Here is a 72,089-nt window from a genome sequence, read left to right on the forward strand (position 1 = left end):
ATAACAAGATTACACACTGAATAACAATATTACGCTGAATAACAAGATTACACACTGAATAACAAGGACATTACACACTGATAACCAGGAAATTACACACTGGCTAACTGGGAGGTGACAGTACCAAGGGAGGTGACAGTACCAAGATAGTGGGACTGGGAGGTGACAGTACCAAGGGAGATGACAGTACCAAGGGAGATGACAGTACCAAGACAGTGGGACCAGGAGGGCAACATGCTGGACAAGGCCACAGTGTGCTTCACCTCACTGCTTGCCCGGCTCCTCACCAGGAACCACCACCCACCCCTCTACCCACAGATCAATAACCACCATCCACCCCTCTACCCACAGATCAATAACCACCATCCACCCATCTTCCCACAGATCAATAACCACCATCTACCCCTCTACCCACAGATCAATAACCACCACACACCCATCTTCCCACAGATCAATAACCACCATCCACACCTCTACCCACTGATCAATAACCACCACACACCCATCTTCCCACAGATCAATAACCACCACACACCCATCTACCCACAGATCAATAACCACCACACACCCATCTTCCCACAGATCAATAACCACCACACACCCATCTTCCCACAGACCAATAACCACCACCCACACCACACACCCATCTACCCACAGATCAATAACCACCACTCACACCACACACCCATCTTCCCACAGATCAATAACCACCACCCACACCACACACCCCTCTACCCACAGACCAATAACCACCACCCACACCACACACCCATCTACCCACAGATCAATAACCACCACCCACCCATCTACCCACAGATCAATAACCACCACCCACACCACACACCCATCTACCCACAGATCAATAACCACCACCCACACCACACACCCATCTACCCACAGATCAATAACCACCACCCACACCACACACCCATCTACCCACAGATCAATAACCACCACCCACACCACACACCCATCTACCCACAGATCAATAACCACCACCCACCCATCTACCCACAGACCAATAACCACCACCCACACCACACACCCATCAACCCACAGATCAATAACCACCACCCACACCACACACCCATCTACCCACAGATCAATAACCACCATCCACACCACACACCCATCTACCCACAGATCAATAACCACCACCCACACCACACACCCATCTACCCACAGATCAATAACCACCATCCACACCACACACCCATCTACCCACAGATCAATAACCACCACACACGCATCTACCCACAGATCAATAACCACCACACACCCATCTACCTACTGATCAATAACCACCACCCACACCACACACCCCTCTACCCACTGATCAATAACCACCACACACCCATCTACCCACAGATCAATAACCACCATCCACCCCTCTACCCACTGATCAATAACCACCACACACCCCTCTACCCACTGATCAATAACCATCATCCACACCTCTACCCACTGATCAATAACCACCACACACCCATCTACCTACTGATCAATAACCACCACCCACACCACACACCCCTCTACCCACTGATCAATAACCACCACACACCCCTCTACCCACTGATCAATAACCATCATCCACACCTCTACCCACTGATCAATAACCACCATCCACTCCTCTACCCACTGATCAATAACCACCATCCACTCCTCTACCCACTGATCAATAACCACCATCCACCCTTATAGTTGTACCCACAGATCAATAACCATCATCCACCCACCACTGCTATCCATATATCCCCAGACGACGACTCCCTCAGCACTTGGACGTGTCATTGGTAATTTACATTTAACAGGACACATAATGACAGTAATCTGATTTGTCTATGATGCAAACATTTTACAGAAAATGAAATGCACTTTGTTCTTTGTTGTCTCTAAGCTAGGAATAATTGAGAAACATTATTTTATCAAGCCTAAAATTTTTAATATCAGACAATTCTTTTAGCAACAATTACTTTTTATTGACATAACAGATAAGTTTCACTATTAATTTTTTGTTTTTGAATCCCTTTCTTAGACTCCAATAAATCAATAAATTCCACTCACTGTTTTCTGAATCCCCCCTCAACCCCCTCCTCCTCCCCTCCCCCCAAAACCCCCCTTAAAACATCGTGTCTCAATGTTACGTATTTCTTTTCAACAGAAATTTGTATGATGATATGGAAAACAATCTTGTCTACTGGTAAGCAAAAATGACTTGTTAATTAATGAGCATTTACATGTTTGCTCGTTTAGGTTTTTTTTTTTTTCAGTGTCTGTTTACCGTTTGACATTACTCTCTTTCTGTTTCCATGCTGTGTGTAAGAGCTGATCGTGTGGAACGTTTCAATGCCCCCTGGGGGGTGGGACCTGAAATAAAGTTCTTGCCTTGCTGCGATCCTCCCCGGGACACCCTCCCTGGGTTTGGATCTCCCTGTGAGTCCCATCGCCATTCTCTCTCTCAGTCCAGGTGTCCTGCATCCTTGATCTTGACATAGCGTGAGGCAATCAGGGCGACAGCGATGGCAGCGATGGTGAGGAGGACGGCAAAGATGTAGAAGGACTCCTCGTCAAAGACATCCGAGAAGGAGGGGATGTGAGAGGTCAGTTTGCGGTGAATGTGCTTGGCGGGGGCTCCCTTGGGCAACATCACGCCCCTGTGCTTTGTAGCAGTGTGCTTTGTAGCGGGGTGTCACGTGGCTTGTAGCGGGGTGTCACGTGGTTTGTAGCGGTGTGGTTTGTAGCGGGGTGTCACGTGGCTTATAGCGGGGTGTCACGTGGTTTGTAGCGGGGTGTCACGTGGCTTGTAGCGGGGTGTCACGTGGTTTGTAGCGGTGTGGTTTGTAGCGGGGTGTCACGTGGTTTGCAGGGCGTGTCACGTGGCTTGTAGTGGGTAGTGGGGTGTCACGTGGCTTGTAGTGGGGTGTCACGTAGCTTGTAGCACTGTGGTTTGTAGCGGCGTGTCACGTGGCTTGTAGCGGCGTGTCACACCGCTTGTAGCTGTGTGTCACGTGGTTTGTAGCGGCGTATCACACTGCTTGTAGCGGTGTGTCACGTGGCTTGCAGCGGTGTGTCACGTGGTTTATAGCGGTGTGTCACGTGGTTTGTAGCGGCGTATCACACTGCTTGTAGCGGTGTGTCACGTGGCTTGCAGCGGTGTGTCACGTGGTTTATAGCGGTGTGTCACGTGGTTTGTAGCGGTGTGTCAGGTGGCTTGCAGCGGTGTGTCACGTGGCTTGTAGCGGTGTGTCACGTGGTTTGTAGCGGTGTGTCACGTGGCCTGCAGGATTTACTTGCTGATGCACATGACAGATACTGGTAACTAACTGCCAAGTTGATTGGTGCTGAAAAAAAAAATGAAAAGAAAAAATCCTGTTACTGTGAAATTAACAAGTGTACCAACCCATCGACGAGCACATTAGATTTTTTTTGGGGGGGTGTGGGGTGGTGGGGGGTGCCCCCCCCCCCCCCCCCCCAGCCACACCTGTCCCCTCTCCCCCCACACCTGTCCCCCTCCCCCACACCTGTCCCCCCTCCCCCCACAGCCACACCTGTCCCCCTCCCCCCCCAGCCACACCTGTCCACCCCACAGCCACACCTGTCCCCCTCCCCCCACACCTGTCCCCCCTTCCCCCACAGCCACACCTGTCCCCCCCCCAGCCACACCTGTCCCCCTCCCCCCACAGCCACACCTGTCCCCCCCACATCCACACCTGTCCCCCTCCACCCACAGCCACACCTGTCCCCCCCACAGCCACACCTGTCCCCCCCCCCCACAGCCACACCTGCCCCCCCTCCCCCCACAGCCACACCTGTCCCCCCCACAGCCACACCTGCCCCCCTCCCCCCACAGCCACACCTGTCCCCCCCCACAGCCACACCTGTCCCCCCCAGCCACACCTGTCCCCCCTCCCCCCACAGCCACACCTGTCCCCCCTCCCCCCACAGCCACACCTGTCCCCCCCCCCCCCCACAGCCACACCTGTCCCCCTCCCCCCACAGCCACACCTGTCCCCCCTCCCACAGCCACACCTGCACCCCCCCTCCTCCACACAGCCACACACAGGTTTGTCAGGCTGCCAGGTGGCCACACACCAGAGGACACCCTGCCATGCTTCCAAGTTGTGTCAACATACCCCATGATACCACCTACTAAGACCTGTGCTGATGACAATAGTCGTTCACAACAGAGCCAGACTGAGTGAGCGTTTCCCCCTGAAGTGGGCACTCCCACCACATCCCTCCAGTGACGGCTCTCTGCAAACCTTCTGGCACTGAACATCTGTGCAGGAATGCACCACAAGAATGGAATTGGGGAAATAAAGGCCACAGAAATTTGGGCTCCCCCCCCCCCCCCCCTTCTTTTTCTTCGATATTTGATAAGATGACGATGATGATAAAGTTGCTATGAAGCTCCATTCAGGCTTGGGACTATGTGACTTTACTTTATGCTTTTTTGTATATATCTGTCTGTCTATCTATCTATCTACATACCTATATACATGCATATATACATGACACACACACACACACACACACAAAAACACACACACTATATATATATATATATATATATATATATATATACATATCTTGGCATCAACAAGGCTCAAGAGATGAGACATGTGTAGTGTTTGTAGGGAAATTCTTTAGCTCCACTCAAGCGGATGATGCTCCACTCTATGCTCCTAGTCCCAGCCTTCCTATCAGAGCCCACAGCACAGGAGCCAACCTCTGGGGATTGAACCTGCAAACCCCAGTTGTAAGTTTATGATGCTGACCACTTTGTCATGGTGGCTGGAAAGACTCGGGACTTTGGTGGTCACCTTGGAGAACTTTGTCCTGGATATGGGTCATCTAAATGAAGACACCCAAGTCAGCACTCACACCAGGCTCAACTTGGTCCCACAGGTATGCATAATATACATGCACAACCCCCCCTCTCTCCCTACCCCAGCCACCATAAAACTGGCAACCAGACCACAGCACCAGATTATACACACTGCAAACAAAGCTCTAACAGTAATAACAACAATAACATAACATTATAATAATTAAAATGATATGCCTATAATGATAAAACAAATTAAAGAGTAACGTATGAGTTGTAACAACGTAGAACTAAAGGGATAAAAAGATTACAATTTAGAGATTATGAGAACATAAATTAAGAGTTAATTGTAATAAGAGTTAAAACACAATAAAACTAAAAGGATAAAGACACACTGCAGTTCACACACACACACACACACACACACACACACACATGTTGACACAGAGTGACAGTAACAGGCTGTTTTCCAAATCTTGCCACTGAAATTCATGTTCTCCTGCAATTGCAAACATGTCTTTTAAGTTCTTTATGACTGTGGATACAATGCTACTTTAGTACTTTATACAGTCACTTGCAAGTAAACAACTCTTCTGTCATTATGAAAACTATTTGACAAAGATGCCTTTAAAAAAAGTTAAAGCAACTATAAGTAATCCTTGAACTTTAGAATTAGATGTTTAAGTTTATATTTTCTATTATTTCTATGAACAATTCACAGCGTTTTCATACTGGTTTGATGTTGTCCATGAAATTAGAATTAGAATGTATGCATATCATAAAACCAACTTTTCCATGCTAACTGAAAATGAAATATTTTGTTGAATATCAAAATGCAATAATAAACAACAAAAACTGTTGTATTACTGTTTTTGTTCAGTTAATGGGACAAAGCCATGCATATAATTTCAAATTTCAAGTGGCTGCTGCAATCAAATCTAGTTCTTTATCCACCTGCTTGCAAAATAAGAGCAATAAATAAACCCAGTTGCACTTATGGTTAATCTTTGGCTTCAATAAATCCCGTTGCAGTTAAGGCTAATCTTTGGCTTTAATAAACCTGGTTGCAGTTAAAGCTAATCTTTGGCTTCAATAAACCTGGTTGCAGTAAAGGCTAATCCTTGGGTTCAATAAACCTGGATGCAGTTAAGGCTAATCTTTGGCTTCAATAAACCCGGATGCAGTAAAGGCTAATCTTTGGCTTCAATAAACCTGGTTGCAGTTAAGGCTAATCTTTGGCTTCAATAAATCCTGTTGCAGTTAAGGCTAATCTTTGGCTTCAATAAACCCGGATGCAGTTATGGCTAATCTTTGGCTTCAATAAACCCAGTTGCAGTTAAGGCTAATCTTTGGCTTCAATAAACCCAGTTGCAGTTAAGGCTAATCTTTGGCTTCAATAAACCCGGATGGAGTTATGGCTAATCTTTGGCTTCAGCAACGTATCCATCTATATATCCAGAAACTCCTTCCAAACATGAAGTTCCAAGTATGATTATCTAACTTTTTCGTAAATTGTACTGTCCATTTGACACATAATGATTTATTGCAGTTCATACACCACACGTCAAATTATACACAATGGTCAACATTTTGACCCTGGGCATGAAATGGGAGAAAACTCAACGATTAGCCTTTTAACACTCAGAACTGACGAGACATTTGAACAATTTATATGATGGACAGATCAACATTTAGCAGTAAACAAGAAGTGAGTACTATATTCATTACCCTCGACGGGAGAAAGGTTTAGCAGTAAACAAGAAGTGAGTACTATATTCATTACCCTTGATGGGAGAAAGGTTTAACAGTAAACAAGAAGTGAGTACTATATTCATTACCCTTGACGGGAGAAAGGTTTAGCAGTAAACAAGAAGTGAGTACTATATTCATTACCCTTGACGGGAGAAAGGTTTAGCAGTAAGGTTTAGCAGTAAACAAGAAGTGAGTACTATATTCATTACCCTTGACGGGAGAAAGGTAACCAACGTTAAGTGAACGTTACTTTTAAGTTCATGCCAGATGGAGTTACATCACTACACGGACAGAAAATGCAGTGAAACTGGAAAGCTAATCCTTTTAGCCCCAAATGCAACCAGCAGAAGTAGCAGTAGTAATAGGGACTGGTATATTTGCCTTCAGGCCTCTCGGCCTGTAAACGTCCCCTCTCTCTATGTATATAAGCAGTTATTCATCACATTTATATGTTACCAAAGTTTTGGATCGCAGTCCTGAAAGTTCTTAAAACTGTTAGTATCTTTTGCAAATTTATCAGAAGGTGGCAGTGAGTTCCACATGTTAACAACACGAATAGAAAAGTTTTTCTTTTGTTCGTGCAAAATGGTAGAACAAATATTTCTCCTTCGGAATTTCTGGTTATGCTTGATTGGCGAAAAGTAAAAATCAGTCCCATCCATAATTACCTATCAGAGGTAAAGCCTTATTTACTGTCAGACATTACCTGGCCAAAATATGGCACAGATTCGTAGAATGCTCTGGAATTGATGCAAAATCTACACAAATGCCTGAAGAGGAAGCAGACGACAGAAAAACGATAGAGTGGCCACCCTTATCAACTTCCTGTTGAAAAGCCGAAACCGAGCGCATTACTTGTAACACACTGTCCATATTTTTGTTGACCATTATGCCTGAGGTAAGGCTTTTACCGCGTAGTTTTACATTTATTGTGCATGTATTGTAGGATATATTACATAAAATCAAATCAAAACGTCGGCCCCACGACTATGACGAAAAAAATAATGCGCCGGCCTCTTGGCAGATTGCATGTGACGATGCTCGCGAACTCTGTGAGAAGGGGAGGGGGGGTGGAATCAGTCGATAGATCTGAGAACGAGTATTACTATCAGAATACTTTTTCTCAGTTCAGATTGGCGAATTTTCCAAGCCTGAGTCTCAAATTCACTTTAGTATTCTAAATTCCTGGAGCTGAATTAGGATTCAAAAGTGGGACAGAAAGAATCCCACTTTAGCATCCTAAATATCCTGACTTGAATTTAGGATGCTTAACTCACTCAGTACGGCCAGTCCTCTCTTCTCCTCTACACAGACCCCTCGGATGTCCAGTGAGTGTCTGAATGACCCAACCTTTAGCTTCCGTCGTCAGAACTGTGGTATTCTTTGTCAACATTCACCTCTTCGGTATAAGAGCCTTCCGCTTGCAATATTTTGATGATGGTAATTGGGGTGAAACGCTGTTAAAGTCGTCTCTTTTGCCGTTCGTATGGAGAGAGTTAAGTGCGAATTTACCCAAATTTCGGCCGATGTGGTGTACCCTGTGGGTGAAGCGAACTTTGCAGACAGCGCAGTCACTTGAAGCCAGAGGCAGTCACTTGACCGGTGCAATAGCCAAGTGGTTAAAGCGTTGGATTTTCAATCTGAGGATCCTGGGTTCGAATCTCGCGAACACCGCCTGGTGGGTAAAGGGTGGAGATATTTCCGATCTCCCAGATCAACTCATGTGCAGACCTGCTAGTGCCTGATCCACCTTTGTGTGTATACGCAAGCAGAAGATCAAATATGCATGTTAAAGATCATGCAGTCCATGTCAGTGTTCTGTTGGTTATGGAAACATGAACATACCCAGGATGCATCAGCCACGACAGTCATCAGCAAGTTGATGTTGGTCATGTAACAGAAAGAAGAAGAAGAAGACTGGCTGCCTCTGTAACAAGTCTGTTCCACTGCAGGTAGCTGCCTCGGACTCGTGGGAGGGTCAGGATTGAAACATGGCGGGCCCCAGTCTGGTCATCGTTGCAACCGACTTGGTAGAGCACATGTTTACATATTGCTTAAAAAGAAAAAGTGATAGAAGACAGCAGCTTCCAGGGAACTTTTGATGGCCACCTTCAATCCCGTGGTTGTCCCTGCACTGATGACTTCTTCCAACTGATACCATTCTGCTATTGTTGTTTTAATTTTGTTGTTGTTGCAGAGAGTGAGTTCTTAAACTGTCCTGTTTTGCTGAACGGAATTGCAAAACCTTTGCTGTTCCTGACTGCACTTCTTATCACTGTGTTATCTGGGTCATGATCCTTAGAAGTTGTTGGTCTGGATCTTCTGTTGGTCTTACTAAAGGTGTTTGGCATTTTTTGGGGGGTAGAGACTTGACAGTCGTGGATAGGTATTGTATGCTGCAGGTGTTAGGAATTTTTTGAGTGGTAGAAACTTGAAAATCGTGTAAAGGTATTGTATATATCCTGAGGTGGATATTTTTGGGTGGTAGACACTTGACAATTGTGTATAGGTATTGTGTATCCTGAGGTGGATATTTTTGTGCCGACCCACCCGGGGTGGTTGTCTCTGCTCCTGTAGCATATAATCAGCAGGAGGAAGGTGGAGGAATGGTTAAGAGGCTTGTCTGCCCATACAGTGTCCGTGAGGGTCTGTGTTCCATTCCTGCTCTTGCCTTCTCTCCCGAGTTCGACTAGAAAATGAAACAGTGTATTTGTATTTGTATTTCTTTTTATCACAACAGATTTCTCTGTGTGAAATTCCGGCTGCTCTCCCCAGGGAGAGTGCGTCGCTACACTACAGTGCCACCCAGAGATGAGTTGAAGGTCGCGAACAACACCTGCGATCGTCCTTCCTGCATCTGCTGCACGTGCAGGAAGGACGATCGCAGGTGTTGTTCGCGACCTTCAACTCATCTCTGCCGACGCCCCGTGTTTTATTGTTGGAGATTTTAATCACTGTGATTTAAAGAAAGCCTTACCTTCTTTTAAACAATATGTTACCTGCCGGACCAGACTGGACAAGACAATCGATCTGTGTTATGGGAACATTCCTAATGCCTACAAATCTGTTCCCCTTGCACCAGTGGGTGTATCTGATCATGATGTTGTACATTTAATCCCAGCCTACAGACCAAAGATACAGACAGAGCCGATTGTGAAAAAGAGTGTGAAAGTTTGGACGTCAGAGAGTGTGGATGAACTGAGAGGATGTTTTGATTGTACTGATTGGAGTGTGTTGACTGACCCATGTGAGAATGTTCATGAAGCAGCTGATGTTGTTACATCTTATATCAGTTTCTGTGAAGACATGATAATTCCGACAAAAATAATTAAACTTTTCCCCAACAACAAACCATGGATCTCAAAGTCTCTCAAAACAATTTTAAACGAGAAAAAGGTAGCGTTTCAGTCAGGGAACAAGAAGGATAGGAAATTGATACAAAAGAAGCTTAGAGGTGAATTACGAAGGGGACAGAGGGAATTCAAGTCAAAAGTAGAGCAACAGTTTCAGACAGGGAGAATGGCAGATGCATGGGATGGGTTAAAAATTATCACTGGAGAAATGAAAAGGAAAACAGTAGCTTGTAAAATGGAAAAGGATGAACAGATTGATTTTTCAAATAAACTGAATGATTTCTACTGTCGGTTTGAAAGGAATGAGCTGGGAAGGGAACTGGATAGTGTTATCTCACAGTTGCAGGAAAAGATCAAAGATAGGAACACAGGTGAAGACTTTGAGATCGATGCAAAAGTTGTTGAATCTTTATTTTTAAAACTGAATGTCACGAAGGCAATTGGCCCCGACAATATCTGCGGAAAATTACTGAAAACATGTGCTTCCCAGTTGTGTGACGTGTTCTGTAAAATTTTCAACTGGTCTCTGAAGGACTGCTCTGTCCCCAGCATCTGGAAAAAATCTACTATCTGTCCTATCCCCAAGAAAAAGAACCCAGCCGCACTAAATGATTACCGTCCTGTTGCCCTGACTTCAGTAGTGATGAAATGCTTTGAAAAAATTATTCTCCGACATCTTCTTTCTTTCACTGAACAGCAGCTTGACTCTCGTCAGTTTGCTTATAAAGCACACAGAAGTACTGACGATGCTATCCTAACTCTCCTTCATAATGCTTTCCTTCATTTGAATAACACGGGATCTTTCGTTCGTATCCTTTTTGTTGACTTCTCTTCTGCTTTTAACACAATACAACCTCATCTCCTTGCCCTCAAACTGCTAGGCATGGATGTTGATCCGAAGCTTACTCTTTGGATAGTAAGTTTTCTTCTCAATAGAACTCAGTCCGTCCGCTTTCATTCTGCCCGCTCTTCTCTAAAATCTACTTCTACTGGTGCACCCCAAGGTACAGTGCTGTCCCCTGTTCTCTTTACACTGTACACAAATGACTGCAGAGGCACGGAGGAAACTCCTGTCATAAAATATTCTGATGACTCAGCAATTGAAGATCTGTCCAACTCTGATGCTATTTATTTCAGTGAAATTAAAAAGTTCTGTTCCTGGTGTGAGAAAAACTATCTGGATCTCAACGTATTGAAAACAAAAGAAATGTTAATAGATTTTCGGAAAGACCCCTTGCCTATAGCTGACCTTGTTATTGATGGTCAAACAGTGGAGAGGGTCAATGAATATAAATATTTAGGGACCATCTTAGACAATAAGCTGACTTTTGACAGAAATGTTGATTCCATTCATAAGAAATGTCAATCTAGAATTTTTTGTTTACAGAAGCTTAGAAATGTTGGTATAAATTCAAATATTCTTCAAAGTTATTATCGATGTTGTATCGAGTCCGTGCTCACAGTTTCATTTATGTGCTGGTATGGAAGTTTGGGAGTGAGGAGTAAGCGTGTTTTGAACGATGTCATGAGTGTATGCAGTAAAATAGTGGGAGTGAAACAAGCTAGTATGCAAGAGCTATATGAAAGTCGAGTGGTTAAAAAAAGCAGGCAGATAGCAACTGACGACACCCATATTTTAGCAAAGTATTATGAGCTGTTGCCATCAGGACGACGCTACAGAACTTTAAAGTTGAAATCCAGAGCTCTGAAGACTTTTATTCCACGTTCAATCCACCTTTTAAATTCTTGAGAACTGTGTGTGTGTGTGTGTGTGCGCGCGCACTCTCATGTGAGACGTGTGAAAGTCCGTGCATGATAGGCTGTACCTTGTTCTAGTTGTGGTGTGTGTGTGTGTGTGTGTGTGTGTGTGTGTGTGTGTGTGTGTGTGTGTTTACTGAGCTTAAAACGTGACAATTGGTTATAATGAATGTGCAATATGTAGGAAGAATAATGTGCAATATGCAGGATGAATGTACAATGAATATGTCTAATGCTAACTCTAAATATATTTCTGTTTAATAATTGCGATGTAATAATTAATTGCAATGTTTTTAAAAGCGAATATGTGAAATGCTTTTATTTGAGAACATATGTTTATTACTCTTGTTTAATCAAGTTATCCGCGTGTGTGGGGTGGGGGGGTGGGGGTGGGGGGGGGGGCGTGCGGTGCGGGTGTGTGCTGATTATCTGGTTGTGGTTTTCCGCAATTCATCTTTATTCTTATCTTATGTGTCTATTATAACCAATGTGTTGTATAGTAAGCTATGTTTATAATTATATTCAAATAATGTTTCTTAATTCTTTCTGTTTTTACATTAAGAATACTAGTTATTACCTGCAGTGTGTGGATGTATGTATGAAACGATGTGTGTGATATTTTTTACATTTGTATCTTCGTAATATTTGTAGGGGCTGTTGTTGGCTTTTACAGCTATGGTCACCATGTTGTTTACTTGTCTATGTTGTGATAATGCACCTGACCAAATTTCTTCAGTTGGAGATAATAAAGTTATTCTTATCTTATCTTATCTTATCTTTTTTTGGTATTTTTTTCCTGCGTGCAGTTTATTTGTTTTTTCCTATCGAAGCGGATTTTTCTTCAGAATTTTGCCAGGAACAACCCTTTTGTTGCCATGGGTTCTTTTACGTGCGCTAAGTGCATGCTGCACACGGGACCTCGGTTTATTGTGATGAAGTGGGTGGTCTGGTGTTCAACCCTCTCAAGCCTCCAACTCCTTTGTGATGAAGTGGGTGGCCTAGTGTTCAACCCTCTCAAGCCTCCAACTCCTTTGTGATGAAGTGGGTGGTCTAGTGTTCAACCCTCTCAAGCCTCCAACTCCTTTGTGATGAACTGGGTGGCCTAGTGTTCAACCCTCTCAAGCCTCCAACTCCTTTGTGAACCAAAAATAGCACGTTCCTCTTTCACCAGTGTTATAATTTTGTTCAACCCTCTCAAGCCTCCAACACATTGTGTGTGTGTGTGTGTGTGTGTGTGTGTGTGTGTGTGTGTGTGTGTGTGTGTGTGTGTGTGTGTGTGTGTGTGTGTGTGAAGTCAAGTCAAGTCAAGTCAAAATGATCTTTATTGAGGGTAAAAGAATAAGCTTATACAGCTTTTTTACATCCTGCCCTCTCAAAAAAAGAGAAGAATTTTTTTTTTTTTTTTTTTTTAAATTTAAATTTAAAAGGGAAGAAATGGGGGAAGTGGGGGGTCTGGAAAAGATATATGGAAATAAACAATTACAAGAAATACACAAAAATTCTACCGAGAACAACAACAACAACAACAGAAATAATACAAGCGTAAAAAGCAATAAATTTACATATGATACTGACACGATTACAACATGCAATGCGACATTCTTACATCATTAACTTAATTCAGGAAGAAAAGAGAGAGAGGAAAAACGAGAGAGAAAGCTACATATATATACATGCACACACACACACACACACACACACACATATATATATATATATATATAGAGAGAGAGAGAGAGAGAGAGAGAGAAACAGACAGATGGGTAAAGGTAACAGTCGAGAGATGGAAAGGAGACAGAAAGTCAGAAGGACAGAGAAGGTTTAAAGTTAGAAAAATAGACTGACAAGTATATAGACAGCAGATACAATGATAGTCAAATCGAAGGATCAAGGGATCATATTTTTTCCATCAAATATTTCTTAAGTGCTTTTTTGAATGGTTGCTTTAGACGACATGACTTTAAAGAAGGAGGTAAACCATTCCATATCGTTCCCCCAGAATATGTTAAACTAGATTTATATAAATTGTTTCGGGGTCGTGGAAAAGATAGTTTGTGAGTGTGTCTATTTTCATTAGTGATAAAATTCTGGGTTATTTTCTTTGGTGCCGTTCCATTCGCTATACTGTGCATACACATACATTTGTTAAGTAACAGTCGACTTTTGAGCGGAAGAATGTCTAAATTTTTATAGTCATTATCTGTCAAAGTATTAGATTTTAGTTTAATCAGTTTTAGAGCTCTTTTGTGCAAGCGACTGATGTGTTTGAGGTTAGTTTCGCTGGCATTATCCCACAACGTGGATGCATAGTTTATGAGAGATAGAATGTGTGCGTGAAAAAATAGCTTCCTAGAATGAAGATTGAGAAAATGTTTAACCTTGCTAAGCTGGTATATTCTTTTGGAAATTCTTTTTCCTAGATCAGCAATATGATCAGTCCATGACAGGTCATTGTCTATTATGACCCCCAATACTTTGTGTGTTGTAACTTCTTCAATTTTTCTTGTGTGTGTGTATGTGTGTGTGTGTGTGTGTGTGTGTGTGTGTGTGTGTGTGTTCTTGTGCACATTGTGTATGTGTGTGTGTTTGTAAATTGTGTGAGTGTATTTTTGCTTGTACATTGTGTGTTTGTGTTTGCATGCACATTGTATATGTATGTGCGTGCGTGCGTGCATACGTGTGTGTGTGTGTGTGTGTGTGTGTGTGTGTGTTGTGCTGTGCTGTGTTACAGGACAGAGGAAAAGCAGCTCGGCAGTTTCTGTACACCACAGTGTACGACCAGTGCTTCTCCCCCTGTGGAAAGTACCTGGCTGCTGCCAGCAACTTTGGTGACATTGCCTTGTACAGGTAATCTGCTGACATTGCCTTGTATCTGTAGATAATCCCTGCTGACAGTGCCTTGTACAGGTAATCTGCTGACATTGCCTTGTATCTGTAGGTAATCCCTGCTGACAGTGCCTTGTACAGGTAATCTGCTGACAGTGCTTTGTACAGGTAATCTGCTGACAGTGCCTGGAATCTGTAGGTAATCCCTGCTGACATTGCCTTGTAAGGTAATCTGCTGACATTGCCTTGTATCTGTAGGTAATCCCTGCTGACAGTGCCTTGTACAGGTAATCTGCTGACATTGCCTTGTATCTGTAGGTAATCCCTGCTGACAGTGCCTTGTACAGGTAATCTGCTGACATTGCCTTGTACAGGTAATCTGCTGACATTGCCTTGTGCAGGTAATCTGCTGACATTGCCTTGTACAGGTAATCTGCTGACATTGCCTTGTACAGGTAATCTGCTGACACTGCCTGGAATCTGTAGGTAATCCCTGCTGACATTGCCTTGTAAGGTAATCTGCTGACATTGCCTTGTACAGGTAATCTGCTGACATTGCCTTGTACAGGTAATCTGCTGACATTGCCTTGTAAGGTAATCTGCTGACATTGCCTTGTAAGGTAATCTGCTAACATTGCCTTGTACAGGTAATCTGCTGACACTGCCTGGAATCTGTAGGTAATCCCTGCTGACATTGCCTTGTAAGGTAATCTGCTGACATTGCCTTGTACAGGTAATCTGCTGACATTGCCTTGTATCTGTAGGTAATCCCAGATGGCTGCAGCTTGACATGTATACCAGCACCTGATTTAACACAACAGTATACCAGCACCTGATTTAACACAACAGTATACCAGCACCTGATTTAACACAACAGTATACCAGCACCTGATTTAACACAACAGTATACCAGCACCTGATTTAACACAACAGTATACCAGCACCTGATTTAACACATCAGAGCTACAGCAGTATGAGTGAGTTTGCCCCCAAAGAAATTCCTTTGTGTAAAAATGCAGGAGACAACTTGTTCAGTGAAATGAAGCACTTTCCCCTTAGTTGGGAAGTAGGAAGATTGAGGGGCTATGAATTTAAAAAGAAAAAACTCATTCCACAAAAACTATAGGAGATACAGAATGAAAGTAAATGTATTGTGAAGGAAAATGAATGTGGATTCTAAGTCTGGGCTTTTCCCCCAATCATTTTAAATATGGATGATAATCAGGCATTTAAAAGTGAAGATGATAATTTTTATGTTTGAAAAAGTCCACCTCCACAGAATGATACCCAAATAGAAAAATGAAAAATAAAATAATAAAAACCAGCTGTAAATAGCTTGCATTTTGTCAGATGATGATGATAATGATTATAATGATAATGAAAGGACATTTGGTATGCCCAGTCTAATGATAGAAAAGCCATGGGCTTTTACAATAAAAAATGCGATCACGCATGCATACTAAAAAACACAAATACACCTGCACGCACAGATCAGCCCGTTCCAACTCCATCCCACAAACCCACACCCACTCCTCACAAGATGTAGACACACACGCGTGCACGTACATCCCGATCGTTCAAGGCATTTGAACATGTGCACGTTTGAAAATAGTAAAAACAATAGAAATAAAAAACACGTGTTCGTTTAAAAATAGTAAAAGCAATAGAAGTAAAAAATTAACTTGATTAAAACATAAAAGTGAAAACAAGGAGTTATTTACTGATTTGAATGGCTGGAAATAAATGAGTTTTCAAAGAGGTTTTGAAAGAAGGGCAAAACACAGCATGACGGACAGGAAACGGGAGTGAGTTCCATGTGGAAGAAGCCCGGAAAGAGAAAGTGCATTTTCTGGTTCTGCAGGAGGGAATTTTTTTCATCACCTGATGAAGAAATTATATACCGTAGAAGAAAATAAAATGGCTGATAAATTGATGATAATAATCACGACTCTAATCGTGTGTGAATAACTGTCCCAGCAGTGAAAAAGGTGGCTTCAGTCAAGGTAAGTCTTGCACCTGCTTGCTTTTGGTTGTGTACACCTGTCTGCACAGAGACAGCTACATGCTGCCATGTGTCTGAGGCGAGGAAACATTTTTTTTTTTTTTTTAATATTCTATTAATTTTATTCAAATTTTTCATGTTTTACATAACAGATATATACATGTACTTACATTAGTTAGGACATCTTGTTTCTTTACCGTGAAATTAAGTATATCATAAGGAGTTAAGATACATGAAACAATATCATTTGAAACGTGCAATCACTTTACATGCTAGCCTAGTGTGGCAACTTTAGTCTGATTTAACCCCTGCCCAGTTGCTTGATGATCTGATTTGTGAGTTGTTAAAGAAAATTTTTGACATTCATTAATTCCTGTTCATCACACATCTTGTATTATTGAACGCCTTGGCTTTCTTGTGTGTGTGTGTGTGTGTGTGTGTGTGTGTGTGTGTGTGGTTTGTGTGCCTATGAACATATGTATGGTATATGTGGATGGAAGTGTGAGGTTGGTAATGTAGAATGTGTTGGTTGTGGTGTGTGTGGAAGGAGGATGAGGGTGATGTAGAATGTGTTGGTTGTAATGTGTGTGGAAGGAGGGGGAGGGTGATGTAGAATGTGTTGGTTGTGGTGTGTGTGGAAGGAGGGGGAGGGTGAGGGTGATGTAGAATGTGTTGGTTGTAGTGTGTGTGGAAGCAGGGGGAGGGTGATGTAGAATGTGTTGGTTGTAGTGTGTGTGGAAGGAGGGGGAGGGGGATGTAGAATGTGTTGGTTGTAGTGTGTGTGGAAGGAGGGTGAGGGTGATGTAGAATGTGTTGGTTGTGGTGTGTGTGGAAGGAGGGGGAGGGGGATGTAGAATGTGTTGGTTGTAGTGTGTGTGGAAGGAGGGGGAGGGTGATGTAGAATGTGTTGGTTGTAGTGTGTGTGGAAGGAGGGGGAGGGTGATGTAGAATGTGTTGGTTGTAGTGTGTGTGGAAGGAGGGGGAGGGGGATGTAGAATGTGTTGGTTGTAGTGTGTGTGGAAGGAGGGGGAGGGGGAGGGGGATGTAGAATGTGTTGGTTGTAGTGTGTGTGGAAGGAGGGGGAGGGGGATGTAGAATGTGTTGGTTGTAGTGTGTGTGGAAGGAGGGGGAGGGTGAGGGTGATGTAGAATGTGTTGGTTGTAGTGTGTGTGGAAGGAGGGGGAGGGTGATGTAGAATGTGTTGGTTGTAGTGTGTGTGGAAGGAGGAGGAGGGGAGGGTGATGTAGAATGTGTTGGTTGTAGTGTGTGTGGAAGGAGGGTGAGGGTGATGTAGAATGTGTTGGTTGTAGTGTGTGTGGAAGGAGGGTGAGGGTGATGTAGAATGTGTTGGTTGTAGTGTGTGTGGAAGGAGGGGGAGGGTGATGTAGAATGTGTTGGTTGTAGTGTGTGTGGAAGGAGGGGGAGGGTGATGTAGAATGTGTTGGTTGTAGTGTGTGTGGAAGGAGGGGGAGGGTAATGTAGAATGTGTTGGTTGTAGTGTGTGTGGAAGGAGGGGGAGGGTGATGTAGAATGTGTTGGTTGTAGTGTGTGTGGAAGGAGGGGGAGGGGGAGGGTGATGTAGAATGTGTTGGTTGTAGTGTGTGTGGAAGGAGGGGGAGGGTGATGTAGAATGTGTTGGTTGTAGTGTGTGTGGAAGGAGGGTGAGGGTGATGTAGAATGTGTTGGTTGTAGTGTGTGTGGAAGAAGGGTGAGGGTGATGTAGAATGTGTTGGTTGTAGTGTGTGTGGAAGGAGGGGGAGGGTGATGTAGAATGTGTTGGTTGTAGTGTGTGTGGAAGGAGGGGGAGGGTGAGGGTGATGTAGAATGTGTTGGTTGTAGTGTGTGTGGAAGGAGGGGGAGGGTGATGTAGAATGTGTTGGTTGTAGTGTGTGTGCAAGGAGGGTGAGGGTGATGTAGAATGTGTTGGTTGTAGTGTGTGTGGAAGGAGGGGGAGGGTGATGTAGAATGTGTTGGTTGTAGTGTGTGTGGAAGGAGGGGGAGGGTGATGTAGAATGTGTTGGTTGTAGTGTGTGTGCAAGGAGGGGGAGGGTGATGTAGAATGTGTTGGTTGTAGTGTGTGTGGAAGGAGGGGGAGGGTGATGTAGAATGTGTTGGTTGTAGTGTGTGTGGAAGGAGGGGGAGGGGGATGTAGAATGTGTTGGTTGTAGTGTGTGTGGAAGGAGGATGAGGGTGATGTAGAATGTGTTGGTTGTAGTGTGTGTGGAAGGAGGGGGAGGGTGATGTAGAATGTGTTGGTTGTAGTGTGTGTGGAAGGAGGGGGAGGGTGATGTAGAATGTGTTGGTTGTAGTGTGTGTGCAAGGAGGGTGAGGGTGATGTAGAATGTGTTGGTTGTAGTGTGTGTGGAAGGAGGGTGAGGGTGATGTAGAATGTGTTGGTTGTAGTGTGTGTGGAAGGAGGGGGAGGGTGATGTAGAATGTGTTGGTTGTGGTGTGTGTGGAAGGAGGGGGAGGGTGATGTAGATTGTGTTGGTTGTAGTGTGTGTGGAAGGAGAGTGAGGGTGATGTAGAATGTGTTGGTTGTAGTGTGTGTGGAAGGAGGGGGAGGGTGATGTAGAATGTGTTGGTTGTAGTGTGTGTGGAAGGAGGGTGAGGGTGATGTAGAATGTGTTGGTTGTAGTGTGTGTGGAAGGAGGGGGAGGGTGATGTAGAATGTGTTGGTTGTAGTGTGTGTGGAAGGAGGGGGAGGGTGATGTAGAATGTGTTGGTTGTAGTGTGTGTGGAAGGAGGGGGAGGGTGATGTAGAATGTGTTGGTTGTAGTGTGTGTGGAAGGAGGGGGAGGGTGAGGGTGATGTAGAATGTGTTGGTTGTAGTGTGTGTGGAAGGAGGGGGAGGGTGATGTAGAATGTGATGGTTGTAGTGTGTGTGGAAGGAGGGGGAGGGTGAGGGTGATGTAGAATGTGTTGGTTGTAGTGTGTGTGGAAGGAGGGGGAGGGTGATGTAGAATGTGTTGGTTGTAGTGTGTGTGGAAGGAGGGGGAGGGTGATGTAGAATGTGTTGGTTGTAGTGTGTGTGGAAGGAGGGGGAGGGTGATGTAGAATGTGTTGGTTGTAGTGTGTGTGGAAGGAGGGGGAGGGTGATGTAGAATGTGTTGGTTGTAGTGTGTGTGGAAGGAGGGGGAGGGGGATGTCAGTGCAGTGATGTAGAATGTGTTGGTTGCAGCGTGTCGGCAGCTCTGTCCGCGGATGCCACAGAGAAATCCAAGCACCCTGTTTATTCCTTCAAAGGTATGATTTTCACCACCTGATTTAGGTGTGCTTTAACGCTGTGTGGAAGTCAGCTTACTGTTGGTGCTTGGTTTGAACCTGCTAACACCCCCTGTTTTGCTGGTTTATTGGTTTATCATTGTTGTCTTTTTTCTTTTTTTTTCTTCATCACTTTGTGTCTTGTCATCATGTGGTGGTACACTACCCCCCTGTCTGAGAAGAAAACTAGGGTTTGGGGCAAATGCCATTAACTAGTCTGTGCTATAATACATCTATGATAGCTTCAATAATTGATTCTGTATCAACTATTCATAGCTCAGGAGAGAAAAAAGCTACCTTTTTGCAAAGTTATTTTCAAATCCAGTCAGAAGAACCTCCAAAGCCATGACCATGCGGAACATCCTGCACTGTCCTGAATGGAAATTCCACAAATACCGCTAAGTTCGGTCTATTGAGCGCACTGGTATATAAGCCGCACCCACTAAATTTAGGATAAAATTTAACTTCATACATACATAAGCCACACTGGCGTATAAGCCACACTTATTTCTGGTACCGGAACACACACTGATACTACAGAAAAGCTGTCAATACTGTAGGTTATGAAATAAACACAAGTGGGAACAACACAAAGAAAAGCAAGCGAAAATACTGCTAGTGCCGCAAAAAAAAAAGAAAAAAAAAAAGAACACAACAAAAATAAGATCCATAATTCAGGGATAGTCACATTTATTCAACGTCATCCTGCTCACTGAATCCACTGAAATCTTCGTCTTCAGTGTCTGAGTTGAAGAGAACCAGCACAGCTTCCTCCGCCATCTTGTCACTGACTTCAGCCTCGCTTTCACTTCATGAACATGAATGCAAAGTGGAGGTCGCTGCTGGTTCGTCACTTGCACTGTCGCCTGCTATGTCGATTGTCTTCAATTTGAAGGCTGCATCAGAGGCATTACGTCGCGTTTTCGGCATGATGAGGGTGTACGCTTGAGCAGAGTAGAACTGAATGCTGATCTGAAGGCTTTAATGTGTGGGGATTTGATTTATAAAACGTGAACAGTTAGCACACTATTGTGAAGCTCATCCAAAAATTCATGGACAGAAATCATGATTTTGGTGAGTTGAAGAGCAGCTAAGAATAGATGAGAACGTGACACTCCCGGGATCGTTAAAATCCTCAAATAAGCCGCATCGTTGTATAAGCTGCAGAGGTTGAAGCTGGGGTAAAAAGTCGCGGCTTATAGACCGAACTTTACGGTATGTCCAAGCACAAAAAGTGTCTCTTCCCTTAAACAATACTGGATTGTCTTTATCACTCAGGCTTTATTCTGAATCTTCACAGCACATAGTCTGTTCAAGTCTCTACATCACTCAAAATAACGTTCACTTACTGTCACTCAACATTGAATCAGAATCTTCACAGCACATAGTCTGTTCAAGTCTCTACATCACTCAAAATAACGTTCACTTACTGTCACTCAACATTGAATCAGAATCTTCACAGCACATAGTCTGTTCAAGTCTCTACATCACTCAAAATAACGTTCACTTACTGTCTCTCAACATTGAATCAGAATCTTCACAGCACATAGTCTGTTCAAGTCTCTACATCACTCAAAATAACGTTCACTTACTGTCACTCAACATTGAATCAGAATCTTCACAGCACATAGTCTGTTCAAGTCTCTACATCACTCAAAATAACGTTCACTTACTGTCTCTCAACATTGAATCAGAATCTTCACAGCACATAGTCTGTTCAAGTCTCTACATCACTCAAAATAACGTTCACTTACTGTCTCTCAACATTGAATCAGAATCTTCACAGCACATAGTCTGTTCAAGTCTCTACATCACTCAAAATAACGTTCACTTACTGTCACTCAACATTGAATCAGAATCTTCACAGCACATAGTCTGTTCAAGTCTCTACATCACTCAAAATAACGTTCACTTACTGTCTCTCAACAATGAATCAGAATCTTCACAGCACATAGTCTGTTCAAGTCTCTACATCACTCAAAATAATGTTCACTTACTGTCACTCAACATTGAATCAGAATCTTCACAGCACATAGTCTGTTCAAGTCTCTACATCACTCAAAATAACGTTCACTTACTGTCACTCAACATTGAATCAGAATCTTCACAGCACATAGTCTGTTCAAGTCTCTACATCACTCAAAATAACGTTCACTTACTGTCACTCAACATTGAATCAGAATCTTCACAGCACATAGTCTGTTCAAGTCTCTACATCACTCAAAATAATGTTCACTTACTGTCACTCAACATTGAATCAGAATCTTCACAGCACATGTAGTACCGTTATTCACTGATGAAATAAGATGTGATTTTAATATTCAGCACACTCCACAGGAAAATAATTTCTTTCATTATCCAGACATTCAGCATAACTGCAGTCATTTACTCACATGCACACACACTGTTTCAGTCCAGTTTTTTCACTGACTTAAGCAGTCCTGCACAGACTGACTGAAATCAGAGTCCTACAGGCATCATGAACAGCATTTGTCTTTCTTCACAAACAGAATTTATCTGATCCACATGGCATCCAGACAAAACATCAGGATGACTGTTTGCGGAACCGCTGATAGTTTCATTCGAAATGTGTGTTCCTGCAATGCTGATGCCCATGGCATGAGTTTTTGTTTCTTGTGCATGCTTCATTTTAAGTACAGGAATGGCTTGTGGTCTGTCTGAAGCAGAAAGTCCTGACCATAAAGGTAACGGGACAATTTGTTCAGTACCCAAACAGTTGCAAGACATTCACATTCTACCGTTGAGTGCTGTTGTTGGCTGTGAATAAGCTTTTTGGTTGTATGAATGATGACTGGATGTAGTAATTCGTCATTGTCATTGTGCTGGAGTAAAACACCACCAACTCCAGAGCTACTTACGTCCGTTCTGACAACAACTTCTTTCTTGGAATCACTGTCAAGTAAAATGTACATTGTTTCATTGTGGTTGTTTAACAAATAAAATGTACACTGTTCATTGTGGTTGTTTAACAAGTAAAATGTACAATGTTCATTGTGGTTGTTTAACAAGTAAAATGTACAATGTTCATTGTGGTTGTTTAACAAGTAAAATGTACAATGTTCATTGCGGTTGTTTAACAAGTAAAATGTACAATGTTCATTGTGGTTGTTTAACAAGTAAAATGTACAATGTTCATTGTGGTTGTTTAACAAGTAAAATGGACAATGTTCATTGTGGTTGTTTAACAAGTAAAATGGACACTGTTTCATTGTGTTTGTTTAACAAGTAAAATGGACAATGTTCATTGTGGTTGTTTAACAAGTAAAATGGACAATGTTCATTGTGGTTGTTTAACAAGTTAAATGTACAATGTTCCTTGTGGTTGTTTAACAAGTTAAATGTACAATGTTCCTTGTGGTTGTTTAACAAGTAAAATGTACAATGTTCCTTGTGGTTGTTTAACAAGTAAAATGTACAATGTTCATTGTGGTTGTTTAACAAGTAAAATGTACACTGTTTCATTGTGGTTGTTTAACAAGTAAAATGTACACTGTTTCATTGTGGTTGTTTAACAAGTAAAATGTACAATGTTCATTGTGGTTGTTTAACAAGTAAAATGTACACTGTTTCATTGTGGTTGTTTAACAAGTAAAATGTACAATGTTCATTGTGGTTGTTTAACAAGTAAAATGTACAGTGTTCATTGTGGTTGTTTAACAAGTAAAATGTACACTGTTTCATTGTGGTTGTTTAACAAGTAAAATGTACAATGTTTCATTGTGGTTGTTTAACAAGTAAAATGTACAGTGTTCATTGTGGTTGTTTAACAAGTAAAATGTACAGTTTCATTGTGGTTGGTTAACAAGTAAAATGTACAATGTTCATTGTGGTTGTATAACAAGTAAAATGTACAATGTTTCATTGTGGTTGTTTAACAAGTAAAATGTACAATGTTTCATTGTGGTTGTTTAACAAGTAAAATGTACAATGTTTCATTGTGGTTGTTTAACAAGTAAAATGTACAATGTTCATTGTGGTTGTTTAACAAGTAAAATGTACAATGTTCATTGTGGTTGTTTAACAAGTAAAATGTACAATGTTCATTGTGGTTGTTTAACCCTCAAAGTGCTGGATATAATAAAACATACTTACAGAAATCATGCTTAAAACAAAGGGATAGTTTGCCTCCGCTACCTGTGCTCTGATTTGGGGCATTTGTATGCTTATCAGTAAGAATAAATAGGTAAACCTATACATTTTTGGAAAGTAGAGTGAATGAAGAATCAGATAAAAGTAAGAAAAAGGCTGTACCTTGTATGTAGTTGGAGATATTCCATAGGATATAATTAACAAATTTTGCACACTTGTTTTCCAAAAACGTCAACCACAATGTTTATAGGTATTTTCACATCTTTTACAGAGTCAAAATCTCAAAATTGGAATTAAACTGTACAAAAAATGTTCTGGCTGCAGAATTATGATATGAATATAACTGAAACAATAAAATTATAAGCATTGTATTATTTATTTGAGACACACCGACCGACGCCACGCACGCGCACATCTACAATACTTTATGCAATCACAGGCAAAAACAGAAATAAATGTTTTCTTTTAGCTCATGTTGCTTTCAAAAGCAGCAAGAATGCTTTAAATCAAAATAATTTCCAGTTTTCTAGCTTGATTTGGTCAAGAAATCGCAAGAGATCCATGCCTAACCCACTTTACCACCCCTCCCCACCCCCATCACCCACCCCCCAGTTTTTGTGGCTGGAGACACAAAACTGAACAACAAGCAAGCCAGCATGCCCAAGTGTCAAAATAACAAAGCCGTTTTCACCAGAATCCCTGTCAGCAAACGAATCATCACCAGTGACAAGGTCACTCATTTCCTGAGCTTTGTCAACTTCAGTGTCACTCATTGTTTACAAAAAATACGAAGATCTGGACTTATAAACTCGGTCAAAGTTTGTGCAAACACAAGCAGGGAGGCAGTAACACCAGAACGAGGCAGTTTTACGAAGGCTGCCGAGTATAGCGGTATGATGTCGGACCTTATGTAAACAGAGCCACGATGGTGGCCCATCGCACTTTACCGGGAAAGCCACGATCGTGGCTCATCGCGCTCTCCGGGTTAACAAGTAAAATGTACAATGTTCATTGTGGTTGTTTAACAAGTAAAATGTACACTGTTTCATTGTGGTTGTTTAACAAGTAAAATGTACAATGTTCATTGTGGTTGTTTAACAAGTAAAATGTACACTGTTTCATTGTGGTTGTTTAACAAGTAAAATGTACACTGTTTCATTGTGGTTGTTTAACAAGTAAAATGTACAATGTTTCATTGTGGTTGTTTAACAAGTAAAATGTACAATGTTCATTGTGGTTGTTTAACAAGTAAAATGTACAATGTTCATTGTGGTTGTTTAACAAGTAAAATGTACACTGTTTCATTGTGGTTGTTTAACAAGTAAAATGTACAATGTTCATTGTGGTTGTTTAACAAGTAAAATGTACAATGTTCATTGTGGTTGTTTAACAAGTAAAATGTACAATGTTCATTGTGGTTGTTTAACAAGTAAAATGTACACTGTTTCATTGTGGTTGTGTGGTTGTTTAACAGAGAAATTGTTTGATGTTGCAGCCTGCAAAGATGGAGGTATATTTACTTTGGCTTCCACTGACACCTTTTTAATCAGGTAACACAATTTGCCTTTGTGTTCATGTGTGCATAGTGTGTGTATATCGTGTGTGTGTGTGTGTGTGTGTGTGTGTTCTTCCTTTAATTCAACGTCTTTCACTTTACGTGATATTAGACGTGACATGTTTGTGTATGTGTGTTTGTGTTTGTGAGGAGGGGGTGAGGTGGGGAAGGTGGATTCAAGGGTGATATACAGAGAAAGGATAGGCTACAATAGTGGGATCAAGTGATATACAGAGAAAGGATAGGCTACAATAGTGGGATCAAGTGATATACAGAGAAAGCATAGGCTACAATAGTGGGATCAAGTGATATAGTACAAAGAATAGGCTACAATAGTGGGATCAAGTGATATACAGAGAAAGGATAGGGTACAATAGTGGGATCAAGTGATATAGTACAAAGAAAGGATAGGCTACAATAGTGGGATCAAGTGATATACAGAGAAAGGATAGGGTACAATAGTGGGATCAAGTGATATAGTACAAAGAAAGGATAGGCTACAATAGTGGGATCAAGTGATATACAGAGAAAGGATAGGGTACAATTGTGGGATCAAGTGATATAGTACAAAGAAAGGATAGGCTACAATAGTGGGATCAAGTGATATACAGAGAAAGGATAGGCTACAATAGTGGGATCAAGTGATATAGTACAAAGAAAGGATAGGCTACAATAGTGGGATCAAGTGATATACAGAGAAAGGGTAGGGTACAATTGTGGGATCAAGTGATATAGTACAAAGAAAGGATAGGCTACAATAGTGGGATCAAGTGATATACAGAGAAAGGGTAGGGTACAATAGTGGGATCAAGTGATATACAGAGAAAGCATAGGCTACAATAGTGGGATCAAGTGATATACAGAGAAAGGATAGGCTACAATAGTGGGATCAAGTGATATACAGAGAAAGCATAGGCTACAATAGTGGGATCAAGTGATATACAGAGAAAGGATAGGCTACAATAGTGGGATCAAGTGATATACAGAGAAAGGATAGGCTACAATAGTGGGATCAAGTGATATACAGAGAAAGGATAGGCTACAATAGTGGGATCAAGTGATATAGTACAAAGAAAGGATAGGCTACAATAGCGGGATCAAGTGATATAGTACAGAGATAGGATAAGCTAGAATAGTGGGATCAACAATCTATAAAAATAAGTGTAACGGCAATTAACTACATGAACAACAAAAAGGACCTGTAGATTGCATCCTAAAAACACTCCTGTTGGACTATGTACCAGGGATTCAGCAGTTTGGAATAACAGTAAATGGTTAGACAGAACTTCTTTAATGTTTTGTTATGAAAAATGACTGACTTTACATGACTGTGGAAGCAAGACACCAGAGAGATTAACAGTCTGTAATACTATGATGGAAATTCCATCATTTTTTGTAGAGTAATTTCAGTTGTAATCCCCATTTCCTTTGAGTAAGAAATCGTATTATCAGTACCAGGATGACATCTGCTCTCCATTAAGACTGGAGCAGTCTGTAGCATTCTGGATAAATGTCAAATGTATTCTGTGTTCTTTGTGCACCTTTGTTTGCTGTTCTGTCGGCCATTTCATTTCCTTGTATAACAGTATGAGAAGGTACCCAGCAAAATTCTGTGACTGTGCCTTTGGCTGGTAGAATGCGTAATGAATAATTCATTTCAAATGTAAGATCTGGTCGAGTTTTCATATCAAATGAATCTAAAGCTTGTATCACTGATCTTTTAATTAATATAACTGTTTGGTGTATAGTAACTGGGAGATTTATCAGATATTCTAATGCAAACATAACAGCAACTAATTCAACTATAAATATATATACTTCCAAGATAAAGTGACCTTTCAATTTTAACTGTAGGAATGACGAAAGCTGCACCTCGGTCTTTACTTTCTAGCACCGAACCATCTGTAAACACCTGAAGGTGGTTTGGCTACTTTTCACATGGACCAGTGTTTGCATTCAATTTCATAATATTGATATTTTCATCCTTTTTCATATCACAATAGTTTATACCAAAATTTATATCAAATTGCATGTTTGGTGCATATCTGTTATGCATGTGTGGGTGTATGTGTGTCTTCATGCTTTACATTTATTTGCTTATTTATCATCATTGTTGTCTTATTTATTTATTTATTTATTTATTATTATTATTATTTTATTATTATTATTATTACTACTACCTTTTTTTTTTTACATGATAATTATTATATATTTATTTATTTATGTAAGCTGATCTATTATTTATTCACCTTTTTTTTTCTCTCTCAAGGCCTGACTAAGCGTGTTGGGTTACGCTGCTGGTCACACATCTGCTTGGCAGATGTTGTTGTGTATATGGATTTGTCCGAATGCAGTGACGCCTCCTTGAGCTACTGAAACTGAAACTGAAACTTATATCAAAAGCCGGTTTTTGTGTTTCCTGTAACGGTGTGGGTGTGGAAGTAGATGCAGCTGCCACATTTGCTAGTGGATGAACATAACCTTAAAAAGTCAACACCACGGGCGCAATAGCCGAGTGGTTAAAGTGTTGGACTGTCAATCTGAGGGTTGCGGGTTCGAATCACGGTGACGGCGCCTGGTGGGTAAAGGGTGGAGATTTTTACGATCTCCTAGGTCAACATATGTGCAGACCTGCTAGTGCCTGAACCCCCTTCGTGTGTATATGCAAGCAGAAGATCAAATACGCACGTTAAAGATCCTGTAATCCATGTCAGCGTTCGGTGGGTTATGGAAACAAGAACATACCCAGCATGCACACCCCCGAAAACGGAGTATGGCTGCCTACATGGCGGGGTAAAAACGGTCATACACGTAAAAGCCACTGGTGTGCATACGAGTGAACGCAGAAGAAGGAGAAGAAGAACACCACCAAGAACACAGGATTATATTATTTTAGGAGAGATTATTTCAGGCGGATCTCAACAGCCTGGGACGATACATGTTTGAAATCAGATTATCACTGTCTGCTGATAAAACCAGTGTGATGTTATTTAACCCAACTAAGTTAACAAATTTCAAATTACTTGGAGAAACTTTAGAATACAAGCAATGTTTCAAATTTGTTTGAGTTTTCCTTAAAACAAAACTGAGTCGGAATTTACATTTTGACTACATGCTAACGGAAGCAAGGAATATTTTTAATCTCTTAAAGATCATGACTAACATCTTTGGGGGGATAATAATAATAATGATAGTATTTATATAGCGCTGAATCTTGTGCAGAGACAAATCTAAGCGCTTTCACACCAGTCGTTCACATGCATGCATAACTCTAAAACTGAAGAAACTGAAGACAAGGAAGAGGGAGGGAGGCTATCTTGTGAAGAGGTGGGTGTTAAGGCCAGACTTGGAAGAGCTGAGTGCAGAGATGCGACAAAGCGAAAGAGGAAGTTCATTCCAAATGCAAGGTCCAGAGACAGAGAAAGAACGGCCTCCAACAGTGGAGTGTTTGAATCTGGGTATGTGTAAACAGAGTGGATCCGAAGCTGATTGTAGAGAGCGAGATGGAGTGTGGAGATGAAGGCAGCCAGAGATAGGAAGGGGCAGATTTGTGAATACATTTATAACATAGAGTGCTGATCTTGTACTTTATTCTGTGTGAGACAGGGAGCCAATGGAGATGTTGCAAAATAAGAGTGATGTGCTCAGATCTTTTCGTTCTGAGGATGGGTTGGGCAGTTTTGTGTGCGCTGAAGGGACTGAATGGATGAAGCAGGCAAACCAGACAATAGAGAGTTACAGCAGTCAAGGCGAGAGAGAATGAGAGAAACGACAAGTCTAGATGTTGTGTCAGTGGACAGATATTTCCAAATGGAACTGATGTGTCGCAGTTGACAGTAGCAGGATTGACATGTCTGACTGATAAATCTTTGCATGGACAGTGTGTTGTCAAGGATAATGCCGAGGTTCCTGTCTGAGCTGGAAAGAGGGATGGATGTAATGCCAAGGCTGATTTTGTCAGTTGTGATGGAAGAGAGTTTTTGTTTAGTTCCTATGATCATTGCTTTGGTTTTGTCTGCGTTCAGTTGTAACTTATTTAGATGGATGTAAAAACTTTTAATTCACCTGTCCACAGTGCCTTGCAGATCAAAACTTACATATGGTCAAGAAGTGTACTTTAGTGCCCTGAAATATTTATTCCAAAAATGACAAAGATTAGACTCTAAAGCGTTGTCTTGCACCAGGTGTCCCTAGTCACACATCCAATTTGGAAACATACAGAGAAGCTGGAATTCTACCACTTGATGAATATCAAGAACTTGCAACATCAAAGTTTGTAGTAAGGGCGAGCAAAAGTAAGAACTATTGGAGAGGGGCTGAAAATGAGATCAGATAGAGACTTTCCCCAAAGGGCCAGCACTATTTCATCCCAAATGACAATAACAACATATGCCTCATGATCCAAAGTTCAGGAACAGATTAAAAACAAATGTGTTTGTGTGTGTTTGTGTTGGACTTGAGTGTTTGTATGCACAAGCATGCATGAGTTTTCCTCAGTGTGTTGCGTAACTTTCTTGTCTCAACAGATTTCTCTGCAGAACTAAAACTGCCTTCCAAAGAGAGGACTGTGGTATAACTTGATGCTACCTTTGCATGTATTGTCTTTTTCCTTTGCTTGAGTTGTAGTTTGTTGTATTATGTTTTGTCATTACAGATTTCTCTGTGTGAAATTGGGGCTGCTCTTTCCAGCGTGTCCACAGTACAGCGCCATACAGTGTTTGTCATTACAGATTTCTCTGTGTGAAATTGGGGCTGCTCTTTCCAGCGTGTCCACAGTACAGCATACAGTGTTTGTCATTACAGATTTCTCTGTGTGAAATTGGGGCTGCTCTTTCCAGCGTGTCCACAGTACAGCACCATACAGTGTTTGTCATTACAGATTTCTCTGTGTGAAATTGGGGCTGCTCTTTCCAGCGTGTCCACAGTACAGCATACAGTGTTTGATATTTTGTTTTTGTCTGCAAGTGTATTTGTTTTACTACTATCACAGTATCAGACTGGTTTTTTTTTGACTCACTTGTGTAAACAAAGTGAGTCTATGTTTTAACCCGGTGTTCGGTTGTCTGTGTGTGTGTGTGTCTGTGTGTCCATGGTAAACTTTAACATTGACATTTTCTCTGCAAATACTTTGTCAGTTGACACCAAATTAGGCATAAAAATAGGAAAAATTCAGTTCTTTCCAGTCATCTTGTTTAAAACAATATTGCACCTCTGGGATGGGCACAAAAAAAAAAAAAAAAAAATGAAGCCTAATTATATGCAAACTGCATTTACTGTTATATTTATATTTTTTGTATTCTCTAAACTTGGCACTTTGATCTGATATTCTGACCCAACAACAAGAGCAGTCATTATTATCATTTTTTGTTCAAACAGGAACTTCTTTTGCTAAGCATGGAAGTTATATTTATTTTGCAAACGTTTTGGTGCAGATAGTAAAAAAGGGAAAGTACTCTGTAATTAATGCTAGGGGACTTAATTCGAATCTGGTTAGGACTTTTTTTTTTTTTTTTTTTTGTAATGCGAAGCTTTATAATAACAAATACAGAACACATTTTAACGATTAGATTTTTTTAAAAAGTGTATCACAAGTGAGTCTTGAAGGCCTTGCCTCTTGTTTGTGTTTGAACAACACAATGACAGCAGTCCCCATTTCTGTGCCCAGACAATCCGCTTTGTGTTTGGACAACACAGCCACAGTCCCCATTTCTGTGCCCGGACAATCCGCTTTGTGTTTGGACAGCACAGCCACAGTCCCCATTTCTGTGCCCTGACAATCCGCTTTGTGTTTGGACAACACAGCCACAGTCCCCATTTCTGTGCCCCGACAATCCGCTTTGTGTTTGGACAACACAATGACAGCAGTCCCCATTTCTGTGCCCGGACAATCTGCTTTGTGTTTGGACAACACAATGACAGCAGTTCCCATTTCTGTGCCCGGACAATCCACTTTGTGTTTGGACAACACAATGACAGCAGTCCCCATTTATGTGCCCGGACAATCCGCTTTGTGTTTGGACAACACAATGACAGCAGTCCCCATTTCTGTGCCCTGACAATCCGCTTTGTGTTTGGACAACACAGCCACAGTCCCCATTTCTGTGCCCTGACAATCCGCTTTGTGTTTGGACAACACAATGACAGCAGTCCCCATTTCTGTGCCCTGACAATCCGCTTTGTGTTTGGACAACACAACCACAGTCCCCATTTCTGTGCCCCGACAATCCGCTTTGTGTTTGGACAACACAATGACAGCAGTCCCCATTTCTGTGCCCGGACAATCTGCTTTGTGTTTGGACAACACAATGACAGCAGTTCCCATTTCTGTGCCCGGACAATCCACTTTGTGTTTGGACAACACAATGACAGCAGTCCCCATTTCTGTGCCCGGACAATCCGCTTTGTGTTTGGACAACACAATGACAGCAGTCCCCATTTATGTGCCCGGACAATCTGCTTTGTGTTTGGACAACACAGCCACAGCAGTCCCCATTTCTGTGCCCCGACAATCCGCTTTGTGTTTGGACAACACAATGACAGCAGTCCCCATTTCTGTGCCCGGACAATCTGCTTTGTGTTTGGACAACACAGCCACAGCAGTCCCCATTTCTGTGCCCCGACAATCCGCTTTGTGTTTGGACAACACAATGACAGCAGTCCCCATTTCTGTGCCCGGACAATCTGCTTTGTGTTTGGACAACACAGCCACAGCAGTCCCCATTTCTGTGCCCGGACAATCTGCTTTGTGTTTGGACAACACAGCCACAGCAGTTCCCATTTCTGTGCCCCGACAATCCGCTTTGTGTTTGGACAACACAATGACAGCAGTCCCCATTTCTGTGCCTGGACAATCTGCTTTGTGTTTGGACAACACAATGACAGCAGTCCCCATTTCTGTGCCCGGACAATCCGCTTTGTGTTTGGACAACACAGCCACAGCAGTCCCCATTTCTGTGCCCGGACAATCTGCTTTGTGTTTGGACAACACAATGACAGCAGTCCCCATTTCTGTGCCCGGACAATCCGCTTTGTGTTTGGACAACACAATGACAGCAGTCCCCATTTCTGTGCCTGGACAATCTGCTTTGTGTTTGGACAACACAATGACAGCAGTTCCCATTTCTGTGCCCGGACAATCCGCTTTGTGTTTGAACAACACAGCCACAGCAGTGCCCATTTCTGTGCCCGGACAGGGCTGGTCAGGCCGTGGACTGGGATCCACTGTTCACCGGTCATCAGGGTTCAAGGCCCCGGTTTCAGCATGGTTATGTGTCCTTGGGGAAAGGCGCTAGAGTCCTGATTTCCCTCACTCCAGCCAGATGTGGATGGGCCCTTTAGTTTGGTTGGATGGTGGAGAGTGAGGATGGGGTTCCACCGTCCTGTGCAGAGCATTAGACACAGTGGATGTGAATTGCTGTAACAGGCTGTCAGACCTGTAGACACAGTGGATGTGAATTGCTGTAACAGGCTGTCAGACCTATAGACACAGTGGACGTGAATTGCTGTAACAGGCTGCCAGACCTGTAGACACAGTGGATGTGAATTGCTGTAACAGGCTGTCAGACCTATAGACACAGTGGACGTGAATTGCTGTAACAGGCTGTCAGACCTATAGACACAGTGGACGTGAATTGCTGTAACAGGCTGTCAGACCTATAGACACAGTGGACGTGAATTGCTGTAACAGGCTGTCAGACCTATAGACACAGTGGACGTGAATTGCTGTAACAGGCTGTCAGACCTATAGACACAGTGGACGTGAATTGCTGTAACAGGCTGCCAGACGTATAGACACAGTGGACGTGAATTGCTGTAACAGGCTGCCAGACGTATAGACACAGTGGACGTGAATTGCTGTAACAGGCTGTCAGACCTATAGACACAGTGGATGTGAATTGCTGTAACAGGCTGTCAGACCTATAGACACAGTGGACGTGAATTGCTGTAACAGGCTGTCAGACCTGTAGACACAGTGGACGTGAGTTGCTGTAACAGGCTGTCAGACCTATAGACACAGTGGACGTGAATTGCTGTAACAGGCTGTCAGACCTGTAGACACAGTGGATGTGAATTGCTGTAACAGGCTGTCAGACCTGTAGACACAGTGGATGTGAATTGCTGTAACAGGCTGTCAGACCTATAGACACAGTGGACGTGAATTGCTGTAACAGGCTGTCAGACCTGTAGACACAGTGGATGTGAATTGCTGTAACAGGCTGTCAGACCTGTAGACACAGTGGACGTGAATTGCTGTAACAGGCTGTCAGACCTGTAGACACAGTGGACGTGAATTGCTGTAACAGGCTGTCAGACCTGTAGACACAGTGGACGTGAGTTGCTGTAACAGGCTGTCAGACCTGTAGACACAGTGGACGTGAATTGCTGTAACAGGCTGTCAGACCTGTAGACACAGTGGACGTGAATTGCTGTAACAGGCTGTCAGACCTGTAGACACAGTGGACGTGAATTGCTGTAACAGGCTGTCAGACCTATAGACACAGTGGACGTGAATTGCTGTAACAGGCTGTCAGACCTGTAGACACAGTGGACGTGAATTGCTGTAACAGGCTGTCAGACCTGTAGACACAGTGGACGTGAATTGCTGTAACAGGCTGTCAGACCTATAGACACAGTGGACGTGAATTGCTGTAACAGGCTGTCAGACCTGTAGACACAGTGGACGTGAATTGCTGTAACAGGCTGTCAGACCTGTAGACACAGTGGACGTGAATTGCTGTAACAGGCTGTCAGACCTGTAGACACAGTGGACGTGAATTGCTGTAACAGGCTGTCAGACCTGTAGACACAGTGGACGTGAATTGCTGTAACAGGCTGTCAGACCTATAGACACAGTGGACGTGAATTGCTGTAACAGGCTGTCAGACCTGTAGACACAGTGGATGTGAATTGCTGTAACAGGCTGCCAGACGTATAGACACAGTGGACGTGAATTGCTGTAACAGGCTGTCAGACCTTTAAGCTTGAACCTTCTCATCTGAATGTGTGTGCAGCGCTGGAGATGGTGAGATACAAGCGTGGAGATGGAGCGACCTTCAGTCAAAGGTAACCTTTGGAGCATGTCCTTGCTTCTGTGTGTGTGTGTGTGTGTGTGTGTGTGTGAGAGAGAGAGAGAGAGAGAGAGAGAGGTGTGCATGTGAGAGAGCAAGCAGGTGTGTGTGTGCGACTGTGTGTTTGAGAGAGATCGAGTGTGTGTGTGTGTGTGTGTGTGTGTGTGTGTGTGTGTGTTTATGAGAGAGAGAGCAAGCCTGTGTGTTTGTGTGTGTGTGTGTGAGAGTGAGTATGTTTGTGTGTGTGTGTGTATGTATGTATGTATTTGAGAGAGAGAGAGAGTGCGCGTGTGTGTTTGTCTGTGTGTGTGTGTGTGTGTGTGTGAGTGAATGTGTTTGAGTGTGTGTATATGTGAGAGAGAGTGTGTGTGTGTGTGAGAGAGAGAGTGAGTGTGTGTGTATGTGCTCAAAAGTGACATGGTTGGGAGCATTTCCTTGTTATGTGTGGCGATGAAAAGAAAAAAATGTTCAGAAATTTTCGGTCTTTTATTTGACTTTGTGTGGCTATTTTCATTGGTCTCTTTCTTTCTTGGTGTTTGTTTCTGTTTCTCATTAAAGTTTGCATCGGCAAAGCGTTCTTTGTTTTGAGTGTGTTTTTTTGTGGTTTTCAGACGGCCAAACTGGCCTGGGCTCTGTCTCTTCCTCGAAGGTCGGTAACTGTGTGTGTATTGTGTCATGTATCGTGTACCACGTCGTTTGTCAGGTGTGGTGTCATGTTGTGTTGTTAGGTCATGTTGTGTTGGTAGGTCATGGTGTGTTGTTAGGTCATGTTGTGTTAGGTGTGGTGTCATGTTGTGTTGTTAGGTCATGATGTGTTGTTAGGTCATGTTGTGTTGTTAGGTCATGTTGTGTTAGGTGTGGTGTCATGTTGTGTTGTTAGGTCATGTTGTGTTAGGTGTGGTGTCATGTTGTGTTGTTAGGTCATGATGTGTTGTTAGGTCATGTTGTGTTGTTAGGTCATGTTGTGTTAGGTGTGGTGTCATGTTGTGTTGTTAGGTCATGATGTGTTGTTAGGTGTTGTTATTTATCACCATTGTTGTCTTATTTATTTATTTATTTATGTTTTATTATTATCATTTTATTAGTATTACTAATATTATTACTACTACCTTTTTCTATATTATAATTATTATTTATTTATTTATTTATTTATTTATTTATGCAAGCTTATCTATTATTTATTCCCCCGTTTTTTTTGTTTTTTTTTGTTTTTTTTTGTTTGTTTTTTTTTGTTTTTTTTGTGTGTGTGTGTGTGTGTTCTCAAGGCCTGACTAAGCGCGTTGGGTTACGCTGCTGGTCAGGCATCTGCTTGGCAGATGTGGTGTAGCGTATATGGTTTTGTCCGAACGCAGTGACGCCTCCTTGAGCTACTGAAACTGAAACTGAAACTGTTAGGTCATGTTGTGTTGTTAGGTCATGATGTGTTGTTATGTCATGTTGTGTTGTTAGGTGTGGTGTCTTGTGTTGTTAGGTGTGGTGTCATGTTGTGTTGTTAGGTCATGTTGTGTTGTTAGGTCATGTTGTGGTGTTGTTAGGTCATGTTGTGTTGTTAGGTCATGATGTGTTGTTAGGTCATGTTGTGTTGTTAGGTCATGATGTGTTGTTAGGTCGTGTTGTGTTGTTAGGTCATGTTGTGGTGTTGTTAGGTCATGTTGTGTTGTTAGGTCATGATGTGTTGTTAGGTCATTTTGTGTTGTTAGGTCATGATGTGTTGTTAGGTCATGTTGTGTTGTTAGGTGTGATGTCATGATGTGTTGTTAGGTGTGGTGTCTTGTGTTGTTAGGTGTGGTGTCTTGTGTTGTTAGGTGTGGTGTCATGTTGTGTTGTAAGGTGTGGTGTCATGTTGTGTTGTTAGGTGTGATGTCATGTTGTGTTTTTAGGTGTGGTGTCATGTTGTGTTGTTAGGTGTGATGTCTTGTGTTGTTACGTTTGATGTCACGTTGTGTTGTTAGGTGTGATGTCATGATGTGTTGTTAGGTCATGGTGTGTTGTTAGGTGTGGTGTCATGTTGTGTTGTTAGGTGTGGTGTCATGTTGTGTTGTTAGGTGTGATGTCTTGTGTTGTTAGGTGTGGTGTCATGTTGTGTTGTTAGGTGTGATGTCATGTTGTGTTGTTAGGTGTGATGTCTTGTGTTGTTAGGTGTGATGTCTTGTTGTGTTGTCAGGTGTGATGTCATGTTGTGTTGTTAGGTGTGATGTCATGTTGTGTTGTTAGGTCATGTTGTGTTGTTAGGTGTGATGTCATGTTGTGTTGTTAGGTGTGGTGTCATGTTGTGTTGTTAGGTGTGATGTCATGATGTGTTGTTAGGTCATGTTGTGTTGTTAGGTGTGGTGTCATGTTGTGTTGTTAGGTGTGATGTCATGTTGTGTTGTTAGGTGTGATGTCATGATGTGTTGTTAGGTCATGTTGTGTTGTTAGGTGTGGTGTCATGTTGTGTTGTTAGGTGTGGTGTCATGTTGTGTTGTTAGGTGTGGTGTCTTGTTGTGTTGTTAGGTGTGATGTCTTGTTGTGTTGTTAGGGTGTCATGTTGTGTTGTTCAGTTATGTGTTGTTAGGTGTGATGTCATGCTGTGTTGTTAGGTGTGGTGTCATGTTGTGTTGTTCAGTCATGTGTTGTTAGGTGTGATGTCATGTTGTGTTGTTAGGTGTGATGTCATGTTGTGTTGTTAGGTGTGGTGTCACGTTGTGTTGTTAGGTGTGGTGTCTTGTTTTGTTGTTAGGTGTGATATCTTGTGTTGTTAGGTATGATGTCATGTTGTGTTGTTAGGTGTGATGTCTTGTGTTGTTAGGTGTGATGTCTTGTGTTGTTAGGTGTGGTGTCATGTTGTATTGTTAGGTGTGATGTCATGTTGTATTGTTAGGTGTGATTTCATGTTGTGTTGTTAGGTGTGATATCTTGTGTTGTTAGGTGTGATGTCATGTTGTGTTGTTAGGTGTGATGTCATGTTGTATTGTTAGGTGTGTTGACTTGTTATGACACGCGCTGATGATGCGACTCATGGGAAGTTCAAAGCGCTTACCGCGAGAACTGATTTTCCGGGCTGCCGGAAGGAAAGGGGGAATTCTCTGCTGCACGGTTTTCCGGCCTCCACGAATGAAGGGTAAAATTCCTGTAAACCGGAAAAGTGTGCTGCAGGATTGAAAGGGTTAATGTTATTATTGTTATTATCATTAATGTTTTTACTGCTATTATTGTTATTGTCATCGTCATCATCATTATTACTGTTATTATCATCATCATCATATTATTGGCATTATTCTGAGAGAAAGATGCTGAGAAAGTGTCTTGTTGTGTACAAATGGGGGGGGGAGAGAGAGGAGTCCGTTATCATTTTGCATGTAGACATATTTAGGGGGACAGGGGGACAGTATGTGATGATTATCAGGGTGATGCGTGTTAGTGCGCATGCATGTGCCTTTGTATGCATGGAAGGACAGTGTATGCACAATGGTTGTGTTTGTCATGAATGTGTATTAACACTATGCATTTGTATATAATATAATATATGTATACATGTGTGTGTCTGATGTGCATGTGTGTGTGTGGGTGCACATGTTTGTGTGTGCATGTGTGTGTGTGTGTCTGGTGTGTGTGTGTGTGTCTGGTGTGTGTGTGTGTGTGAGTGTGTGTGTGTCTGGTGTGTGTGTGTGTGTGTGTGTGTGTGTGTAAAGTCACTGTCCACATCAGCACAAGAAATGACATGACAGTGATGATGATGACGATGGTGACAGATGACAGTGATGATGATGACGATGGTGACAGATGACAGTGATGATGATGACGATGGTGACAGATGACAGTGATGATGATGATGATGGTGACAGATGACAGTGATGATGATGATGACGATGGTGACAGATGACAGTGATGATGATGATGGTGACAGATGACAGTGATGATGACGATGGTGACAGATGACAGTGATGATGATGGTGACAGATGACAGTGATGATGACGATGGTGACAGATGACAGTGATGATGATGATGACGATGGTGACAGATGACAGTGATGATGACGATGGTGACAGATGACAGTGATGATGATGACGATGGTGACAGATGACAGTGATGATGATGACGATGATGGTGACAGATGACAGTGATGATGACGATGGTGACAGATGACAGTGATGATGATGATGGTGACAGATGACAGTGATGATGACGATGGTGACAGATGACAGTGATGATGACGATGGTGACAGATGACAGTGATGATGATGACGATGGTGACAGATGACAGTGATGATGACGATGGTGACAGATGACAGTGATGATGATGATGACGATGGTGACAGATGACAGTGATGATGATGATGGTGACAGATGACAGTGATGATGATGATGATGGTGACAGATGACAGTGATGATGATGATGACGATGGTGACATGACGCATCATTCACACGTGGATGTTTTATCTTTCAGTGGGGTCTTTTCCAACGCTGAAGTGAACTCCATTGCTGTGGATGAGAAATTGGTGAGACATGTCCTCTAGTTTTTATTTGCTGGTATTGTTGTAATTAATATTTCATTATTATTATTATTATTATTTCTACTACTATTACTGTTGTTATTATCATGATATTCCTTTTAAAAAAATTTTTTTTTTAAAGCGTGTTTGTCACAACCCGTAAGGGGTTGGCCATGAACCCCCGCCCCTTCCCAGACTAACTAACGTCCCAACAACACAAACACGGAGACACAGAAAAGTTCAGCTCATTTTACTGTGGTCATGCAAACATACAGAAATAAATGAACACCACAAACCCAAGCATTACTCACACACACACGTAAATAACCTCTGTCTAACTACAGCACAACACAACTTGCTGTCAACTGCAGCGCCAGTTCCGCTAAAACACGCTGCCAGAGTTCATTCACATGCTGACAGCCAAAGACGGACCAAGCTGGTAGTTTGCTGGTTGAAGCTGGTCGGGGAAGAGGGACAGTGGGAAAGTACGAACGGGAACAGGAGTGAGGGAGTTTCGGGGTGACACGTTAGAAGGGGGACGAGGACCATTCCAGGCTTGTCCCGGAGACCCGTCGAAGGCAGTGGCACGGAAGGGAGGGAATCAGGAAAACCTGTAACACCTCACTGGCTCTGTTGACTATGTTCTTTTTTACTAGTTCCAAAAGAGTACATTCCCACTTATCTCTTCCTTAAGCAATATATACTACGCTAAACAAAGCAAGTGGATATTTTTACTTTACATGAACTATCAGCCTCAGCGTACAAAACTATCGCCTTGAAAAGTATTTGATCGTCTGCTTTCGATTTTCCAAATAATAAAAGGGTTAAACCAACACACAACCCCAAACGTACATTACGACTAAGCACAAATGGCAATAATATTTCAGTTTCCATCATGCTAGTTCCGAATAATATAAACAGCACCAGCCGGGCTACATTACAATTACATTACATTTCCATCCACACCAAAAATGTTTGGGAAAATTTACATACTGCACTTAGACAATCACCATTACAGACCTGAAACAATCCGAGCTGAATATAATTATGGCAAAATGATACACCCAAACAACAAATTTACTAATTTCCCCCGAATATTTAGAGATAAAAGAGTGCTGGATTTAAAAGATTTCCACTAAAAAAACACATCACCCCGACCTTGCAAGTAACCTAAACCTCACTTTAACGTCAACCAATATCACAATTCACAACACTACATTAATATTACGCAGACAAACACAGACTCCCTCACCTGTCACCAGGTAAATGGGCACACCGCTGCCCAGGGTGAAACACAGACCCACACACACAGAAAGGGGGTGACAACGCACACACCCCACTACTTCTGTCGGACGACACCCAACAGCTCCCTCGCTGGAACGGTGATCCGTCGCTTGACAGAGCTTGGCATCAAAAGCCCAGAGAAATCTTTCTCTCCCCACCATATAGACTTCTGAACTCACTCAGAGTTCACAAAGCGTTCAGGAGAAGGGACATGACATACACATATCCTCAGATATGCACGTGTAAAAGCATGAAAGGGGACAGAGGGGGGGTGAAGGAGAGGGATGGAAAAAGGGGGAGAAGGGAGAGAGAGAGAGGAGAGGGAGGGAGAGAAAGGGGGAGAAGGGATGGAAAAGAGAGTTGCACATGAACACAAGCATATCAACCGTCACGAGCCGTGACAGTGTTATTTGTTTATTGGCCTCTTTTGTAGAGTTTGTAATTGGTCATTGTTTCAGTTGTGATGGTTACAAGAATAGGATGATAATGATTATGATCATGGTGACATTGACAGGAAATGACGGTATATCTGGGTCATTGCGATTGGATGATAATAATGATAATAATAATGATAATATAATAATGATAATAATAATAATATGTATAATATGTAGTAATATATAAAAAAAAATTATATGGTGCAAACTCCCCATATAATGGGCTTTGGTTGCCTCCCATGAAATAACTCACTCACAGTAGTGCACAATGACACACAACAACACATGAAAACATACAAGAGAGAGAAAAAAAAGAGATATATATATATATATCAGCACAACCAAAAACTATACTACACACGCACACACACACACACACACACACACACACACACACACACAGAGCAGGGTCTATGCAGATCATGGATAACAAGGGGAGGTAGGGAGGGGTCTGTAATGAGGGGAGGGAGGGGTCTGTAATGAGGGGAGGTAGGGAGGGGTCTGTAATGAGGGGAGGGAGGGGTCTGTAATGAGGGGAGGTAGGGAGGGGTCTGTAATGAGGGGAGGGAGGGGTCTGTAATGAGGGGAGGTAGGGAGGGGTCTGTAATGAGGGGAGGTAGGGAGGGGTCTGTAATGAGGGGAGGTAGGGAGGGGTCTGTAATGAGGGGAGGGAGGGGTCTGTAATGAGGGGAGGTAGGGAGGGGTCTGTAATGAGGGGAGGGAGGGGTCTGTAATGAGGGGAGGTAGGGAGGGGTCTGTAATGAGGGGAGGTAGGGAGGGGTCTGTAATGAGGGGAGGTAGGGAGGGGTCTGTAATGAGGCGAGGGAGGGGTCTGTAATGAGGGGAGGGAGGGAGGGGGGGTCTGTAATGAGGGGAGGGAGGGAGGGAGGGGTCTGTAATGAGGGGAGGAGGGAGGGGTCTGTAATGAGTGGGTAATGGGTGGAGGTAGAGAGGGGTGGGTGGAAGGGTGCAGGCAGGTTAGGGGAAGACAAGTGGCCAGCAGAGGGGACTGTACAGCGTTGAGCGTTGTGTTGCAGGCCACACGGCGGCTGTACGCAGGAGCTGGAGACCGCAAGATACACGTGTGGGACATGGAGGCCGGCCAGTACTTGGTGAGTGTGTCTGAGGGCAGTGCTGTGTACTTGGTGAGTGTGTCTGAGGGCAGTGCTGTGTACTTGGTGAGTGTGTCTGTGGGCAGTGCTGTGTACTTGGTGAGTGTGTCTGTGGGCAGTGCTGTGTACTTGGTGAGTGTGTCTGTGGGCAGTGCTGTGTACTTGGTGAGTGTGTCTGTGGGCAGTGCTGTGTACTTGGTGAGTGTGTCTGTGGGCAGTGCTGTGTACTTGGTGAGTGTGTCTGTGGGCAGTGCTGTGTACTTGGTGAGTGTGGTGTGGAGTGTTGTGCTGTGTTCTGTAGTGGTGTGGGGTGTTGTGTTCTGTAGTGGTGTGGGGTGTTGTGTTCTGTAGTGGTGTGGGGTGTTGTGTTCTGTAGTGGTGTGGTGTGGGGTGTTGTGTTCTGTAGTGGTGTGGGGTGTTTTGTTCTGTAGTGGTGTGTTGTGTCGTGTTCTGTAGTGGTGTGGGGTGTTGTGTTCTGTAGTGGTGTGGTGTGTCGTGTTCTGTAGTGGTGTGGGGTGTTTTGTTCTGTAGTGGTGTGTTGTGTCGTGTTCTGTAGTGGTGTGGGGTGTCGTGTTCTGTAGTGGTGTGGGGTGTTGTGTTTTGTTCTGTAGTGGTGTGGTGTGGGGTGTTGTGTTCTGTAGTGGTGTGGTGTGGGGTGTTGTGTTCTGTAGTGGTGTGGGGTGTTATGTTCTGTAGTGGTGTGGGGTGTTGTGTTGTGTTCTGTAGTGGTGTGGTGTGGGGTGTTGTGTTCTGTAGTGGTGTGGGGTGTTGTGTTGTGTTCTGTAGTGGTGTGGGGTGTTGTGTTCTGTAGTGGTGTGGGGTGTTGTGTTGTGTAGTGGTGTGGTGTGTTGTGTTGTGTTCTGTAGTGGTGTGGTGTGGGGTGTTGTGTTCTGTAGTGGTGTGGGGTGTTATGTTCTGTAGTGGTGTGGGGTGTTGTGCTGTGTTCTGTAGTGGTGTGGTGTGTTGTGTTCTGTAGTGGTGTGGGGTGTTGTGTTGTGTTCTGTAGTGGTGTGGTGTGGGTGTTGTGTTCTGTAGTGGTGTGGTGTGGGGTGTTGTGTTCTGTAGTGGTGTGGGGTGTTGTGTTCTGTAGTGGTGTGGGGTGTTGTGTTGTGTTCTGTAGTGGTGTGGGGTGTTGTGTTGTGTTCTGTAGTGGTGTGGGGTGTTTTGTTCTGTAGTGGTGTGGGGTGTTGTGTTCTGTAGTGGTGTGGGGTGTTGTGTTGTGTTCTGTAGTGGTGTGGGGTGTTTTGTTCTGTAGTGGTGTGGGGTGTTGTGTTGTGTTCTGTAGTGGTGTGGGGTGTTGTGTTGTGTTCTGTAGTGGTGTGTTGTGTTGTGTTGTGTTCTGTAGTGGTGTGGGGTGTTGTGTTGTGTTCTGTAGTGGTGTGGGGTGTTGTGTTGTGTTCTGTAGTGGTGTGGGGTGTTGTGTTCTGTAGTGGTGTGTTGTGTTGTGTTCTGTAGTGGTGTGGGGTGTTGTGTTCTGTAGTGGTGTGGGGTGTTGTGCTGTGTTCTGTAGTGGTGTGGGGTGTTGTGTTCTGTAGTGGTGTGTTGTGTTGTGTTCTGTAGTGGTGTGGGGTGTTGTGTTGTGTTCTGTAGTGGTGTGGGGTGTTGTGTTCTGTAGTGGTGTGTTGTGTTGTGTTCTGTAGTGGTGTGGGGTGTTGTGTTGTGTTCTGTAGTGGTGTGGGGTGTTGTGTTGTGTTCTGTAGTGGTGTGGGGTGTTGTGTTCTGTAGTGGTGTGTTGTGTTGTGTTCTGTAGTGGTGTGGGGTGTTGTGTTGTGTTCTGTAGTGGTGTGGTGTGTTGTGTTGTGTTCTGTAGTGGTGTGTTGTGTTCTGTAGTGGTGTGTTGTGCTGTGTTCTGTAGTGGTGTGGGGTGTTGTGCTGTGTTCTGTAGTGGTGTGGGGTGTTGTGTTGTGTTCTGTAGTGGTGTGGGGTGTTGTGTTGTGTTCTGTAGTGGTGTGGGGTGTTGTGTTGTGTTCTGTAGTGGTGTGGGGTGTTGTGTTGTGTTCTGTAGTGGTGTGGGGTGTTATGTTCTGTAGTGGTGTGGGGTGTTGTGTTGTGTTCTGTAGTGGTGTGGGGTGTTGTGTTCTGTAGTGGTGTGGGGTGTTGTGTTGTGTTCTGTAGTGGTGTGGGGTGTTGTGTTCTGTAGTGGTGTGGGGTGTTGTGTTGTGTTCTGTAGTGGTGTGTTGTGTTGTGTTCTGTAGTGGTGTGGGGTGTTGTGTTGTGTTCTGTAGTGGTGTGTTGTGTCGTGTTCTGTAGTGGTGTGGGGTGTTGTGTTCTGTAGTGGTGTGTTGTGTTGTGTTCTGTAGTGGTGTGGGGTGTTGTGTTGTGTTCTGTAGTGGTGTGGGGTGTTGTGTTGTGTTCTGTAGTGGTGTGGGGTGTTGTGTTGTGTTCTGTAGTGGTGTGGGGTGTTGTGTTGTGTTCTGTAGTGGTGTGGGGTGTTGTGTTCTGTAGTGGTGTGGTGTGTTGTGTTGTGTTCTGTAGTGGTGTGTTGTGTTGTGTTCTGTAGTGGTGTGGGGTGTTGTGTTGTGTTCTGTAGTGGTGTGGGGTGTTGTGTTCTGTAGTGGTGTGTTGTGTTGTGTTCTGTAGTGGTGTGGGGTGTTGTGTTGTGTTCTGTAGTGGTGTGGGGTGTTGTGTTCTGTAGTGGTGTGGGGTGTTGTGTTGTGTTCTGTAGTGGTGTGGGGTGTTGTGTTCTGTAGTGGTGTGGGGTGTTGTGTTGTGTTCTGTAGTGGTGTGGGGTGTTGTGTTGTGTTCTGTAGTGGTGTGTTGTGTTGTGTTCTGTAGTGGTGTGTTGTGTTGTGTTCTGTAGTGGTGTGGGGTGTTGTGCTGTGTTCTGTAGTGGTGTGGGGTGTTGTGTTGTGTTCTGTAGTGGTGTGGGGTGTTGTGTTGTGTTCTGTAGTGGTGTGGGGTGTTGTGTTGTGTTCTGTAGTGGTGTGGGGTGTTGTGTTCTGTAGTGGTGTGGGGTGTTGTGTTGTGTTCTGTAGTGGTGTGGGGTGTTGTGTTCTGTAGTGGTGTGGTGTGGGGTGTTGTGTTCTGTAGTGGTGTGGGGTGTTGTGTTCTGTAGTGGTGTGGGGTGTTGTGTTGTGTTCTGTAGTGGTGTGGGGTGTTGTGTTGTGTTCTGTAGTGGTGTGGGGTGTTTTGTTCTGTAGTGGTGTGGGGTGTTGTGTTCTGTAGTGGTGTGGGGTGTTGTGTTGTGTTCTGTAGTGGTGTGGGGTGTTTTGTTCTGTAGTGGTGTGGGGTGTTGTGTTGTGTTCTGTAGTGGTGTGGGGTGTTGTGTTGTGTTCTGTAGTGGTGTGGTGTGTTGTGTTGTGTTCTGTAGTGGTGTGGGGTGTTGTGTTGTGTTCTGTAGTGGTGTGGGGTGTTGTGTTGTGTTCTGTAGTGGTGTGGGGTGTTGTGTTCTGTAGTGGTGTGTTGTGTTGTGTTCTGTAGTGGTGTGGGGTGTTGTGTTCTGTAGTGGTGTGGGGTGTTGTGCTGTGTTCTGTAGTGGTGTGGGGTGTTGTGTTCTGTAGTGGTGTGTTGTGTTGTGTTCTGTAGTGGTGTGGGGTGTTGTGTTGTGTTCTGTAGTGGTGTGGGGTGTTGTGTTCTGTAGTGGTGTGTTGTGTTGTGTTCTGTAGTGGTGTGGGGTGTTGTGTTGTGTTCTGTAGTGGTGTGGGGTGTTGTGTTGTGTTCTGTAGTGGTGTGGGGTGTTGTGTTCTGTAGTGGTGTGTTGTGTTGTGTTCTGTAGTGGTGTGGGGTGTTGTGTTGTGTTCTGTAGTGGTGTGGTGTGTTGTGTTGTGTTCTGTAGTGGTGTGTTGTGTTGTGTTCTGTAGTGGTGTGTTGTGCTGTGTTCTGTAGTGGTGTGGGGTGTTGTGTTGTGTTCTGTAGTGGTGTGGGGTGTTGTGTTGTGTTCTGTAGTGGTGTGGGGTGTTGTGTTGTGTTCTGTAGTGGTGTGGGGTGTTGTGTTGTGTTCTGTAGTGGTGTGGGGTGTTATGTTCTGTAGTGGTGTGGGGTGTTGTGTTGTGTTCTGTAGTGGTGTGGGGTGTTGTGTTCTGTAGTGGTGTGGGGTGTTGTGTTGTGTTCTGTAGTGGTGTGGGGTGTTGTGTTCTGTAGTGGTGTGGGGTGTTGTGTTGTGTTCTGTAGTGGTGTGGGGTGTTGTGTTCTGTAGTGGTGTGGTGTGTTGTGTTGTGTTCTGTAGTGGTGTGGTGTGTTGTGTTGTGTTCTGTAGTGGTGTGGGGTGTTGTGCTGTGTTCTGTAGTGGTGTGGGGTGTTGTGTTGTGTTCTGTAGTGGTGTGGGGTGTTGTGTTGTGTTCTGTAGTGGTGTGTTGTGTCGTGTTCTGTAGTGGTGTGGGGTGTTGTGTTCTGTAGTGGTGTGTTGTGTTGTGTTCTGTAGTGGTGTGGGGTGTTGTGTTGTGTTCTGTAGTGGTGTGGGGTGTTGTGTTGTGTTCTGTAGTGGTGTGGGGTGTTGTGTTGTGTTCTGTAGTGGTGTGGGGTGTTGTGTTGTGTTCTGTAGTGGTGTGGGGTGTTGTGTTCTGTAGTGGTGTGGTGTGTTGTGTTGTGTTCTGTAGTGGTGTGGTGTGTTGTGTTCTGTAGTGGTGTGGGGTGTTGTGTTGTGTTCTGTAGTGGTGTGGGGTGTTGTGTTCTGTAGTGGTGTGTTGTGTTGTGTTCTGTAGTGGTGTGGGGTGTTGTGTTGTGTTCTGTAGTGGTGTGGGGTGTTGTGTTCTGTAGTGGTGTGGGGTGTTGTGTTGTGTTCTGTAGTGGTGTGGGGTGTTGTGTTGTGTTCTGTAGTGGTGTGGGGTGTTGTGTTGTGTTCTGTAGTGGTGTGGGGTGTTGTGTTCTGTAGTGGTGTGGGGTGTTATGTTCTGTAGTGGTGTGTTGTGTTGTGGTATGTAGTGGTGAGGGCTGTTGTGCTGTGTTCCAGAGTTACAGAGGTGTGTTACAGACAACAGTGTTACAGAGGTGTGTTACAGACAACAGCGTTACAGAGGTGTGTTACAGACAACAGTGTTACAGAGGTGTGTTACAGACAACAGTGTTCCAGAGGTGTGTTACAGACAGCAGCGTTTGAGAGGTGTTACAGAGAGCAGCGTTTGAGAGGTGTTACAGAGGTGTTACAGACAGTGGTGTGTGTTACAGACAGCGATGGAGGGCCATACAGACTACATCCACAAAGTTCTGATCAGGAACGAGGGTCAGGAATGTGTATCGGCGTCTGAGGATGGCACTGTTCGCACATGGGGTCAGTGTGTGTGTGGAGGGGTGGGGGGTACTGTGTGTGTGTAGGTGAAAGAGATATATATGTGTGTGTGTTGTGTGTGTGTGTGTGTGTGTGTGTGTGTGTGTGTGTGTGTATGAGATATGTGTGTGTATGTGTTTTGTGTTTGTGTGTGTGTCTGTCTTCATTTGTATTGTGTGTGTGGGGTTTTTTTTTTTTTGGTGTGTGAGGTTCATATGTGTGTGTATGTGTGATGTGTTTGTGTGTGTGTCTATGTATGTGTGTTGTGTGTGTGTGTGTGTCTGGGAGATGTATTTGTGTGTGTTGTGTGTGCGTGTGGTATATGTGTGTGTGTGTGTGTGTGTGTCTGGGAGGTATGTGTGTGTGTGTGTGTGTCTGGGAGGTATATGTGTGTGTGTGTGTGTATGTGTGTGTCTGGGAGGTATATGTGTGTGTGTGTGTATGTGTGTGTGTCTGGGAGGTATATGTGTGTGTGTGCATGTTTGTGGTTATCAGGGTGGTATATGTGTGTGTGTGTGTGAGTGTGTGTCTGGGTGGTATGTGTGTGTGTATATATGGTGTGTATGTGTCTGGGTGGTATATAAATAATGATAATAATAATAATAATAATAATGATATTTATATAGCACTGAGTCTTGTGCACAGACAAATCAAAGCGCTTTCGCACCAGTCATTCAGACACATGCATAACTCTAAAACTGGAGAAACTGAAGACGAGGAAGAGGCAGAGAAGGGAGGCTATTTTGGGAAGAGGTGGGTTTTAAGGCCAGACTTGAAAGAGCTGAGTGCGGAGACTTGATGAAGCAAAAGTGGAAGTTACTTCCAATTGCAAGGTCCAGAGACAGAGAAATAACGGCGGCCAACACTCGAATGTTTGAATCTGGGTATGTGTAAACAGAGTGGATCCGAAGCCGATTGTAGAGAGCGAGATGGAGTGTGGAGATGAAGGCAGCCAGAGATAGGAAGGGGCAGATTTGTGAATACATTTATGACATAGAGTGCTGATCTTGTACTTTATTCTGTGTGAGACAGGGAGCCAGTGGAGATGTTGCAAAATAGGAGTGATGTGCTCAGATCTTTTCTTTCTGAGGATGAGTCGGGCAGCAGAGTTTTGTATGCACTGAAGGGACTGAATGGGTGAAGCAGGCAAACCAGACAATAGAGTTACAGTAGTCAAGGCGAGAGAGAATGAGAGAAACGACAAGTCTAGATGTTGCGTCAGTGGACAGATATTTCCAGATGGAACTGATGCACCGCAATTGACAGTAGCAGGATTGACATGTCTGACTGATAAATTTTTGCATGGACAGTGTGTTGTCAAGGACAACGCCGAGGTTCCTGACTGAACTGGAAAGAGGGATGGATGTACTGCCAAGTTTGATTGTGTCAGTTGTGATGGAAGAGAGTTTTTATTTAGTTCCTGTGATCATTGCTTCAGTTTTGTCCGTGTGTGTTAGAGTCATCCAGTTTTGTATGTCCAGGAAGGAGTTGGATGTTTCTTGCAAGACCAACGACAATTTTTCAGGGTTATCACTCTTCTGGAGTTGAGTGTCATCAGCATAAGAATGATGACTGACATTATGGCAGTTGATAATTTCAGCGAGAGGAGCAGTGTACAGTGTGAAGAGCACTGGGCCTAAAACAGATCCCTGTGGGACATCATGTTCAATTTTAATGGGTTCAGACTGGAAATTATCAACAATGACAGACTGGAATCGATCAGTGAGATAAGATTTGAACCAGTTTAGGACAGCACCGTTGATACCAAATGTAAGATGAAGTCGGGAAAGAAGGATTGAATGGTCTACCGTGTCAAAGGCGGCTGACAAGTCGAGAAGAGTGAGAAGGGAGATCTGTCCCGAGTCAGACGCTAGCAGTAGATTATTCCGGATGAGTGTGCGTGTGTATATGTGTCTGGGTGGTATATGTGAGTGTGTGTGTGTGTGTGTGTGTGTGTGTGTGTGTGTGGTATTTGTCTCTGTGTGTGTGTGTTGTGTGTCTGGTTGGATGTGTGAATGACTGGTGCGAAAGCGATTTGATTTGTCCCTGCACAAGATTAAGCGCTATATAAATACCATTATTATTATGATGATGATGATGATGATGTCATAATGTGAGTGTGTGTTTGTGTGTGGGGGTGGTATGTGTCTGTGTGTATGTGTGTGTGTGTGCATATGTTGAGTTTGTGTGTGTGTGTGTGTGTATGAGCGTACACAAACACACACTGAGATACACACAGACACTCAATCTCTGTCTCCCTCCTTCTGTCTCTCTCTCTGTCAGTCTGTGTGTGTGTGTGTGTGTGTGTGTGTGTGTGTGTGTAACTGTGGCTGTGGTGATGATTTCAGACGTCAGATGTTCAGCAGAGACTGTGCACTGTCTGGAGCCCAGCAAACATGAGGTGTGTGTGTTTGTGTGTTGTGTGTACGTGTGTTTGTTTGTGTGTGTTGTATGTACATGTGTGTGTGTGTGTGTTTGTATGTGTGTTGTGTGCGTGTATGTGTGTGTGTGTATGTATGTGTGAGTGAGTCACTGTGTGTGTGTGTCACTGTGTGTGTGTGTCAGTCACTGTGTGTGTGTGTCACTGTGTGTGTGTGTGTGTGACAGCTGTGTGTGAGTCAGTCACTGTGTGTGACAGTCACTGTGTGTGTGAGTCAGTCACTGTGTGTGTGAGTCAGTCACTGTGTGTGTGAGTCAGTCACTGTGTGTCAGTCACTGTGTGTGTGAGTCAGTCACTGTGTGTGTGAGTCAGCTGTGTGTGTGAGTCAGTCACTGTGTGTCAGTCACTGTGTGTGTGAGTCAGTCACTATGAGTCAGTCACTGTGTGACAGTCAGTGTGTGTGACAGTCAGTGTGTGTGACAGCTGTGTGACAGTCAGTGTGTGTGACAGCTGTGTGACGTCAGTGTGTGTGACAGCTGTGTGACAGTCAGTGTGTGTGACAGCTGTGTGACAGTCAGTGTGTGTGACAGCTGTGTGACAGTCAGTGTGTGTGACAGCTTTGTGACAGTCAGTGTGTGTGACAGCTGTGCAGCAGACCACTGATGGGGAAGTGGCTGCGCTGCCTGGCGCTGGACCCTGAGGAAGGCTGGGTGGTGAGTCCTGTTGCTTTTCTCCTTCACTCATTGTTCTCCTTCCTTCCTCCATCTGTGTCCTGTTTGTCTCTCTCCTCCCTCCATCTGTGTCCTGTTTGTCTCTCTCTCTCTCCTCCATCTGTGTCCTGTTTGTCTCTCTCTCTCTCTCCTCCATCTGTGTCCTGTTTGTCTCTCTCTCTCTCCTCCATCTGTGTCCTGTTTGTCTCTCTCTCTCTCCTCCATCTGTGTCCTGTTTGTCTCTCTCCTCCCTCCATCTGTGTCCTGTTTGTCTCTCTCTCTCTCTCCTCCATCTGTGTCCTGTTTGTCTCTCTCTCTCTCCTCCATCTGTGTCCTGTTTGTCTCTCTCCTCCCTCCATCTGTGTCCTGTTTGTCTCTCTCTCTCTCTCCTCCATCTGTGTCCTGTTTGTCTCTCTCTCTCTCCTCCATCTGTGTCCTGTTTGTCTCTCTCTCTTTCTCCTCCATCTGTGTCCTGTTTGTCTCTCTCTCTCTCTCCTCCATCTGTGTCCTGTTTGTCTCTCTCTCTCTCTCCTCCATCTGTGTCCTGTTTGTCTCTCTCTCTCTCCTCCATCTGTGTCCTGTTTGTCTCTCTCTCTCTCCTCCATCTGTGTCCTGTTTGTCTCTCTCCTCCCTCCATCTGTGTCCTGTTTGTCTCTCTCTCTCTCTCCTCCATCTGTGTCCTGTTTGTCTCTCTCTCTCTCCTCCATCTGTGTCCTGTTTGTCTCTCTCCTCCCTCCATCTGTGTCCTGTTTGTCTCTCTCTCTCTCTCCTCCATCTGTGTCCTGTTTGTCTCTCTCTCTCTCCTCCATCTGTGTCCTGTTTGTCTCTCTCTCTTTCTCCTCCATCTGTGTCCTGTTTGTCTCTCTCTCTCTCTCCTCCATCTGTGTCCTGTTTGTCTCTCTCTCTCTCTCCTCCATCTGTGTCCTGTTTGTCTCTCTCTCTCTCCTCCATCTGTGTCCTGTTTGTCTCTCTCTCTCTCCTCCATCTGTGTCCTGTTTGTCTCTCTCTCTCTCCTCCATCTGTGTCCTGTTTGTCTCTCTGTCTTTCTCCTCCATCTGTGTCCTGTTTGTCTCTCTCTCTCTCTCCTCCATCTGTGTCCTGTTTGTCTCTCTCTCTCTCTCCTCCATCTGTGTCCTGTTTGTCTCTCTCTCTCTCCTCCATCTGTGTCCTGTTTGTCTCTCTCTCTCCTCCATCTGTGTCCTGTTTGTCTCTCTCTCTCTCCTCCATCTGTGTCCTGTTTGTCTCTCTCTCTCCTCCATCTGTGTCCTGTTTGTCTCTCTCTCTCTCTCTCCTCCATCTGTGTCCTGTTTGTCTCTCTCTCTCCTCCATCTGTGTCCTGTTTGTCTCTCTCTCTCTCCTCCATCTGTGTCCTGTTTGTCTCTCTCTCTCTCCTCCATCTGTGTCCTGTTTGTCTCTCTCTCTCTCCTCCATCTGTGTCCTGTTTGTCTCTCTCTCTCTCTCCTCCATCTGTGTCCTGTTTGTCTCTCTCTCTCTCTCCTCCATCTGTGTCCTGTTTGTCTCTCTCTCCTCCATCTGTGTCCTGTTTGTCTCTCTCTCTCTCCTCCATCTGTGTCCTGTTTGTCTCTCTCCTCCATTATCAATAGTATTATTTACAAGACTAATTAAAGATATGTAAGCAGATGATGACAGATGAGAGTGATGATTATGATAATGGTGAAAAAATGATGATGATAGTATATATTGATTATGATAATGGTGGTGATGATGATGATAGTAATGATATGATGATGATGATTTTGATAGCCTAATGTTGGTGATGATGATAGTAATGATGTGATGATGATGATTTTGATAATGGTGGTGATGATGACAGTATTTATTGATGATGATAATGGTGGGGATGATGATGTTACTAATGATGATGATGATGACAGGTGAAGGATGATGATGATGATGTTGGTGGTGATGATGATTATGATGTGAAGATGATGACAACAATTATCGAGACAGGTGTGATGATGTAAATGATGATGATAACAGTAATCATAATGACGACAAGAATGATGGTGACAATGAAGGTGACTGGGATAATGATGATTATGATGATGACAGTGACGACTATGACACTGACGATTACAGCGGTGATGATGATGATGGTGTCATTGATGATGATGACAGTGAATATGACAGTGATGATGACAATGCTGACAGGTGTGTGGTGGAGGTCCTGCGATGTCAGCCTGGCACCTGCGCACCCTGTCTCCCACCACCATCTTCCACACGCCTGCAGCTTGTCAGAATGTTGCTCTGTTTCACGACGAGTTTGTGAGTAGCCGTACAGCACACCACGTCACACTGCACCACGTCACACCGCACCACATCACACCGCACCACCACATCACACCGCACCCTGTCTCCCACCACCATCTTCCACACGCCTGCAGCTTGTCAGAATGTTGCTCTGTTTCACGACGAGTTTGTGAGTAGCCGTACAGCACACCACGTCACACTGCACCACGTCACACCGCACCACATCACACCGCACCACCACATCACACCGCACCCTGTCTCCCACCACCATCTTCCACACGCCTGCTGCTTGTCAGAATGTTGCTCTGTTTCACGACGAGTTTGTGAGTAGCCGTACAGCACACCACATCACACCGCACCATGTCACACCGCACCACATCACACTGCACCACCACGTCACACCGCACCACATCACACCGCACCACATCACACTGCACCACGTCACACCGCACCACGTCACACCGCACCATGTCACACCGCACCACGTCACACCGCACCATGTCACACTGCACCACCACGTCACACCACAGAACGTCACACCGCACTACGTCACACCACACTACGTCACACCGCACCACGTCACACCACACCATGTCACACCACACCACGTCACACCACACCATGTCACACCACACCATGTCACACCGCACCATGTCACACCGTACCACGTCACACCGCACCACGTCACACTGCACTACATCACACCGCACCACATCATACCGCACCATGTCACACCACACCACGTCACACTGCACCACGTCATACCGCACCACGTCACACCGCACCACACTACGTCACACCGCACCACACTACGTCACACCGCACCACACTACGTCACACCGCACCACGTCACACCGCACCACGTCACACCGCACCACGTCACACCGCACCACGTCACACCGCACCACGTCACACCGCACCACGTCACACCGCACTACGTCACACCACAACACACTACGTCACACCGCACCACACTACGTCACACCGCACCACGTCACACCGCACCACGTCACACCGCACCACGTCACACCGCACCACGTCACACCGCACCACGTCACACCGCACCACGTCACACCGCACCACGTCATACCGCACCACGTCACACCGCACCACATCACGTCACACCGCACCACGTCACACCGCACCACACCACGTCACAACACACAACATCACACCGCACCGGGGAACAGGAAGATGGGAAGAGGAAAGAGGGGAACAGGGGAGAGGGAAGAGGGGAACAGGGGAGAGGGGAACAGGGGAGAGGGAAGAGGAGGGAACAGGGGAGAGGGAAGAGGAGGGAACAGGGGAGAGGGAATAGGGGGAGGGGAACAGAGGAGAGGGAAGAGGAGGGAAGAGGGGAACAGGGGAGAGGGGAACAGGGGAGAGGGAAGAGGGGAACAGCGGAGAGGGGAACAGGGGAGAGGGAAGAGGAGGGAACAGGGGAGAGGGAATAGGGGAGGGGAACAGAGGAGAGGGAAGAGGAGGGAAGAGGGGAACAGAGGAGAGGGAAGAGGGGGAGGGGAACAGGGGGAGAGGGAAGAGGGGAACAGAGGAGAGGGAAGATGAGGGGAACAGGGGAGAGGGGAACAAGGGGAGAGGGAAGAGGGGGAGGGGAACAGGGGAGAGGGAAGAGGGGAACAGAGGAGAGGGAAGAGGAGGGAAGAGGGGAACAGGGGAGAGGGAATAGGGAAAGAGGGGAACAGAGGAGAGGGGAACAGAGGAGAGGGGAACAGGGGAGAGGGAAGAGGGGAACAGAGAAGAGGGAAGAGGGGAACAGAGGAGAGGGGAACAGAGGAGAGGGAACCACACCGCACCACGTCACACCGCACCACCACGTCACACCGCACCACGTCACACCACACATCACACCGCACCACGTCACACCGCACCACGTCACACCACACGTCACACCGCACCACATCACACCGCACCACATCACACCGCGCCACGTCACACCGCACCACATCACACCGCACCACGTCACACCGCACCACATCACACCACGTCACACCGCACGTCACACCACACCACGTCACACCGCACCACGTCACACCGCACCATGTCACACTGCACCACAGGGGAGAGGGAAATGGGAGAGAGGGGAAGAGGGGAACAGTGGAGAAGGGAAGACGGGAGAGGGGAACAGAGGAGAGGGAAGAGGGGAACAGAGGAGAAGGGAACATGGGAGAGGGGAACAGGGGAACAGAGGAGAGGGAAGAGGGGAACAGAGGAGAGGGAAGAGGGGAACAGAGAAGGGAACAGGGGAGAGGGGAACAGAGGAGAGGGAAGAGGGGAACAGAGGAGAGGGAAGAGGGGAACAGAGGAGAAGGGAACATGGGAGAGGGGAACAGAGGAGAAGGGAACATGGGAGAGGGGAACAGGGGAGAGGGGAACAGGGGAGAGGGGAACAGAGGAGAAGGGAACAGGGGAGAGGGGAACCGGGAAGAGGGGAACAGAGGAGAAGGGAACAGGGGAGAGGGGAACAGAGGAGAAGGGAACAGGGGAGAGGGGAACCGGAAAGAGGGGAACAGAGGAGAGGGAAGAGGAAGAGGGGAACAGGGAGAGGGGAAGGCAAGTGGAGCTGAGCGGTGTGGTATGTGTGCAGATCCTGTCGGCGGGGACAACGCCGGTGATGAACCAGTGGAGGTTGGACGGCTCTCTGCGGACCAGTGTCCCCTGCACCCCATCCTGTGTCTTCAGCCTGGCCCTCAACACTGCAGCCCCCTCCCCATCCACCAAGGTGCTGCACGCCCTCTGTACACCCACTCACACCCTCTGCATACCCACTCATACCCAGTGCACGCCATCTGCACACCCACTCACACCCTCTGCATACCCACTCATACCCTCTGCATACCCACTCATACCCACTGCACGCCCTCTGTACACCCACTCACACCCTCTGCATACCCACTCATACCCAATGCACGCCATCTGCACACCCACTCACACCCTCTGCATACCCACTCATACCCACTGCACGCCCTCTGCACACCCACTCACACCCTCTGCATACCCACTCATACCCAATGCACGCCATCTACACACCCACTCACACCCAATGCACGCCATCTAGATACCCACTCACACCCAATGCATGCCATCTACACACCCACTGCACACCCAGTCACACCATTTTCACACCCACTGCACAGCCAGTCACACGCTCTGCACACTCAGTAACACTCAAACACACTGTGTGTGTCCAGTGATAACATGATGATGTGGTGACTGTCTCCAGTGATAACATGATGATGTGGTGACTGTCCAGTGATAACATGTGGTGACTGTGTCCAGTGATAACATGATGATGTGGTGACTGTGTCCAGTGATAACATGATGATGTGGTGACTGTGTCCAGTGATGACATGATGATGTGGTGACTGTGTCCAGTGATGACATGATGATGTGGTGACTGTCCAGTGATAACATGATGATGTGGTGACTGTGTCCAGTGATGACATGATGATGTGGTGACTGTGTCCAGTGATAACATGATGTGGTGACTGTGTCCAGTGATGACATGATGATGTGGTGACTGTGTCCAGTGATGACATGGTGACTGTCCAGTGATGACATGATGATGTGGTGACTGTGTCCAGTGATGACATGACGATGTGGTGACTGTCCAGTGATGACATGATGTGGTGACTGTGTCCAGTGATGACATGATGATGTGGTGACTGTGTCCAGTGATGACATGATGATGTGGTGACTGTGTCCAGTGATAACATGATGATGTGGTGACTGTGTCCAGTGATGACATGATGATGTGGTGACTGTGTCCAGTGATGACATGATGATGTGGTGACTGTCCAGTGATGACATGATGATGTGGTGACTGTGTCCAGTGATGACATGATGTGGTGACTGTCCAGTGATGACATGATGTGGTGACTGTGTCCAGTGATGACATGATGATGTGGTGACTGTGTCCAGTGATGACATGATGATGTGGTGACTGTGTCCAGTGATAACATGATGTGGTGACTGTCCAGTGATGACATGATGATGTAGTGACTGTGTCCAGTGATGACATGATGACGTGGTGACTGTCCAGTGATGACATGATGATGTGGTGACTGTGTCCAGTGATGACATGATGACGTGGTGACTGTCCAGTGATGACATGATGATGTGGTGACTGTGTCCAGTGATGACATGATGATGTGGTGACTGTCCAGTGATGACATGATGATGTAGTGACTGTGTCCAGTGATGACATGATGATGTGGTGACTGTCCAGTGATGACATGATGATGTGGTGACTGTCCAGTGATGACATGATGATGTGGTGACTGTCCAGTGATGACATGATGTGGTGGTGACTGTCCAGTGATGACATGATGATGTGGTGACTGTGTCCAGTGATATCATGATGTGGTGACTGTGTCCAGTGATAACATGATGTGGTGACTGTCCAGTGATGACATGATGATGTGGTGACTGTGTCCAGTGATATCATGATGTGGTGACTGTGTCCAGTGATAACATGATGTGGTGACTGTGTCCAGTGATGACATGATGATGTGGTGACTGTCCAGTGATGACATGATGATGTGGTGACTGTCCAGTGATGACATGATGATGTGGTGACTGTGTCCAGTGATGACATCATGATGTGGTGACTGTGTCCAGTGATAACATGATGTGGTGACTGTGTCCAGTGATGACATGATGTGGTGGTGACTGTGTCCAGTGATAACATGATGTGGTGACTGTGTCCAGTGATAACATGATGTGGTGACTGTCCAGTGATGACATGATGTGGTGGTGACTGTGTCCAGTGATAACATGATGTGGTGACTGTCCAGTGATGACATGATGATGTGGTGACTGTGTCCAGTGATGACATGATGATGTGGTGACTGTCCAGTGATGACATGATGATGTGGTGACTGTGTCCAGTGATAACATGATGTGGTGACTGTGTCCAGTGATGACATGATGATGTGGTGACTGTGTCCAGTGATAACGTGATGTGGTGACTGTGTCCAGTGATGACATGATGATGTGGTGACTGTGTCCAGTGATGACATCATGATGTGGTGACTGTGTCCAGTGATAACATGATGTGGTGACTGTGTCCAGTGATGACATGACGATGTGGTGACTGTCCAGTGATGACATGATGTGGTGACTTCCAGTGATGACATGATGATGTAGTGACTGTCCAGTGATGACATGATGATGTGGTGACTGTCCAGTGATGACATGATGATGTGGTGACTGTGTCCAGTGATGACATGATGTGGTGACTGTCCAGTGATGACATGATGATGTGGTGACTGTCCAGTGATGACATGATGATGTGGTGACTGTCCAGTGATGACATGATGTGGTGACTGTCCAGTGATGACATGATGATGTGGTGACTGTCCAGTGATGACATGATGATGTGGTGACTGTCCAGGTGCTGTGTATATCAGGAAGCAGCCCCCATGTGGACTGCTGCATTAACTTTGGCTACAAGGCCTTCTCCTTTGTCTTCAACCTGCACAAGTCCGGCACGCTGACTCACTGACCATGGCTGCACATGTCTTACTCAACTGAGTTTAGGACAGACAGACAGACCTGAGCACAGACAGACAGACCTGTGGACAGGACAGACAGACCTGAGGACAGACAGACCGACCGACCTGTGGACAGACAGACAGACAGACCTGTGGACAGGACAGACAGACCTGAGAACAGACCGACTTGTGGACAGGACAGACAGACCTGATGACAGACCGACTTGTGGACAGGACAGACAGACTGACCTGTGGACAGGACAGACAGACCTGATGACAGACCGACTTGTGGACAGGACAGACAGACCTGATGACAGACCGACCTGTGGACAGGACAGACAGACCTGATGACAGACCGACTTGTGGACAGGACAGACAGACCTGATGACAGACCGACCTGTGGATAGGACAGACAGACCGACCTGTGGACAGGACAGACAGACCGACCTGTGGACAGGACAGACAGACCTGATGACAGACCGACTTGTGGACAGGACAGACAGACCTGATGACAGACCGACCTGTGGACAGGACAGACAGACCTGATGACAGACCGACTTGTGGACAGGACAGACAGACCTGATGACAGACCGACCTGTGGACAGGACAGACAGACCTGATGACAGACAGACCGACCTGTGGACAGGACAGACAGACCTGATGCCAGACCGACCTGAGGACAGACAGACAGACTTGATGACAGACAGACCTGAGAACAGACAGACCTGTGGACAGGACAGACAGACCGACCGACCTGTGGACAGACAGACAGACAGACCTGTGGACAGACAGACAGACCTGAGAACAGACAGACCGACCGACCTGTGGACAGACAGACAGACAGACCTGAGGACAGACAGACAGACAGACCTGTGAACAGACAGACAGACCTGAGAACAGACAGACAGACCTGTGGACAGACAGACAGACAGACCTGTGGACAGGACAGACAGACAGACCTGAGGACAGACAGACAGACAGACCTGTGGACAGACAGACAGACAGACCTGTGGACAGACAGACAGACCTGAGAACAGACAGACAGACCTGTGGACAGGACAGACAGACCGACCGACCTGTGGACAGGACAGACAGACAGACCTGTGAACAGACAGACAGACCTGAGAACAGACAGACAGACCTGTGGACAGGACAGACAGACCGACCGACCTGTGGACAGGACAGACAGACAGACCTGTGAACAGACAGACAGACCTGAGGACAGACAGACAGACCTGTGGACAGGACAGACAGACCGACCGACCTGTGGACAGGACAGACAGACAGACCTGTGAACAGACAGACAGACCTGAGAACAGACAGACAGACCTGTGGACAGGACAGACCAACCGACCTGTGGACAGGATAGACAGACAGACCTGTGAACAGACAGACAGACCTGAGAACAGACAGACAGACCTGTGGACAGGACAGACAGACAGACCTGTGGACAGACAGACAGACCTGTGAACAGACAGACAGACCTGAGAACAGACAGACCGACCTGTGGACAGACAGACAGACAGACCTGTGGACAGACAGACAGACCTGTTGACAGACAGACAGACCTGTAGACAGACAGACAGACCTGTGGCCAGACAGACAGACCGGTTGACAGACAGACAGACCTGTGGACAGGACAGACAGACAGACCTGAGAACAGACAGACAGACCTGTGGACAGGACAGACAGACAGACCTGTGGACAGACAGACCTGAGAACAGACAGACAGACCTGAGAACAGACAGACAGACCTGAGGACAGGACAGACAGACAGACCTGTGAACAGACAGACAGACCTGTGGACAGACAGACAGACCTGTGGACAGGGCAGACAGACAGACCTGTGGACAGACAGACAGACAGACCTGTGGACAGACAGACCGACAGACCTGTGGACAGGACAGACAGACCTGAGAACAGACAGACAGACAGACCTGAGAACAGACAGACAGACCGACCTGAGGAGACAGACCTGAGGACAGACAGACAGACCTGAGGACAGACAGACAGACCTGAGGACAGACAGACCTGAGGACAGGACAGACAGACAGACCTGAGGACAGACAGACCTGTGGACAGGACAGACAGACAGACAGACATGAGCACAGACTGACTGACTGATGTGGGTGTCCTGTAGATGTGTCTGGGTTTGGGGGGTGGGGTGATGGGGAAGGGTGGTGGGGGGTGAAGACCTGTTAGTGGTGTGGTGTGTGAGCCAGAGAGAAAGAGACAGGAATGCCAATGATGCATTGTTGTTTGCTATGTGTGTGTGTGTGTTCTTTATTTGTGGTTTAATAAAGAGAAAGATGATTCTTGACTTTTGGAAGTCTTTGAAATGAGGTTGCTGGCACAATACTGTCACACTGGTCGTTTCCTTCACAACTGAATGAGTAACTCATACTTTGTATTAGTCACATCCTCACCGGACAGGCGTATCAAGTCCAAAATGAGTTACTTTATTATATGATCTGGTCATTCTGGAACTCCCAGACAGTGGCAAATTGTATTTTTCAATAATGCTCATTTGTGATGAATAAATTCATTCCCAAAACAAGTTGATACCAGAACTGTACTTCTATTGAACACCGACATATATATATTTTTTAAGTATCAAAAAATAAAATAAAATAAAATAAAATAAAACAAGAGAGGCAAAGCCTTCAAGACTCACTTGTGATACACTTTTTTTTTTTTAAATCCAAGCTTTTTATGTATTGAGTATAATGCATTTACTGTTATATTTATATTTTTTATATTCTCTAAACTTGGCACTTTGATCTGATATTCGACCCAACAAATGATCTGTCATTATTTTCATTTTTTGTTCAAACAGGAACTTCTTTTGCTAAGCATGGAAGTTTTGTTTATTGCAAACGTTTTGGTTCAGACAGTAAAACAAGGGAAATTACTCTGCTGGGGGACTTAGTTTGCTTTAAACTGATCTTTCTCATCTTAAACATTACATTTTGAAATTATACTCAATACATAAAAAGCTTGGATGTTTTTTAAAAAGTGCATCATGAGTGAGTCTTGAAGGCCTTGCCTCTCTTGTTTCAAAATGTAATGTTTAAGATGAGAAAGATCAGTTTAAAGCAAATTAACTCCCCCCTAGCATTACAGAGTAATTTCCCTTTTTTACTATCTGAACCAAAACGTTTGCAAAATAAATAAAACTTCCATGCTTAGCAAAAGAAGTTTCTGTTTGAACAGAAAATGATAATAATGACTGCTCTAGCTGTTGGGTCAGAATATCAGATCAAAGTGCCAAGTTTAGAGAATACAAAAAATATAACAGTAAATGCAGTTTGCATATAATTAGGCTTCATTCTTTATTTTTTTGTGCCCATCCCAGAGGCACAATGTTGTTTTAAACAAGATGACTGGAAAGAACTGAATTTTTCCTATTTTTATGCCAAATTTGGTGTCAACTGACAAAGTAGTTAAAGAGAAAATGTCAATGTTAAAGTTTACCACGGACACACACACACACACACACACACAGACAACTGAACACCGGGTTAAAACATAGACTCACTTTGTTTACACAAGTGAGTCAAAAAGGTGAAATTGGTGGGATATTATTGTAATGTCACAACACAAATATCACTCCAACCAAAGCCCACAACTTGCAGCAACCATAATTTAGGTACAGCCCTCTCTGCACTGTCAGAACAGAAAGTACAGCTGAAGACAGCCCTCCCTGCACTGTCAGAACAGAAGGTACAGCTGAAGACAGCCCTCCCTGCACTGTCAGAACAGAAGGTACAGCTGAAGACAGCGCTCCCTGCACTGTCAGAACAGAAGGTACAGCTGAAGACAGCCTTCTCTGCACTGTCAGAACAGAAGGTACAGCTGAAGACAGCGCTCCCTGCACTGTCAGAACAGACGGTACAGCTGAAGACAGCGCTCCCTGCACTGTCAAAACAGAAGGTACAGCTGAAGACAGCGCTCCCTGCACTGTCAGAACAGACGGTACAGCTGAAGACAGCCTTCTCTGCACTGTCAGAACAGAAGGTACAGCTGAAGACAGCCCTCCCTGCACTGTCAGAACAGAAGGTACAGCTGAAGACAGCGCTCCCTGCACTGTCAGAACAGACGGTACAGCTGAAGACAGCCTTCTCTGCACTGTCAGAACAGAAGGTACAGCTGAAGACAGCCCTCCCTGCAGTGTCAGAACAGAAGGTACAGCTGAAGACAGCGCTCCCTGCACTGTCAGAACAGACGGTACAGCTGAAGACAGCGCTCCCTGCACTGTCAGAACAGAAGGTACAGCTGAAGACAGCCCTCTCTGCATTGTCAGAACAGAAGGTACAGCTGAAGACAGCCCTCCCTGCACTGTCAGAACAGAAGGTACAGCTGAAGACAGCGCTCCCTGCACTGTCAGAACAGAAGGTACAGCTGAAGACAGCGCTCCCTGCACTGTCAGAACAGAAGGTACAGCTGAAGACAGCGCTCCCTGCACTGTCAGAACAGACGGTACAGCTGAAGACAGCGCTCCCTGCACTGTCAGAACAGAAGGTACAGCTGAAGACAGCCCTCCCTGCACTGTCAGAACAGAAGGTACAGCTGAAGACAGCCTTCTCTGCACTGTCAGAACAGAAGGTACAGCTGAAGACAGCCCTCCCTGCACTGTCAGAACAGAAGGTACAGCTGAAGACAGCCCTCCCTGCACTGTCAGAACAGAAGGTACAGCTGAAGACAGCCCTCCCTGCACTGTCAGAACAGAAGGTACAGCTGAAGACAGCCCTCCCTGCACTGTCAGAACAGAAGGTACAGCTGAAGACAGCCCTCCCTGCACTGTCAGAACAGAAGGTACAGCTGAAGACAGCCTTCTCTGCACTGTCAGAACAGAAGGTACAGCTGAAGACAGCCCTCTCTGCACTGTCAGAACAGAAGGTACAGCTGAAGACAGCCCTCCCTGCACTGTCAGAACAGAAGGTACAGCTGAAGACAGCCTTCTCTGCACTGTCAGAACAGAAGGTACAGCTGAAGACAGCCCTCCCTGCACTGTCAGAACAGAAGGTACAGCTGAAGACAGCCCTCTCTGCACTGTCAGAACAGAAGGTACAGCTGAAGACAGCCCTCCCTGCACTGTCAGAACAGAAGGTACAGCTGAAGACAGCCTTCTCTGCACTGTCAGAACAGAAGGTACAGCTGAAGACAGCGCTCCCTGCACTGTCAGAACAGAAGGTACAGCTGAAGACAGCCCTTCTCTGCACTGTCAGAACAGAAGGTACAGCTGAAGACAGCCCTCCCTGCACTGTCAGAACAGAAGGTACAGCTGAAGACAGCGCTCCCTGCACTGTCAGAACAGAAGGTACAGCTGAAGACAGCGCTCCCTGCACTGTCAGAACAGAAGGTACAGCTGAAGACAGCGCTCCCTGCACTGTCAGAACAGACGGTACAGCTGAAGACAGCGCTCCCTGCACTGTCAGAACAGAAGGTACAGCTGAAGACAGCCCTCCCTGCACTGTCAGAACAGACGGTACAGGTGAAGACAGCCTTCTCTGCACTGTCAGAACAGAAGGTACAGCTGAAGACAGCGCTCCCTGCACTGTCAGAACAGAAGGTACAGCTGAAGACAGCCCTCCCTGCACTGTCAGAACAGAAGGTACAGCTGAAGACAGCCCTCCCTGCACTGTCAGAACAGAAGGTACAGCTGAAGACAGCCTTCTCTGCACTGTCAGAACAGAAGGTACAGCTGAAGACAGCCCTCTCTGCACTGTCAGAACAGAAGGTACAGCTGAAGACAGCCCTCCCTGCACTGTCAGAACAGAAGGTACAGCTGAAGACAGCGCTCTCTGCACTGTCAGAACAGAAGGTACAGCTGAAGACAGCCCTCTCTGCATTGTCAGAACAGACGGTACAGCTGAAGACAGCCTTCTCTGCACTGTCAGAACAGAAGGTACAGCTGAAGACAGCCCTCCCTGCACTGTCAGAACAGAAGGTACAGCTGAAGACAGCCCTCCCTGCAGTGTCAGAACAGAAGGTACAGCTGAAGACAGCCCTCCCTGCACTGTCAGAACAGAAGGTACAGCTGAAGACAGCCCTCTCTGCACTGTCAGAACAGAAGGTACAGCTGAAGACAGCCCTCTCTGCACTGTCAGAACAGAAGGTACAGCTGAAGACAGCCCTCTCTGCACTGTCAGAACAGAAGGTACAGCTGAAGACACAGAATTACAAAAAGCCGCTCCAGCATCTGATATTAAAACAGTCATTACTGAATTGGAAGCTTGTGTAGCTGATGTAAAAACATGGATGGACAAAAACAAGCTAAAGCTCAATGAAGACAAAACTGAACTCTTAGCCGTTGGAGACCTAACTCACCTTGAGGCAGCAGAAAAGGACCCAGTTACGTTTGGCGCTGCTTCAGTAGTATTTCAAACATCAGCCAAATACCTGGGTGTATATCTCGATCAAACCTGGACTACGAACGACCAAATTTCATTCTTGTGTCGCTCATGTAATTTTCATCTCTGAAGGCTAGCCTCAGTCTGACCCTACATAACAGAAAAATATGGCTCTGTTGGTTTCCTCTTTTGTCCTGCCCAGACTGGATTACTGCAATTCCACTCTTGCAGGCTTACCATCTTCCTCCATCAACAGATTACAGAAAATTCAGAACAATGCTGCACGACTGGTTCTGGCCAAAAGGAAATCTGGTCATGTTACACCTCTGCTGAATCGGTTACACTGGCTTCCAATTGAGTCCCACATTCACTATAAGTTAGCAACACTCGCCTTCAAACATTTTGACAAGTCTCTTCCATTGTATCTCTCCTCTGTACTGGAAACACATGAACCGCACAGAACACTAAGATCCAATTCTGAAAAGCTGCTTAAAGTTCCAAGGACTAATCTGAAATGTGCTGGAAATAGGTCTTTCAGAGCTCAGGTTCCCCAAGTGTGGAACTCTCTACCTTCATCTCTTAGGAATGCCTCTGACACATTCCTTGAAGTCAGATCTGAAAACCTTTTCCGTAAGCATTTTTGCTGTGGGCGAAACGGTTAAACCAAGGTATGCCTGTGTCACAACCCATAAGGGGTTGCCCATGAACCCCCCACACCTTCCCAGACTAACACCCTGACAACACAAAACACAGACATAGATAATTCAGCTCAATTCTTTACTGTTGTGCACTTTGAATATCTTGGTCCAGACACACAAATTTAAACACTTAACTACAGCAACACTCTTTAGTTACACCATAGCAGCATGACACGACACCGTAAGCCCTAGCAACGGCAGCTCAGATCTACACGAAAAAAATGTCAGTTCACTTGAACCTAAATCAAGTTCGTCCGTTGAAGGCCAGCATCACTGAACTGGCTTTAGTCACATGCCTGCAGAATCGGAGAGGGTGGAACGGGTTGAGGGACTGTGGGTGAGGACGTTGGAAATATGAGGTCGGGGAAAGGAGTGGGAGTGAGGGAGTTTGGAACGGACAGGGATGAAGTGGAATGATGACCACTGAAAAGGCGAATCCTGGAGTCCCGTCGGGGTGGCAGTCAGGGGGAACCCACAGGAATAAGGCACAGGGGAAAAATCTGTAACAAGACTCCCATATCTCTGTAGACTATGCTCTAACATTGTTGGTGGTGGTGGTTTATTTGTTGTTGTTGCAAGTATCGAAATATCGGGGAGGGTTGGGGTTAACTTGCACATGCGCATGAAGTATGAGTTGTTTGTTTTTCTTTGTAATTATAAACCCCTGTGGTTGCTCACACATGTTCCGGATCAACTGATAAGTTGCCTTGCCCATTGATATTAGTGCCACTGATACGATTGAGGAGTCCTGATTTTTCTCTCTATATATAATAGCTTTCATTTGTCATTATATATTATTAGCCTGTTATCATAAGGTGAAATTGTTATCTACCCCATAATTTGCTCATTTAATTGGTTCCGCTTGATTGATTGTTTCATTCCTTATAGTGTTTGATCTTCAGAATTTACTCTTTTTTTTCTCAATTTGATTGCTATCTACTTGACATTATTATTTTTGTTACTTTTCCCATATAATCTAGATTGTCCTGTGTCTTGTTTACTGAATTTTTCATTACTTATATTGTCAGCTTAAGATAATCATGAATGCTAACACACACCAGACGTGCGATGCATGGCCATTGGGAGAAGGTTTGAGAGTAGGCTTTCTTAATATCAATCATATAATTAATAAGTTATCTGATGTTTCTGATATATTGAATAATTTTGGAAAAAACTTTCACATTTTTGGATTTGGTGAATCAAGATTATCAGAACATATGTCAGACTCTGACCTAACCATGCCTGGATATAATGTCGTTCGTAAGGATCCTTTCAATCCAAAGGAAACAGGTTTACTTATTTATGTACATGAACATATTAGATTCAAAAGAATTCAATCACTCGAAAACCACCATGTTGAATCAGTATGGATCCAGGTACACTTTAAAAAATCGGAACCGTTTCTTATAGGCTTTATCTATAGGAATCCTGCAGAGCACGTTGACTGGATGGATAAGTTCACGCTAAATCAGTTGAAAAATAAGAATAGAGCCACACAAATTACATCACTCACAGACATATCCACAGATAGACTTAACTCACATTTCTGTAACATAGCTACTTCAATTATAAAATCAGACAAATCAAACCTTAACTCTTTAGATGCTCTGTTAAAATTCTGTCAATCAAAAAATATTTCATCCACATTAGATATTCCTTTGATATGTGTACATGAAGTTTATAATGCTCTGATCCATTTAAAACAAACTAGTACAAGAGGTCTTGATGGCATAGACGGAAAAATATTAAAACTCTCAGCTCCTATAATAGCAGAATCCCTCACATACATATATAATTTAAGTATTACAAAAAATAAGATTCCCAAAACGCTCAAAACTGCTAAAGTTATTCCTATATATAAGAATGGTGATCACTCTGAACCATCAAACTACAGACCAATTTCTATTTTGCCAATATTATCAAAACCCCTGGAAAATCATATAAATAAACATATTCTTAAGCATTTTAATAATTTTGACTTGTTCCATCCAAATCAGTCTGGATTTAGAGCTAATCACTCATGTCATTCTGCACTAACAAATTTAGTAGATCAATGGCTCACTAACATTAATAATAACGAAATTACTGGAGCCCTTGTTGTCGACTTTATGAAGGCTTTTGATGTGATTGATCATTCTCTCCTCCTGAAAAAACTAAAGATTTATGGTTTGTCTTTGAATACATTAGAACTTATCTCATCTTTTCTCTCTGAAAGAAAACAACTTGTGTCCACAAATGGTTCAAAATCAATGTTATTACCAATTAACTATGGTGTACCTCAAGGTTCTGTTTTGGGACCTATCTTATTTTCTGCATATATTAATGACCTACCCTTATCTATCAAGACACCATGTGAAATGTTTGCTGATGACACCACCATTCATACTAGTCATACTAACCTATGTATCGTATCTCTTTCTCTTCAGGAAAGTATTGACCAATTGATTGAATGGTCCGAACTAAACCACATGTGTCTCCATCCTAAAAAAACAAAATTCCTAATAATCACAACAAGACAAAAACGTCAAAATATATCCATAAACTGTTCGCCTATTTTCATCAAAGGTGACAAGATTGAAGAAGTTGACCACCATAAAATCCTTGGCATCACTATCGATAATAATTTGTCATGGTCACATCATATTTCTCTGTTATGCAAACAGGTATAAAAAAATATCTATCAACTGTCTAGAATCAAACACTTTTTGGATCTTCATTGCCGAAAACTATTTGTCAGTACTTATATAGAATCACACATTAACTATGCTTCGACAGTGTGGGATTCGGCGAGTGACAGTATTATAAAACCTCTATTGAGTCTGCATAGAAGAGCTGTAAAATTGATTCTTTTAAAATCTTCATCATTGACTGTATCTGATTATAAAGCTCTCGATATCCTCCCACTGAAAACAAAACTTCTATTTAACAAAGGTCTATTTATGTTCAAAATCATGTCTGGATTTGCTCCCCCCTCACTGAAGAATAAATTTGTAATCAACACTCATCGTCATCTTCATAAAGTTATGGTACCACTTCCAAAGATCGATCTTTTTAAATCTAGTCTGTCTTATTCAGGGGGCTGTTTATGGAATGAATTATTATCCTGCCTCAATGTAAACACTGTAAAAGGCATCCCTAACTTTAAAAACATATATCGTGCACATTTATTGAAAAACATGTGATTATGTGACACATCAATTATAAACAAAAAATCATGTATAGATTGTCAATATATATACGCCTCTCTCCTCCCCTGTCAGTCTCTATGTCTCTCCACTGTCACTGTCACTATATCTGTCTGTTGTCAGCCTCCCCTACCTTCTTTACTCTTCCCCTTGTCCATTCTTCCTTCCGCTCTCCACCACGCCCCTACCCTATTGTCCTCGTTGTTATTCATCTATCGCGATATTGTATTGTACATACGTTCTATGTTTATGTTTGCACATGCTTATGCAATTTTGACGTTGATGTTGTGAATTGACTCTCGCTTTTTTTTTCTTTTTTTTTTTTTTTACTTTGTTGCTTTTTTTCCAATTATTATTTATGCCCAGAGGGCTGGATGTAAAAAAGTACTTTGTGCTTACTCCTTTACCCTCGTAAAATAAAATTTCGTTCGTTCGTTCGTTCGTTCTCTCCCCCCCTCTCTCTCTCTCAGGGGGTTGAGTGGGGGAAGTGACACTGTACAAGACAAGACGTGTTTCTGCTCAGTCTCACTTTTATTCAAATTTTCGCTGGTTGATGATCAGTACAAAGCTGACAGTACTGCAGGTGGTGTTTAAAGTACCACACCAGAGGCAGCACTTGCTTTCTGAGTGAAAAATGGTGGTGTTCCTCAATTTCATGCCCCCCCCCCCGCCCCCGGCCCCCTCCGACCCCACCCCACCCCCATGCTCAGAGAACCATAGAGATGTGGTGTTGGACATGTAAAGCGAAGTGCCGACTGTACGGTGTCGTGCGAGGACTGTTACTCAATGTGATTTTTTTTTCTGTGCAATTTGTTGATGCAGTGCAGTGTTGTTGACCCTGGTCCACCCAGCAGTAGAATAGAATAGAATAGAATATGTCTTTATTACCAAGTGTACCGGGGTCACAAGGAATATTGAGGGTGGGGGATAGTACATAACAAAACACGAACATAAATCAAAAATCACACACAAACACAGATACAGTAGAAATAAGATACATGCAAGTGCATATCAATATAAAAACTTGTGCATACTCACGCATGCACACACTGCACGCACTGCACACACACACACACACACACACACACACACACACACACACACACACACACACACACAAACACAAACACAAACACACACACGTTTGAACAGAAGCTGCATATTACATGTGGATGGGGCTGATGACTAGATATTCAGGTAGACGGTTGTTGGTTGCACAGTTCTATTTATCACACTGGATTTGTTAGAGAGACAGGGCATTGGCTGTTTGGGGAAAAAGCTGTTGGCGAAGCGATTGGTTTTCGTCCTTATACTTCTGTACCGTCGACCAGAGGGGAGCATCTCGAAAATCCCAAAAGCTGGATGTGATTCGTCCTGGCCGATTGATTGATTGTACCACTGAGACAGACCTGTTTGATCAGTGGCAGTAACAGTCAGAGGATGAGTGTGGAGACCAGGGTGGGTAGTGAGTGAGGATGAGTGTGGAGACCAGGGTGGATAGTGAGGATGAGTGTGGAGACCAGGGTGGATAGTGAGGATGAGTGTGGAGACCAGGGTGGGTAGTGAGGATGAGTGTGGAGACCAGGGTGGGTAGTGAGGATGAGTGTGGAGACCAGGGTGGGTAGTGAGGATGAGTGTGGAGACCAGGGTGGATAGTGAGGATGAGTGTGGAGACCAGGGTGGGTAGTGAGGATGAGTGTGGAGACCAGGGTGGGTAGTGAGGATGAGTGTGGAGACCAGGGTGGGTAGTGAGGATGAGTGTGGAGACCAGGGTGGATAGTGAGGATGAGTGTGGAGACCAGGGTGGATAGTGAGGATGAGTGTGGAGACCAGGGTGGATAGTGAGGATGAGTGTGGAGACCAGGGTGGATAGTGAGGATGAGTGTGGAGACCAGGGTGGATAGTGAGGATGAGTGTGGAGACCAGGGTGGATAGTGAGTGAGGATGAGTGTGGAGACCAGGGTGGGTAGTGAGGATGAGTGTGGAGACCAGGGTGGGTAGTGAGTGAGGATGAGTGTGGAGACCAGGGTGGATAGTGAGGATGAGTGTGGAGACCAGGGTGGATAGTGAGGATGAGTGTGGAGACCAGGGTGGATAGTGAGGATGAGTGTGGAGACCAGGGTGGATAGTGAGGATGAGTGTGGAGACCAGGGTGGGTAGTGAGGATGAGTGTGGAGACCAGGGTGGGTAGTGAGGATGAGTGTGGAGACCAGGGTGGGTAGTGAGGATGAGTGTGGAGACCAGGGTGGATAGTGAGGATGAGTGTGGAGACCAGGGTGGATAGTGAGGATGAGTGTGGAGACCAGGGTGGATAGTGAGGATGAGTGTGGAGACCAGGGTGGATAGTGAGGATGAGTGTGGAGACCAGGGTGGGTAGTGAGGATGTGTGGAGACCAGGGTGGATAGTGAGGATGAGTGTGGAGACCAGGGTGGGTAGTGAGGATGAGTGTGGAGACCAGGGTGGGTTGTGAGGATGAGTGTGGAGACCAGGGTGGATAGTGAGGATGAGTGTGGAGACCAGGGTGGGTAGTGAGGATGAGTGTGGAGACCAGGGTGGGTTGTGAGGATGAGTGTGGAGACCAGGGTGGGTAGTGAGGATGAGTGTGGAGACCAGGGTGGATAGTGAGTGAGGATTAGTGTGGAGACCAGGGTGGGTAGTGAGGATGAGTGTGGAGACCAGGGTGGATAGTGAGTGAGGATGAGTGTGGAGACCAGGGTGGGTAGTGAGGATGAGTGTGGAGACCAGGGTGAGTAGTGAGGATGAGTGTGGAGACCAGGGTGGGTAGTGAGTGAGGATGAGTGTGGAGACCAGGGTGGATAGTGAGTGAGGATGAGTGTGGAGACCAGGGTGGGTAGTGAGGATGAGTGTGGAGACCAGGGTGGGTAGTGAGTGAGGATGAGTGTGGAGACCAGGGTGGGTAGTGAGGATGAGTGTGGAGACCAGGGTGGATAGTGAGTGAGGATGAGTGTGGAGACCAGGGTGGGTAGTGAGGATGAGTGGAGACCAGGGTGGGTAGTGAGTGAGGATGAGTGTGGAGACCAGGGTGGGTAGTGAGGATGAGTGTGGAGACCAGGATGGATAGTGAGGATGAGTGTTGAGACCAGGGTGGATAGTGAGGATGAGTGTGGAGACCAGGGTGGGTAGTGAGTGAGGATGAGTGTGGAGACCAGGGTGGATAGTGAGGATGAGTGTGGAGACCAGGGTGGGTAGTGAGGATGAGTGTGGAGACCAGGGTGGATAGTGAGGATGAGTGTGGAGACCAGGGTGGGTAGTGAGGATGAGTGTGGAGACCAGGGTGGATAGTGAGGATGAGTGTGGAGACCAGGGTGGATAGTGAGGATGAGTGTGGAGACCAGGGTGGATAGTGAGTGAGGATGAGTGTGGAGACCAGGGTGGGTAGTGAGGATGAGTGTGGAGACCAGGGTGGGTAGTGAGTGAGGATGAGTGTGGAGACCAGGGTGGATAGTGAGGATGAGTGTGGAGACCAGGGTGGATAGTGAGGATGAGTGTGGAGACCAGGGTGGATAGTGAGGATGAGTGTGGAGACCAGGGTGGGTAGTGAGTGAGGATGAGTGTGGAGACCAGGGTGGATAGTGAGGATGAGTGTGGAGACCAGGGTGGGTAGTGAGGATGAGTGTGGAGACCAGGGTGGGTAGTGAGTGAGGATGAGTGTGGAGACCAGGGTGGATAGTGAGTGAGGATGAGTGTGGAGACCAGGGTGGGTAGTGAGTGAGGATGAGTGTGGAGACCAGGGTGGATAGTGAGTGAGGATGAGTGTGGAGACCAGGGTGGGTAGTGAGTGAGGATGAGTGTGGAGACCAGGGTGGATAGTGAGTGAGGATGAGTGTGGAGACCAGGGTGGATAGTGAGTGAGGATGAGTGTGGAGACCAGGGTGGATAGTGAGGATGAGTGTGGAGACCAGGGTGGGTAGTGAGGATGAGTGTGGAGACC

At 45.0% G+C, this 72,089-nt stretch overlaps 1 protein-coding gene across 1 annotated transcript; it reads left to right on the plus strand.

Annotated features, from left to right (window-relative positions):
• Positions 1–7,391: 7,391 nt before the first annotated feature.
• LOC143288299 (THO complex subunit 6 homolog) lies at positions 7,392–58,070 on the plus strand. The gene is made up of 14 exons (XM_076596650.1): positions 7,392–7,478; positions 14,423–14,538; positions 19,701–19,765; positions 25,389–25,443; positions 34,460–34,511; positions 35,128–35,165; positions 38,945–38,996; positions 41,749–41,823; positions 46,927–47,029; positions 49,375–49,427; positions 50,051–50,119; positions 52,289–52,402; positions 54,993–55,127; positions 57,801–58,070. Exons 1-14 carry the CDS (start codon positions 7,470–7,472, stop codon positions 57,909–57,911), a joined length of 1,047 nt encoding a protein of 348 aa, XP_076452765.1. The 5' UTR covers positions 7,392–7,469; the 3' UTR covers positions 57,912–58,070.
• Positions 58,071–72,089: the final 14,019 nt, after the last annotated feature.

The sequence above is a fragment of the Babylonia areolata genome, chromosome 12, assembly GCF_041734735.1.
Source record: "Babylonia areolata isolate BAREFJ2019XMU chromosome 12, ASM4173473v1, whole genome shotgun sequence".
NCBI classification, from domain to species: domain Eukaryota; kingdom Metazoa; phylum Mollusca; class Gastropoda; order Neogastropoda; family Buccinidae; genus Babylonia; species Babylonia areolata.

Excerpts from the sequence above, each read along its gene's own strand:
- LOC143288299 (XM_076596650.1), top strand. Across the intron at positions 34,512-35,127 it reads GGAGCGACCTTCAGTCAAAG|ACGGCCAAACTGGCCTGGGC; the intron begins GTAACCTTTGGA and ends TGTGGTTTTCAG. Across the intron at positions 35,166-38,944 it reads GCTCTGTCTCTTCCTCGAAG|TGGGGTCTTTTCCAACGCTG; the intron begins GTCGGTAACTGT and ends TTTATCTTTCAG.